We start from the raw sequence: 72,089 nt of genomic DNA, 5'->3' as shown, positions 1-72,089 counted from the left end.
AAGATCTCTCAAAAAATCACAATAATAAAAATTAGATTTAGAATGCAATCACTCAATAAATTACAAAATTATGGATTAAAATATAAAACTCCTAAAATCTAAAGCATACTTAAAAAAATTGGTTTAGCATGCATTCACTCAATAAATTATAAAAATATAGATTAAAATAGAAAAACCTTAAAATCTAAAGCATACATAAAAAAAATTTGTTATAAGCAATTTTAAAATCTAAAGCATTGCAAAATACTAGTCTCTATTGTTCTGAATTCTAATAAGATGCTGAAAACCAAACAATAATAAATGGGAAAGAGAAAAAGGGGAGAAAAGAGTAAAAGATAAAATCCTTACAACTAAACATGATTTGTTTAGAAAATGACATAAAAGCTTCTAAATCAATATATGTAGTATTAACTCCCTGCACACTTGAGATTCAATAATTAGTCCTTGAAAAAGTTTTGTAATTATCAAAATCAATATAGGAGCTTAACTATTCATGATCACATGATCTCTCAAAAAATCATAATAATAAAAATTAGATTTAGAATGCAATCACTCAATAAATTACAAAATTATGGATTAAAATGTAAACCTCCTAAAATCTTAAGTGTACAAAAAAATGGATTTAGCATGCATTCACCCAATAAATTATAAAAATATAGATTAATATATAAAAAACTTAAAATCTAAAGCATACATAAAAAAAAATTTGTTATAAGTAATTTTAAAATCTAAAGCATGTAGAATTCTAGTCTCTACTGTTCTAAATTCTAATAAGATGCTAAAAACAAAACAATAATAAATGGGAAGGAGAAAAAAGGAGAGAAAAGAGTAAAAGATAAAATCTTTACAACTAAACATGATTTGTTTAGAAAAGAACATAAAAGCCTCAAATTTGGAAAACCTTGTAGAGGAGGGACTTTTTCTATCTTAAACCAAATAGAACATCTTAAAGCAAAAACTCCTAGACATTTGAGACAACATTTGTCCTTAAGAAAGAATTTACCTTTCACAGTGTCAACAAAGAAGACAAAGGGTTCAATGTCATCTATTGGTGATTGAAATTCTTTATCATCACTGAAATCATCATTTGAGCCTTCTTCATCATTATCGTGTGGATGTGCACCTTTTGCCTGAGGTTTACAAATAGTCAAAAAATGTTATCACCATGAAAATGACAATCACCCAAGAAATAAAAATAATTAGTTATAGCCTTAAAAAACCCATGAAGCATAAAGATCAAATAGAGATTATAGAAAGCATAAAAGACACACTCGGTTGGGTGCAAAAATAGGAAGTCAAGTGCATATGCAATTATAAAAAAAATGATAAATTAATTTCAAATTTCACCTCTCACAAGACTAGGTCAGATCTAACTACCACAAGAAGCAAGAAATATAAAATAAAACATGAACTTCCACCATCTACAACCCCTCTACATAAATAGACAAGCTCATGCCCTCATTTTGATAATGAAGGCTCCTCATTGATGTGAACTAGCAACATTACAAGACATAAACACCCTTAAATAAAAGAATAATAGAAGCTACTTTACACATGAATAGGAATTAGATATCAAATAATTGATGCTAAAGGCAACTAGAGAAAGTTATATACAGTTTCAAGAACAAGATGAACGAAAAAAGAATCAATCTACTAACTTCATTCATAGTTAATTCAAGAGTCAAAACACCTATTTATGCATACTATCATAGAGTCTGAAAAGAAATAAGAGTAAAAATAAATAAACAATTCAAAGGAAATAAGTCTAAGAAGAGGAGGGACGTCCTCTAGTCCCTGTCAGACTAGGTCTCCTAAGCGGATCTGGATCTCCAATCATTATGATTGGGTCAGGGGTGGCAGTTCGTAACAATCCACCCCTCTCAAACTCCCCTTATCCTCAAGGCAAGAACTTTCTAAAAAATGCTGCAACAACTGATCCTTGTCACTTTTGGGGTTAAACACTAGGTGCCTTGATTTTCCTACGTGCCTTGATTTTTGCTTGGAGATTGCGTCCTTGAGCGTGTCTAGTGTGAAACCAACTCTTGGCATGTTGTGCTAGGGCTGTGCTGATTTGAGCCAAGGCAGTGTATGAATTTTCTAAGAGCAAGACAACAACTGGTACCACATGTGCATTGTGAGCAATGACTAAATTATTGCTTCGAGACACCCCAGATTCTTGTGGTTTGTCTGCTACCTTGGCTGGCAAACTTGGAAGTAGAGTGAACTATCCACCCTCAATACTGGGTTGTTAGCAGTTGGTTGAATTTTCATATTCATCCATGACAGGTTTGCTGCATGTACATAAACAACTTTAAGTTGTTTGCCCCCTTTTATGTTGGACAAATCCTCTTTGTCTAGTCTTTGAATGGCCTCACACCTATTGCACTCAGTCATAGGTCCAAAGGTGTGTTGTCTTGCATTTGTGTGACCAATTGGCTCAATTGGATGATCAACCTCATGGGACATAAATTTCTTGATGGTTGTCTCACTGTTATAAGACCAGTACGAGCACATCCAAGATAGTTTTTTCCTCAACCATACGTCCAATTCAAAATATTGGATTAGGGTGATGGGTCTCACGACCTAGACCTCGATCTGCTATGAATGTATTAATCAACAATTATTGGGACCACCCCATCACGAGGATGCCCAGACACTCGAACTCTATCTGGTAGTTGATGACATTGCCCTATTGGTGGATCTTGGATAATGTAAGATGGTAGTTGGCATAGGAAGACAAACTAAATTGTATCACTAAGGCCCTAGAGAAGGTCTTCCAAGAGGGTGTTCTCAACTGAGTCTCTAACCAATATACCAACAAATTGCCTCTTTCTTCATGTAAATCAAGGCAAAGACAACCCGATCCTCATATGGTGTTTTGGTGATTTTGAAGTATTGCTCGACACAAAATAGCTAGCTGGTAGGGTCGACTCTAACAAACTTTGAAAACTCCAACTGTGGCTGGCAGATGAAATAAGGTCCATTGATGAAACCTGACTCCTAACCATTCATGTTGGATCCCCCGGGATGTCCTAAGGAGCTACCCTGAACTCCCCAGTTATAGAGAGAATCCAGAATTGTAAGGGCTTGTTAAAACCACTCATCCAACTTTTTGTTCATGTGATCCCTGAGGCCCTGTGTTACCCTATTGATCCTCTCTTCAACGTGATTGTCATAAGCCTGAATCTTAGTACAGAGCTCGCCAATCAGATCTTGAGCCTATGTCATCTTTGGAATTTTTAGGATGACTTAGATTCAAGAAGTGTGTATTGGAAACTCACAACAAACAAAGAACCCTCAAATGCGTATAGCCTAATAGGCGTAGAGATTTTCCACACAAGATAATATTGCCAATGTTGCGAGTTGATTTTAGCCACATGCCTGGGATGGTTGAACCCTCTCAAAAGCACTGACTATTCCAACTGGTGAAACCCAAGATTCTGATCTTAGTGCTAGCTACAAAAAATCGGCTTCATGCCTAGTATGCAGCCCAAAAAAAGAGTGTCTGGTACATAAATAAAATCCAAGGTGACACTTATTAACTAAACCCAACAAGTACCATAAGAATAAGGTCAGATTGCACATAGTTGGAATCGAGAAGGGTGTGAGACCTTGTTGACATAAAAAATAATTTAATCTATCTCCGAAATGCAGATCCACCATTCTTGATTTCACATGGAGCCTCGCTCTGATACCAAATGTTAGATCCTGACCCAAGGGAGGGACGATTTTTGCAAATCCAGCCTCAAGAATGCTCTGGTGCAGGGATAAGTTGAGAACCAACAGTAGGGCAAATATGTTCTCGATCTGGCTAGGCCCTGCATCAGATATGACTAGTAGTAGAGCAAAAGAAGAATATTGATCCCTCTAGGTGGGTTGTTGATGAGGAAGACATGGAAGATGAGAGGGAGAAAAGACATTCCCTCTAGGATTAGGGTTTTAAGAACAGAGTGAACGAAGAAAGGAATCAATCTACTAATTTCATTCATAATTAATTCAAGAATCAAAACACTTATTTATGCAGACTATCATAGAGTCCCAAAATAAATAAGAGTTCAAAATAAATAAAGAGTTTAAAGGAAATATGAGTCCAAGAAGGGCAAAGGCATCCATCAGTCCCTGTCAGATTGGGTCTCTTGGGCAGATCTAGATCTCAGACTGTCGTGAAAAGGTTTGAAATGATGGTTCATAACAATAAATCACTTTAAATTTACTTTCATTGAACTCTAAATCTACTGAATTTAATCATATAGAAGACCCAAGACCAAATTCTTGGAATACTACAAAATTCAACACAAAATTCGGCCAATGGTCCGAATCTTGGATCTCTAACATGTAATAGAGACGCTACATATGAATTAAATAATATTTCTCTGCTTCACTCTAAGAACTATCACACAAAATTAGTTCAAAAGACAACTCACCAATTTTCAATGCTTCTTCATATGATCTTCATGTGAATGGAGGTTTGCACCTCCCTCCATACTCGATTTTTGCAACTTCATTAGTTGGATCTCCAAGACGAGTATTCCTTGCAAGTTGATTGATGGTGAATGCTTTCATAATCAACAACTAGATCATTGGTGCTCTGATACCAAATGTTGCATGCACTTTTAAATGCCTTGGTTATGAAGAAATTCAAGTGAGAATGGAGAGGAAGGTGTTATTGGGGAAGAAGAGAAGCAATAAAGGAAGGTATGTTAGTCAACTAGTAAGAATGAAGAAATATAGCAGTTAGGTTGGACGGGTAGGGAGTTTGAGAGGTTAGGGAGATGGTTTTGGGTTTGTTAGAATGAATATCAAGTTTTTAGAGCTCTAACTACCTTAACTTAACCCTTTTAGGGGAAGGAAAACCTCCCAAGAAAATTCTCAACGAAACTTCTCTCCAATTACTTAAGCAACTCAATGTACAAGCATAAAATAAATTACACAACTTGGTTCACTCTTATATAGACCGTAGCCTACCTAACTATCCCTGATCTATCATAATATTACAATCATGCCATTGAGTTCTTAGTTGAGTAACAAAACCACCAACAATTAAAAAAATTACACAAGTACCAAAGCCAACCCAAGTAGGCTCCCCATAGGCTTATCGACTAGTGTGAGAGTGCATGTAACACAAGCGTAGTTCATTTCTTGTTCTGAGTTGTGCCGAGTTTGAGCTCGTGAAAAGCTCGAGCTAGATGAGCTAAGTTTGAAGTTGCTTTATTTATAAAAATATATATTTTTTCAAAATTAAAAATAATACAATTTTTAATGTAAACCTAATAAGCTCAAAATGACATTTACAATATAAATAATTAGTTCAAATTTGTAAGCAATAGGATTTGAAATCAGTTATTGCTTGCAAGCCAAACACTTCAACCATCTTCACTCGTATAGAATGTATGAAAAGTGATCATATTGCCCTCATAAAATGGTGTGATTTTAAAAATTAGCTCAATTTTTTGAAATTTTCCTCATGCCCAAAATTATGATTCTCATTTTTTTAAGATATTTTTAACCTTTGTACATGCCAACTTGTTGTTCACATGGTAGATGAGTACGTTGTCCAAAGGTCATATCATGTCAATAAAAAGAAAATTCACATGAACATTTCGCAAACCTATTAAAATTCACATAAAGTCTTTGTGAACATTGTAACTTGAATCTCAACACAAGGGATTTGCATCAGAAATGCACATATCTTCTGAGATTTGCTAGCCCAATGTGAACCTTCCAGAATTTAAAAGTTTGAGTTTGACACAATTACTCCATATATTTGAGGCAGTCTCGACATTCATGTAGACATCATGCAAACCTCTTTTAACTAAAAACTAACTTAAAGTCAGCATGTACATCTACAAATGTATGAGTGACCTTCATAAATATCTGTTGTGAATGTCGCTAACTTCACATATTTTTTTATTTGAGCTCGGCAAGTTCACATCACAAATTTCTGAGCGTCAGGACCTTTGTGCATACCATGCAAATTTAATTTAACTAAAAACTTGCATAAAGTCTACACGTATGTCCACAAATGTGTTTATGATATTCACAAATATGTTTTACAAATGTTCTTACCTTTGCATGTTTTTTTATCATAGGTTTGCATTACATATTTGTGTATGTCACGACCCTTCAAGTAGATACCAGTGAACCTCTTTTAATTAAGCAGAGTTGAACATTGGTTGTTGATGCTTGTGAGGACCCATGAGAGGTTCATTTTGTTTGGTAGTCCTACTCCTAATCATACTATTGCCTAAAAAATACTTATACATATCAAAGCCCAAGTATCAAGCCATAAACTGTTGGAAGTTTGTGCTAACCTAAGTCGCTGATTGATTTTTACTGTGTTTGCATCGCAACAGGCAACCTGGAATAGCATCAAAATCAAAACAAGAATACATAATCTTGCTAAATGCATCTGCAGGTCAAATTCCGCGAAGGAAGCTTGCAGTTACAATTTTTGGCATTTACACCCCCCTCTCTCTCTTCTTTCTAGTATCGTAAGATTGAACCTGGATCGAATATATATATATATACACGTAGTAACACTCGAACCTATAAATAAAATGCCCTTCATATGTAAAAAGAAAAAATGCAATCGGATCAGATTTTTATCTGAATCTGAAAGAAATCCGATTTATCATTTCCCAATCTACATTACGATCTCACAGTAAGGATCCGACACAAGAAATTACATGCCAGATTCAGATTGGATATCCAATTGTATCCCATCCTTTTGCAGGCTCAATTAGTTTAACCCGACTGCCGAACCCTTTTTCATAAGCCAACCAGACAGCCAGCCAACCCAGCGGTTGGAACAATGATCCGGCAAACTATGAAATCCGGGCAACTAGTTTCGGATCTCAATCCGATCCGTCGAATGATGGCCAGAGGATCCTCCCCAGGCGGCAGCTCATCATATAACGGATAAGGGGGGAGAGAGGGGAGTGGTCCGACCCGTTTCCCGGGGGACCGGAGTCAAGCCCCCATCGGCCAGCCAAAGATCCGGCCCACGTCAGCCCGCGTAGCGCGGTAGATACGGGCGCCTCCTGCCATCAAATACTCTCTCATCACTCTCGCACCTGCGAGATAGGCACTCGGACAGAGAGCGGCGCGGGAAGGGCCACCCTCGCACGTGACGGGGATGGCGGTGGCTTCCGAGGTCCGGACCCGATGGCCGGCGCCCGGTGAATGATTGCCACCCCCACAAAATCATGGCACCCCACAGAAACGGCTGCAACGGGCAATCATGCTCGCCCCGCTTCTCTCCCCCCTATAAATACCTCCTTCCCATTTGTAGAAACATCACCACCACCGCTTCTCTGATTTTCGCTGATCGCCGGGAAAAAAATACTCGACGGAGAAATGGGCCGCCGTGCACTCGCTCTGTTCTTTGCGTTGGCTGTGGTTCTCAGTCTTCTTGTGGTTGGTGTCAGCGGTAAGAGCTGTTCCTTTTCTCTCTCTCTCTGCGTATCAAGTAGAAAAATGTTTTTCTGTGACATCTTCGCTTTTGTTATACTTTTGTTTGGTGCAGTTGCCGGTGTCTATATCATCCGGCAAAGGTCGGGTCTTCCCTGTTTAAGTAAATAGTTATTTCTGTTTCAATTGGTATATATATATATATATATATATATATATATATATATATATATATATATATATATATATAGAGAGAGAGAGAGAGAGAGAGAGAGAGAGAGAGAGAGAGAGAGTTTTGGTGCTTTTGGAAGCCATCCTGAGTGTAGCGGAAAGTCGGTTTACTGGTTTTGGTGAATTGGGTTGTTTTCTGATTGGATGCTTAGTTTATGAATTCTTATAATTGATTTTTGTTGCTTGTAATAGGTGCAAGGGAGGCATTCCATGGGTTTGGAGGTTCGAGGCTTCGTGGGGAGGAAGAAAGGAAGGGGAAAGTGGGGGAGTGGGAGCTGCGGCAGGTGCCATCGGGTCCGGATCCTCTGCACCACAATGGCAGCCCTAGGAAGCCACAGACTCCTTGATGCCCTCCAAACCAACGTCTTTCATGTCTGTTTGTTCTTGCTTTGAAGCGCGTCTTTTTGACGTCACGATAAGAATCTATGGTGGATATACTTCAATGTAAGCCTATACGTAGGATGACGTGATGGAAATGAAATGATGGGATCCCTTCCTTTTTGATGTAATCGTTTACGTCCTTCTTTTAATGAGAACTTGATATGTAGATTTTTACAGTTACTTTTGTGCTTATTTTCCTTGTATATATATATATATTTGCAATTTGTACGATTTTTCAGAGAGAGAGAGAGTTCATTTGGAAATCTAATAATGAAGAATCTTTTTCCTTGGTGCAATCACATTGTTGTACAGCCTGTTAGAGTATAGCATCGAAAAATAGCCTGTTAGAGTAGGGGACAACAGCAGATGAAGGGTGTGTGATCGTGTGCATGCAGCGGTACATTGCATTTGTGCAATGTGATTGCACCTGATCCCAATTCTTTCATTTTCCAATAAACAGATGATATTACTTGCCCCATTTGGGCATCCAAGTATCTACTTTGAGTCACACCCTTCAAATTTATGGCAGTGACCTAAACTTGACGTCATGCGAGTACAAACCAAGGCTTGATTCCCCTCTCATTAACGAAATTTTTGGGTACGAAGGGTGATAGGACAACTTCCAAATATTTTGTCACATGGGGCAGTACACTGCATCTTATCATTACTAAAGGATATCTTCGTAATCGATGCAATCTGGCATCCCATAATGGGAACTGGGTTGGCCCCAGGTCTCCTTGTTCACGTTTGTAAGGCGACGGCGTGTTGGCTTAAAGTCAAGATCCTGATTTGATTGAAACTTTTGGTGTCCGTTCCGTAATTATCATCATGATTTTACCTCTAAAAGTTGGAAAAAGACGTCGAGTTCAGCCAATTGACATGTAACCAGGAGATGACAATGGCTTTATGACATCGAAAGGGTTCGTCACACTTTGGGGTTATCAATGGGTCTCGTTTACTCGATACGGACCAAATCCTATAAAGTCCGAGTATTGTGACAAATAATAAGACCCGATTAAGATCCACGACCAGACCTCAAGGTTCGATTAATACATGAATTCAGTATAGTTTGTGAAATTTTATACCAGACCCAAGTTTCAATTAAGACCTGCAATTTTTCAATGTAAAAAAAATATTATTTTACAAGGTATGGTCTGGGTATGGTTCATGTAGTTTTTATCGGGTTAGGTATGTTTTTTTATAATAGAGCCAATTAGGCCTAAGTCTGGACCTGATATCATATCCAAAAATCTGGCCACGTCTTGTTTCACCAACCAAACCTGACCTATTGACACCCCTACTCACTCTAGAAAACTCTAAAGTCGTTCGGGTATGTACCATTTCAGGCTTATTCCGGGCATTGTAGATATGGATATTAGTTGGATCACCCAATATATATATATATATATATATATATATATATATATATATATATATATATATATATATATATATATATATATATATATATATATATATATATATATATATATATATATATATATATAAAAGAGAGAGCATTCAACATTACCAAAATACATCCAACAGAATATTGGATGAACATCGAATTAAGACATCCACAATCTAGATGTTGACTGTTCACAATTCAGAAGAAAATGTCATTTTTTAGTCCAGATCACCCATCATGTTGAAAACAACCATACCCACCACAATAATCTCCTTTTTTTTTTGTGTCGTAAAATCATGGGACCAAGCAAGAGGTCTCGAATAACGAAACATGAATGAATTTGAACATACAGTGCACCCCAAGTTTGAAAAAATAGGTCTAGAACGACCGAGCAAAACCAAAATAGGCGAGTTTTGTCCTCTTCTGCCTTCTCGCAAAGAACACACATGCTGGGAAATTGAAGCCCCCATTTCCTGACATTAGTCTAGATTTGAACACGATCCAGAGCTACTAGCCACGCCAAAGCTTTGTCCCTTGGAGCAGGCCCCTTACCCCAGATACAATCAGTGATAAATTAGTCCATCCTAGAAGGCAACAAGGAATGGTAAGCTTGCTTAATGAAGAACCTATCTCTGCTCGCAATGGTCCAGTGAAGCCATGGGCGGCCATGGACAGGTCTAAGATCACTCCCACTGAAAGAGCGAAGAGTCTTCTGCCACTCCAGTCATAGGGACGAATGACAAACTGAATTGGGTGTCAAAAGAAGGTAGTCAAGTAGACTACCATATTTTTGCCTAACAAACATAGCTCAAGGAGATGGAGATGTGGAAGCAACCCAGGCCCACTTCAAGACTAAAATGATATTTTTCTTTCTTAGAGCTGGAATCTCCAAGTCGCCTCGCTGCCTCGGGAGAACGATTTGTTGCCAAGAAACAAGCGGGGTCTTTTTGTGAGATGCATTCCCAGACCAAAGGAAATGCGAGAGCAAACGGTTAATCGTTTGTTCTACTATCGTCGGTATAATGGACATGCTCATACAAAAATTTGGTAATTGGGCCAAAACATGGAGTATTAGCGTCAATCGGCCCGTAAAAGATAAATATCGGGCCTTCCAAGACTGCAATCTCCCTTGCACCTGCTCTATAGTAGACATCAAAGACAAAATTCCCGATGGCTGTAGTGAGTGCAACGATAGACCCAAGAAATTGAATGGAAGGTCGAATATCGGGCAATTGAAGATCCTTGCAGCAGCCGATTAGAGAAGAGGGTCAGCATTGAGTAAGACCAGAGCACACTTACTTTAGTTCAGGCGAAGTCCTAAAAGTGCAGCAAAGACTTTAATAATGAAGCATAACGTGGACATTTGATTAACATTCATATAACCAAATATTATAGTATAGTCTGCATATTAAATGGTGTGACTAACAAAATCAGGAATGCCCAAGAAGCCTATTTATTCTGCCTTTTTCATGAGAATAGGTAAACCATCTGTCGCGATATTAAAAATGATAGGGGACAACCCTATCGCACACCTCTAGCCAACTTGAATTCTTCCCCTCTCAGTCCGTTGATACAAACCGACGACACAGATTTCGTGACCAACTCCTTAACCCATGCTATAAACTGACTGCCCAACCCCATATTTGTTAGAAATTCAATCAGAAAATCCCATGCCAGGCTATCACAAGTCTTATGAAAATCCAATTTTAGCAAGAAGTACGGTGCTTCAGTCGACTGTAAAAAGTGAATAAGCTTAGTTGCACAAATAAAAGATCCTTGCAAACTTCGACCTGGAATAAAAGACCTCTGGTTTAGAGAGACAAGTTGATCAATGATAGCGCGCAACCGATTAGCCAACACCTTAAATAAAATGCGATATAGAGCACCCATCACCGAAATTAGCCTGAAGTTAGATATGTCTGACGCCCCTTGCCTCTTAGGAAGCAAAGAGATGATTGCCACATGATATGGTTTAGGCAGCCTTGCATTACGATAGAATTAATCAAACTAGTGGAGCAGGTCAGTTTTAATAATTTACCAAAAGACTTTGAAGAAGTTGACGTGAAAACCATCAAGGCCTAGGGCCTTCCATCCTGAGAGGCCGCTAATAGCATTAGAAATCTCAACTTTGGTGAATCAAGACTGCAGAGGAACAAATTGGTTTGCCACCAACCGCTTATAACCCATACCGCCGATGACCCCCCCAACGCCTAAGTCGTTCGAATACAGTCTGGAGAAATAAGAAGTAATAGCTGGCAGACAATTTTGCTGACCAAATTGGCATCCATCGATCTCGACCGAAAGGAACCAGTTCTTACTGTATTTATTTAATGCGTTCATATAAAAAAATTATGTATTATCATCACCATTAGCCAACCATGCAACTCTGGCCCTTAACTTTCATCTAAGCTCATCTCGTGCTCTCTATTCTGTGATGAGAGCAGAGAAGACGACGATACGCTCCTGCATCTGAAGCACTTGACCCTCTGGCACACCATCAAGATCAACCTAACGTTGGGCCAAAGAGGAGAGCTCAGCTTCCCACTGACCGATGAACCTAAACTTGTTCAGGTTATTAAAGTTGAGTCATTCCTTAATATGAAGTCGAAGACGAAGAAGCTTTGCATGGATAAAAGTCTAGCACACGAAGCCATCACTCCTCAAAGAAAAACCTACGACACGCTTTGAAGCCTACGCCTCAAGAAACAACCAGTTGTCCATGATCGGATAGGTTTCATGGCAGCAGGCATGCAGTGACATCCGGAACTGCGTGAAATAGTTTTGACCATGAGAATTGCTCCCCCCCAAGAGGCACCGAGTAAAGCTGGTTCCATCGAACAAACTCATGAAACCCCCTAATGGAGGGGTTGAGAAGAACTGATAAACTAGAATCCTACGTGGACAACAGGCAATTGAAATCTTCTCCTAAACACTGAAGAGCTCCAAATGTATTCAAAACTCGGTCCAAGTTAGCCTAGAAAGTTGGTCGCGAGGCAGACACGACAGGGACATAGACAAAGGAGAAGACATCATCTTATAGCGACGACAACAAGTTTGCAGAAAAGGAGATAGAATAATGACCAATATCCACTATCGTCACCTTAAGAGAAGCTTTCCAAAGAACCAAGATGCCCCTAGCAAATCCAATGACCGATTTAAAAGCATATGTTGCACCTCTCTATAAGTAAGACACCACTAATAACAGAATATCCTCTATTTTGGTTTCACAAATTGCAATGACGTTTAGACTTTCATATCTAATCCAATTAGCTAAAAACAAGCGCTTACTGGAGCAGTTCATGCCCCTAATATTCTAAATACACATCTTCATGATAAATAAATAGGCAGTACCCTAGGACGGTTTTGCCTGGCTGAGCGTCGAACTGAGCTGAAACCATCTTCTTGAAGTTGGGCTTGCGAACAGACCAATGATTTAGCTCTACGAAAACTATTTGCGACCCTGACCTCCGATCATGCCCGAGGAGCAATCTGTTGCTGAATTGAAGAAAGTTGTCTGGGTAAAATCTGCACTCCTAGTGCCTGCGCAACCTCGCTAAAGGACATACCCCATAAATCGAACATGTCATCGACCCCCTGCGACCCAACCCCCGAACCTAACGAATCTGGGCAAGGTTGTGGATATATGGGTTGCAAGTAGGAGACCCCTGAGGCCCCCTGAACAGAGCTCTGAGAACCTCCACGGGACATCCCCCGTCTTGACCTAGCAGGCAGGTCGTCGAACAAAGAAAGTGGGTTTGTTACGGCATGCATGGTGAAAATGAGACCATGCAGATAAAACAAAAAAAAACACGTCGGGGCAGACCCTATGCACACCAGGACGCCTTCACACGGTAGGAATATCATCAGAATATGAAGGGTAGAATCGGCATAATAAAAGATCCCACGATCGTCAAAAAATGAACGGGCCTAGGATCCATCATGGGAGATAAATGCAGCACAACTCTCAGAAGCAAGATCGTGCTGACGTCCCAAGAGTCGAAGAGACAAATCGGATGAACGTACATAGCCCAATGAATTCTCAACGCAAGTGGACGCACACTCCATCTCAAGAACCATCATACTCATTAACTCGTCAGGGCGAATGTGATAGCTTGACGACTGAGAAGGACGCTTCTCGATGACCGCTATGGGATATGAGCGGTAGAACTTCAGCGAACGGCCAGCCTCGCGGGATGAACAAACAACACTGGATATCTTCAACGGGACCCAGAGTGATCCTATCTTTACCTCCGAAAATGGATAGGTGCCCGCTGACACACCTGCGCAACATCATAGAAAGATACAACAGGTCAACGAGGAGCAGGGACCCGATGCCTGGCCTGTGGTGAAGGTTTCGGCAAACAAGACTCACTGAAGAGGCAAACAATACGCTGAATTCTCAAACTATCCGAGCCACACCTGTGACAGAAAACTCTTGAACAAAAGTTGCGATTGAAACAAACAGGACACCACCAGTCCCCCAGCTTCGCCCGACACACATCCGCCCGTCGCCTAAGGTTGCAGAAAGAAGGTTGTCACGCCGGCCGAACCAGAGTCCACCCCTCTAATACATCCTTGTTGGAGCATGACCGAAAAAAAAGAGCACTGAGCGACCCCTGAATCCCATTGTCTTCTAGAGCTTCCCGATCAAGAGACATAACAAACCACCGGACGTCCCCTAAATCAAGCGCTTGTCAACTCAAGCCACAAGACCAGAAACCCAAATAAGGATGCGAAGAATCCCTGAGACAACCTGAACGGGACCCTAATTGGAGCCCCCCACTTCCGAAGCAACACCGCGAAGGCCCAAGCATTAATCCCATCCGCCAAACTCCAGAAGAGCCTCTTTGTTGTGAGAAACCGATCAACTACAAGAGAGACTCCAAAACCGATCGGACCCCCGCGGCTTGCCTCTCATCAGCAGAGAGAGAGAGAGAGAGAGAGAGAGAGAGAGAGAGAGAGAGAGAGAGAGAGAGAGAGAGAGAGAGAGAGAGAGAGAGAGAGTAGACCTTATTATCGAACAAAGTGTTTTGATGACAATGAGATGACTATGGGTGGCTGATTGTGTGATCATCGGTGCAAAAATATCATTTTTATAAAAAAAGTCTTTAGCGGCAGGCAAAAGTGCTGATAAAGTCCTTGGGTGGAAACACACTTCAACGTTGAAGGGTTTTTTCTCCCAGGGTCTTTAGTGATGGTTTCACCTTTCGTCGCTAACCCTTCGAGGATACGTATTTTCCTATATATATATATATATATATATATATATTAATGGGTATATGCTATATAAAATATGATAAATGAAACATGCTAAATGCATTTTTCAGGTTTTTTTTTATTTTATTTTTAAATTCTGACCGTAAAAGATATGATCTATGTTCTTGATTTTATAGGAATCAACTCTTGAAGTGTTCGATTCCAACACATGGGTGAGTTTTTATAACGTTCAAAAAATCAACAGTTCAAAATCTTTGTAAATTTTTTAGGCTTCAAATATCATTTTTTTTATCTAAAACACATGATTCAGGTGTAGATTCCTCATAAATCGACCATGCCTAACACAATTTATGGGGTCGAAACTGCAAAAAAAAACATTGAAAGAGTAGGAAAATAGAAAATGACCATATTGTATGGATAATTTGACCCAATTTCCTAAAAACCTTATAATTTTTTATATTCTCTCGATGTTCAAAATCGCAAATATCCAACATCATTAGAACCCTTTTACTCTTCGCAACTACGAATTGAGGCCTTATTGTGATGAAATTATACCACCTATCGACTAGGTCCAACTCTCACTTAAATCTAGAATCATAAGTTTTTTTATCTGAACCTCACGAATTTGCATAAATTTATTTGCGAATTTTGGTGAAACTAAAGCCACAAATATCCTATGCTTTCACGTATCTTTCACGAAATCTCATAAATTTACGTGGAATACTCTACTTACATTAAATTTGTAAATATTCTACTGTTTCGCGTATACTTTCCAAAATCGCATAAATTTATTTGCAAAACTCCACTTACTACTAAATTGACAAATATCTTATGTTTTTGCATATACTTCTAGAAATTGCATAAATTTATCTGTGAAACTCCACTTACCAGTAAATTCATAAATATCTTACTTATTCACTTATATTGCATGATCTCACATAAAGTAATTTGTGAATTGCCTTATATCTTAAATATCATACTTAAATATTTGTGCAATCATGATAAATATGCTATATTTTTTATTTTTCTAAAATATTTGCTCAAAACATATATAAACCCAGTGTGAACTCCAACTTGATTATTTTTGCATAATCTAAGTTTTTTTTTCTTTTGTCCCCAACCTCTATCAACTAATTTATATGATTAATAAAAGCATATAGCTTCAATTTACAAATAAAACCTGTGATTTTGGATTTACGTGGAAGTTGGACGTAGCCAACAGGCTATACAATTTTAACGCAATAAAGCCTCAATTTGCAGTTGCGAGTAAAAGGGCCATAACAATGTCAAATGTTTGTGATTTTAGACATTAAGAGAATATTAAAAATAATAGATTTTTTAGAGAAACAATATGATCATTTTTAGTAGAAAAATCAATTTAGCACATTTTATTTAACAAGTATTTTAATCTCTGGTCATTGAGTGCTTGATCAAACTTAATTACATTGGCCATTGGATCTTATTAATATCCAACGACCATCATCACTGCTACTTAAGAAACCCAAAACCCAAATCGTGTTTCCCCACCCCCTTTCCCTCTCGTTCTCAGCACTGCCAATGGTTTTGTGAGTATGTCTGCTAATTGCTCTTGTGATGACAAAAATTTGACCCCAATTTGCTTTGCTATTTTTTCTTTGACAAAGTGAAAATCTACTTCGACATGTTTAGTCTTGGTGTGAAAGATAGGATTTGCAGGCAAATAGGTTGCTCCAAGATTGTCACACCATATGACTGGGGTTTTGGATTCTCAAATCCCAAGTTCTCTCATTAAGTGTTGTAACCAAAGTAGTTCTGACACTCCTCTAGCTAATGCCTTGTATTCAGCTTTGATACTGGATTTGACAACCATTTGTTGCTTAGAAGACTTTCAGAACAATAAATTAGACCCAAGATAGGATAGGTACCTATTTGTCGATCTTCAATCATCCAGGCAACCAGCCCAATCAACATAAGTGTAAGTAGACAACTCACACAAGTTGGATTTGGATATTTAAAGACCAAATTGATGATGCCTTTGAGATATCTTAGGATACTCTTTACAAGCAACCAATGAGTATTTGTTGGATCCTGCATAAATTGGCATGCCTTATACACAACATAGGATATGTCAAGCTTGGTGAAGATCACACATTGCGAAGCTTCCACAATATTGCATTATTGGGTTGGATCTGTGAGTTTGTTTCCTTCATATTTGGATATCTGAACATTGCCTGCTTCAGGAATTGTAAGAGGTTTGTAATTTTTCATTCATGTTCTAACAAGAAAATCATATATATATTTCTTTTGGGTAAGTAAAATTTTCAAGTCATTCTTAACAACTTTTATCCCAAAAAAAAAAATACAAGGCTCCTAAGTCCTTTATAGAAAACTTCACACCAAATTCACTAATAAGTTGTTGAGCCCTTAGAACTTTCAGTTATTATTATGCCATCTACATAAATCAGGACATATAAGGTTCCCTCATTCGAGAACTTGATAAATAAAGTTGTGTCATCTTTTGAACCCCTAAAGCCCAATTTTTCTAGATATTGTTTGAGACTTTAAAACCAGGTTTTTGGAGCTTGCTTTCATCCATAAAGAGCTCTATTTAATTTGCAAACATAGTGAGGAACCTTTCAGTTTTCAAAACTAGGAGGTTGTGACATATACACTTCTTCCTTTAGAAAATCGTGGAGAAATGCATTGTTAACATCAAGTTGATGTATACCCCAATTATGACTGGTGGTTATGAAAAGTACTATGTGAATGGTTGTAGGTCTCGAAATAGTTTATTCCTTCTTGTTGGCTATATCCCTTATCTACTAAAAGAGCCTTGTACCTAGCAATGGTTTCATCAACATGTTTCTTGATTTTATAAACTCACTTGCATTTGACTACATTGGGTGTAGTCTCAGGTGGCACAAGGGTCCAGGTATTGTTTCTACAATGAGCTGCATACTCTTCTTCAATGGCTTGTCACCATTTTGGTTCATTGAGAGCTTGTTTGAAATCAACTAGTTTAGCTTCTTAAACCAACTGACTAATCATATTAAACCCAAAATAATAGAGTGATGAATAGGTGGATCTTGGTCTTAGGGTCCCATCCTGGTCGACCGAGTAACCATTTGGTGAGTCCGGCCTTGGATAGGCTGATCAAGAGCATCGAGCTGTAGTTCATCAGAACCGTGATTGTCAATAGTGTCTTGTAGAGACTCAAATGTTTGCCCACTATTCTCTATGACTTCCACACCTGGACTTTCATTGTCTGAATCAACACTATAGCTGAAACATTGTTATGTTCAGACTCAAAGTGACATGGCTTATCACCATAGCCGAGAGGATGCAAAACGACTGGTCGCACTGTCGAATATAGGCGACTCACGCATATATTCCAAACCTTGTGTAGACTTCATTTGTGACTCATTTTTCAGTCACCTAGTCACTTCCTTAATGGTAATAGCAACTCTAGTTCCAGCATACATAAAACTGTTTTCATCAAACTTCACTTGAACTTTCAAAAATCATATCTCCCGATTTCCTTGTCGTGTAACTCTCAAAATTTAACCTAAACTAGTTTAGGGTATCCAGAATCATCCCTCACAATTTAGAATTTTTCTGTTCCCGTTTGGGAGTTCTGATTTTTCTCCCAGAACCTGTCAGAAATCCCATACCCAGTCTACCCGAGTTAGCCCATTTGACTTGTCCTGACCAAACCGAACCTACCCCTCCCCAAATATTTGAACCCTAAGCCCAGGCACGCATCATGGATCCATATCGATTACAAGAATCTAGGGACCACAATTATGAAGCTGCCATGCTAAAGAGACTCCCAAACTGATGCCTCGATATCAAGATGTTTCATTATTAAACTACCACTATATACATTACAGTTAAATAGGCAAAATGACACCTTTTAAAAACGAAGTAAAAATTGATATTTTACATAGATTTTAACCATGAATTAACTTCGGGTCTCTATTGCTCCAAAAAAAAAAAAAAAACTTTGGGTCTATTTGAGTGACCTTATTTTAGCGATTCAATGAAAATTTGGTCCTGAAATGTTGTTTCTAAATATATAAGACTCTTTTTTGTATATCAGGCAAAAGGTGGTCGTATGTCCGCAACTGCAAAACCAAACCAGACCGGTTTAGCCAATCCAACATGCATGCCAGTCAGTCAGACATCATCTGAAGAAAGCCCAACCCAAGGAATTAGTTTTTCTGGAAATACACAGGAATGATATTTGTGACCACGTATACATTAAGATGTTTTGAGATTTTATATGTTTGCAACAATGAATATCCGAGGCATCAATATTATATGAGATATTTTCTATGCTTTGCAATATATTTCTTTAATCTATTGTATGTTTTCCTTTTGTCAAGAAAATGACGAACACTGTATATGCGTGAGAAAGTATAAGATTATCAACAAACTCTGAAACTGTGATACATGTATTAAATTAGTCTTGAAAACGAGAAGATGCAGGGAATACAATAACCAAAGAGAAACCTAGGGCGCAGCACAGATTTTTGTGATAATAATGATATACAATAATAATAACAACAACAATATATAATAATATAATAATAATGTCATTAATTAATAATATTAATAATAATAATACTAACATCAACGATGATGACGCGATGATGGTGACGACAACAACAACAATAATAATAATCATAATAATTAAAGACTGGAATAATTGGTTCCATCAGGATGGATTGAAAGCTTTGACCATGAACATTGCCTTTGATGCAAGGGAGTCTTCAACTATAGCAAATAAAACCAATTAAGCCAATATTGTCCTTAGATTCTGATGAAATCAGCCTTCTCAACTGTTACTGGAAATTTCTACCATTAATATCTAGAAAAACAAGTAAAAGTGAAAAATAAAAGGAAATAAAATTAACTGAAAATTGTCTCTTATTCAACTCTCTAATGTAGACCCTTACCCCTCTCAACTATTTATAGATGTGATATTAAAATCTTAATTAGATTATTCAGGTTTCCTATCTGGATAAGCACCTAACTAAGAAAGCAAATTCTAATCCTACTAAACTGTTAAAATAAGATAGAGATCAAAGTTACCTGGATTCAATATTTATTACAAATGACCCAACACAAGAAAATGTCCAACCTAAAACTATGAATCTCAAATGATCCATTAAAACCAGTTTGCTCGACTCTTCTCCTACGTCATTCTCCAACATTTTTATACGCAATTTTTTTTTTCAACAAGTCGTAATATCATAGCCTTAGTCTCATTCTACACCCTTATGGTCCACAATTTATTATGGCAACAAGCATATCATGCTTATACATATATGGGCCTTTATATGCTACTGTGGCCATTACCTACAAATGTTTTTTTTTAAATTTTTATTTTGATTGTTTTTCATGAAACTAACCTTAAAGATGTGATATACAGATTTCACTCAGTAGGAATAATTGGCTCTTGAATTGTCCGATTATGACAAGTAGGCAGGATTTTATAAGGCCTAAACAATGGACGACTTACAAAATGTAATACTTTCCAGGCTGATAAAATCGTGTTTTTTCATAAAAAAAACATGGTCCAAAATCCAGTGCCCCCTGTTTTCAACATGCTGAATCCATCCATGAGGTCAGTGGGAGATATAAATACATTTGTACGTAATGGCGCCATTATTAATATCTATCTATCTATCTATATATATATATATATATATATATATATATATATATAGAGAGAGAGAGAGAGCTGCAAAATCCATAAATACTAAATCCGTAGTCAAACATGCTGACCGTCCATCACGCACATTGATAGATGGTCAGCACAAAACAAAACAAAAAATCATTTTTTTGACAAGTTTTTTCGCCAAAGGGGCATTATCAGCGCTAATGCTTTGGTAGGAAAAATGAGCATTAGCGGCGACAAAATTATCGCTCTACTGACCTTTAACGGCGATTTTTGTCACTGCTAATGGTTGTTTGATCATTAGTGGTGACAATTTTGTCGCTGCTAATGCCCCTTTGGCGGAAAAACTCATTTTGACGCTATTTTTTTTTTGCCTGAACGTCCATCAACGTGCGTGACGGACGGCCAGCGCGATTGACTACCAATTTAGGACCCAAGTATTTCACAACTACCAATTTTCTTATATATATATATATATATATATATATATATATAGAGAGAGAGAGAGAGAGAGTTTTGCGCCTGTCCTTTGGATGGGCCGTTCTACTAGTTCATAAAATAAAGGAAAAATGAGAACTTTTGAGGTTTAACGACTCCTTATGGACAGAAGCCAACTTCAAGTCTGTTTTTGACAATTCACAGAAAAAAACGGTGTCTCTATAATAGAGCAAAATTTAGAAGGAAAGTACAAATTTGTAGTAGAATTCTATATTAAGAAAGCCTGATTTTCGTATTTGGGCCTTGAGAAGGAGAAGGTTGCTTGTCTTAAAGCTTTGAAAGTGTGGAAAACATTTTAAGAAGTGCATCTTTAAATATCTTCCACTATAGTGGTTGCACTTCTTTTTTTAAATTCTTGGGGGGGGGGGGGGGGGGGGGGGTGTCCTGGCCCCTGCCCGCACGTAATCGTAAAAAAGTCAAATGTTAGTATCTCATTATCTTCATGTCATCCCTATTTGACATCTTCAAACCTTCACTTTCTATATTGATGGATGATGCCATAGGAGTTGAGGAATCCTACCCACCCAAACCATTAGCTCCCTTGTTTTCCAATACCAACAAATGATTCCTGTCTTTTAATTCTCGCTTGCATATTTCATTTTAATCCACTATCATATTTCCCTTCTCCTCGTAACACTTCCAAAGTTCCATACCAATTCAAGGGCAGGTTCAAGGCCAAGCCATCTGAATGGGGCACAGTTCTAAACCCCATCAAGGTATTGAAATCTTTCCCAACCATCATCACCATCAGCAGCAATTATTGCTCAAGCCTGGTGATTGCCATGTAGAATTCAACAGCAAACATAGTTATATCCTCAGCATCTTGCTCAAGCTTGTTGTTGCCTTATCCATCATCCTCAGCATCAGTGAGCTCATTTCCTTGCTTGTTCTTAAACCAACCATGGTGGAGATCAGCCTTGAAAGGGCGTCACTAGCACAATTCAACCTCAGGAGCAGGAACATCGTAAGTTACAACCTTTCATTGGATATTAGTGTAAGGAACCCCAACAAGAAAATTGGAATCTACTATGAAAATCTTGAGGTAGTAGCTTTCTATGGCGGTGAGCCGTTTGGTCAGGTATCCATGCCTAGTTTCTATCAAGACCCGAGGAACGTTACGATGATTTACCCTACAATTAGAGGAAGATCATGGATGCAAAGAGATTATGTCGTTACCAGTGATTTCATCTTGCAGCGAGCTCAAGGATGGTTTCAGATTGATGTTAAGTTTTTCACTAAGGTATGGTTGAAGATAGGGCCTCTACATGCAACTAGTTATACGCCTGTGCTATCTTGTCCATTGTTGGTTCAACTGGCAACTACAAATTCATCCAATGATGCAAGCTTTAGTCGGAGGGAATGTAATTTGGATTTTCCTTCAATGGGGCTCTTCCTTCAGAGCCTGCATTCTTGTTGCTATTACATTGTTCCCATCACGTTGATTGTATTATATTTGTTAGTGCTAGTTTTCTTACATTTTATATGATTGACTAAAGTTGTAAATATGAAAAGTTGTTCACTTCTTTCTTTTAAAAAAAAAAAAGAGTTTTAATTAGTTCTTCACGCATAATCTTTGTGTACTCAACTAATATCAATCTTAACATGGTACGACGAGGAAGCTACTTGGAATGCTGTAAAATTTTCATAAATCTCAGAAAAATTCAAAGAAAATTTCAGTATTTTGCAAAAAATTAAAAGTGATATCAAAATAATTCAATAAGGACCTTAATGAGAACCATGAAAATGTAAGTAGAGAAGATAAGGAATAATGATCACGTTTAATTGATTGTAAAATTAAAAAAAAAGGAATTCACAATTTATTTAAATTTCTGCATGTTTGTGCGTGTACATAAATCTGAATGTATTGTAAGTATTTTCTTTGGCGGTCCATGCTAACAACACAAGCATGAAAGGAAAAAGACAATGAGCAAGTATTTTTTTTTTATTGAGAAAAAGATAGTATTAATTTGCAGTGAGAAAAGAGACAGTGATGGTAGTAGGGTGTGATGAGATATCACGGCCACCATAGCAGTGTTACAGGAAGAACAGAACAGAACGCCTCATACCCCAGCAAACAGAGCATATCAGGAAAGAGAAAAAACAGAACAAGAACAGAAAATGGAGGACCGTAGTGGTCCCACTTAATCACTAAGTGATCGCTCTGCTTCTCCCAATCCATTCCAGCGAGCAGCCAGGCCATTTCCTTCCCATCTTAACTGATCAAGGAGGGCAGCTTGTTTGTTTTGCAAACCCCTGAATATAGGCTGGTTTCTCTCGGTCCGTAGAAGCATCCATGCCGTGCCGTGAGTAACCAAACTCTCCAAATGAATTTTCAGCGCTTACCTTTCCGGTTCAGTTGTGTTGTAATCCTTGGAAAAAGCAAAACTGTCTCAATCGAGATTTAAGTTTACCCCAAGCTTGGTTCAGCATGTTGTGCATATAGTCACATTTCCAAAATAAATGAGGAAGTGATTCTTCCTCGTACTGACATAAGACACATCTACTTGCTAGGTGAAGCCCCTGATGCTTTAGCCTAATTTCTGTGTTAACCTTCCCATGCAATAGTTTTCAGGCGGGAGGCTCTCACCCCACAATGCTTGTTTGGGGAGCTATTGTGTCGGTGGACTTTCCAATACCATGTAAAGATAAGAGACTTTGAAATGACCATCATTTCTTAATGTCCAATGTTACTTTGTTCTCATGTAACCCCCCAAAATTTTAACCTAAAAATTTAGTTTTTTTAATACCTAATTTAATATAAGGTCTTATTTATAACTTTTTCTTAATCGAGCTAAGCTCCAAGGGGAATTAGCTTATGAGCAAGCACTAGCATTTAATATTATCTTAAAACATGTTCAAGAAAAAGACCACCAAGGACAAGTTTATGTAAGACATTGTTCTACTGAACTAAGTTCTAGGAAGTCAGTTTGTGCGCAAGCACTAGTGTTTAATAGCTCTTTAAAATTTAGTTATAAAAAGAGACTACTCAATACAAAACATCAAAATTCAGCAGAATATTTCTATTTGGCATTTGGTTACAAATCTTGGGTAGGTCACAATTATTTGAAAACATCGTGAAACTGAATCCTAATATCTCATACTTGGATCTACATCCACTTTCGTGATTCAATTCCACTAAAAGAATCTGAATTCGAATTATATCATACGATATAAATCATTCATTTAAACAAACAGACTATCTAATTTCAAACTAAAATGCAATAGTCTTAATACATCAAATTAAAATGAACTATTTTATAACTTAGTAAAAATCTAAGTTAATTTTTTCTCGAGATCCTAAAGAAAGTGTGGTTCTTGGTATCGCGGTCGCATTCCGCCACCGCTCGTATAACAACTACTTATCACCTGAATGATTTATGTAGGGTTAGATTCATCGAGTATAGTAGGTACAATAACATTGCATATTGTACATAACTAGGTATACATAAACCTTTATTCATTTAGGATACATGAATTTTAGCGAGATAAACATGATATATTGAAGTGTATAATCATGATATATGACTAACAATTGCATTACTTGTCACATGCAAATTCAAACATAAGCATGATATAATAGTTTTAAGTAACACTATTTTACAATGTTGCAAATGGATTTCTTACCAATATAATGTTTTCATTCAATGTCATGCAACATCATGCAATTATCCCTAATTAAGTATTACATAATTAGGACATATATTTTTATAAAGTAAATATGATTAAATATAAGATCTTTATTTCTCTTGCTTAATACTCTCATCGATTTCTCGTAGGACACCCGGGATAGAAGAGTGTAACACAGATGTTTGTTATGTTATGTATGTTTATTTTCGTGTGTCTAACTACTCGACATCCAAAGCAAGTGATTTGTGATCAAAAGAAATCTTGCAATGGTTAGCAACAATTAGAATGCACCATAAACTTTTGTAGAATGTGTGAATCTACTACATAGGACGCATTGGTGGTCTGGTCTCCTATACCCTCAAAGACCAGAGACCAAGTGAGACGCATCGCTCTCACAAAAACATCAATAATGAGGTCACACAAGTGGTTGTATCACCTACCCTCTCCAAAGTAAGCCTAAAAATGAATTCATTTCATGTGCCTGATCTTATTAGAAAATTTAGGGATAAATAGCCAAAGTACCCCTCAAGAGTAATTTGTTATTTATGTTCTTAGGTTTAACTTTGACCCCAACTCATTCATGCTTACTCTGGAGCCTTCAACCCAAGTAAGTATATCACCTATGAGGGCAATCATCCAATTATGTGAGCATATATTTATTTTTCATAATTTGGTTCACTTATCTTACCCCATGGGTTCACATTAACCCTTTGCTCGTTTTAGAGTGAAACAATGTACACGCATGCTTTTTCATGCCATACTACTTATTAAATCGCATGTCATACGTATATGTGCAAATATGTACTACATTGGTTCCTTTGAACCCAATTTCATTCACGAGCATTGTACATGCATGTTTTTTTTATGCCTTATCGTACAATATACTTATATGACACACGCATATGTGCAAATCTGCACAACCTTGGTTACTTTGAACCCAAACTTATTTACGAGCATTGTACATGTATGCTTTTTTCATGCCTTATAATACAATATAGTTATATGTCATACACGCATATATGCAATACTGCACCACATTAGTTCATTTGAACCCAAGTTTATTCATAAGCATAACAAATGCATGCATGCATTTCATGTCTCATAGCACTTATATAACATCATGCTGTATCTTAACATATCATGTGATATATAAACATAATGTTTAATATCATTATCATTATAACATATAACATGCTTAACATGTATTTATCACAAGCATGATATTTAAACACATTTACTATCAACATAACATTAATATAAGCATCAAATCTGTTTTTTTTTTTGTGCACCTCAACATGACACAAATCACATAGCATTACATCTGATTTTTAATACACATAAGCATGCCATGATTCACATATATTATATCATATTTTTTGTATACAAAAACATGGCATAATTCATATACATTAAATTCGATTTTTATGTGTATATAAGTATTACACAACCATATACATCAAATAAGATTTTTTTTTCACATAAGCATTACACAATTACATAGATAAATATTTAATTTTTGTTGCATATAGACATGACACAGTCCACACATCTCAAATTTATGTGCACATGAGTACCATATAAATTCAAAAAAAATTGTATATACAAGAACCAATTCAAATATAAAATTTAATCACACATGCATCTATCAAATCTAAAATTTCTATGCATATGAGCACATACTCAAACCTGAAATTTATGTGCACATAATCACCATATAAATTTAAAAATTTATGTGCATATAAGTACTAATCACCATATAAATTTAAAAATTTATGTGCATACAAGTACTAATTCAAATTTGAAATTCAATCTCATACATGCATTTATCAAATTTGAAATTTCTATGTATATGAGCACATACTTAAACTTGAAATTGTGTGCACATGAGCATATAATTCAAATATAAGATTTATTCACACATGCATCTAAAATTTCAGTGCATATGAGCACATACTCAAATATGAAATTTATATGCACATGAAAACTATTTCAAATCTGGAAATTTTGTGAATATGAATACTAGTTCAAATATGAAATAATCATACACATGCATCTATCAAATCTGAAATTTATATGCACATGAACACTTTATCAAAACTGAATTTTAATTGTTCTTATGCATTTTATCAAATCTGAAATTTTTGTGCATATGAACCCTTTTTAATTTGTCATATGTATTATATCAAATTTGAAATTTATGTGCATCTATACACATCATCAAATATGAAATTTAATTGTTCATATGCATTCTATAAAATCTAAAAAAAATCGCACATGAATACTTTATCAAAATTGAATTTTAACTGTTCATATGCATTCTATTTAATAAAAAATGTATGTACATCTATGCACATCATCACATCTGAAAACACCATATTAATTTCAAATATGCATAAATGATAAATTCAAACACAATAGTTATTTTTTATTTGCATGAAACCTCATTCCAATGCTCAAATAATTTCATATTTGCATAACAACATGATTCTAACTCATGCATAAATTCAGTTATACATAAAGATACATTTTTAATGCATGTATAAATTTAGATTTGTATAGAATTGTATTTTTAATGCATGTATAAATTTTGATTTCATAGAATTATATTTCTATTGTATATAAAAATTTAGATTTGTATATAATTATATTTCTAATGTATGTATAATTTCTGATTTGCATAGAAATGCATTTCTAATGCAAGTATAAATTCATATTAGAATTATATTTCTAATGCATATATAAATTTAGATTTATATAAAACTATGTTTATAATGCATGTATAAATTCATATTTGCATATAATCATGATTCTAACACATGAATAAATTCAGATTTATATAGAAACATAATTTTAACATATAGATAAATTCAAATTTATATGAAACATAGCTCTAACATACATATATAATTCAAATTTAGGAAAAACTCAAATTTTAACACATGAATTAATTATAATTTTCATAAATCATCATTTTAATATGTATTAAAAATTTAGATTAACATAATCTCTACTTCTAATATGCACATAGAATCCAAAATTGAAAGAATCTTCAAATTCTAACACGAACTAATTTTCTTGGAACATCATTCTAATATGCATTTAAAATTCAGATTAACATAATCCCTAATTTTAATATGCATATAAAATTTGAATTTAAGAGAATCCTCAATTCTAATACATGAATTAATTCTAATTTTTATGAAACATTATTCTAATATGTATTTAAAATTCAGATTAACATAATCTTTAATTCTAACATGCATATATAATTTGAATTTGGAAGAATCCATAATTCTTACACATGAATCAATTCTAATTTTCATGAAACACATTCTAATATGCATTTAAAATTAGGATTAACATATTCCTTAATTATAACCTGTATATAGAATTCGAATTTGGGTAAATCTCTAATTCCAATATATAAAATAATTTTAATTTTCATAGATTATCATTCTAATATTTATCTAAAATTTAGATTTACAAAAACCTTAATTCTGACATGCATGTGGAACTCGAATTTGTGAAAAAAATCAACTCTAATACATGAATTAATTCTAATTTCTATGAATTATTATTCTAACATTCATTTAAAACTTAGATTTAAACAAAAACATAATTCTAACATGCATTTAGAATTCAGATTTAGTATGCTTTATAACCCTACAACCATACAAGGTTAGAGTATTCCTTATCTCTTTTGTAGAAATTGAATTCTCAATAAAACCAAGAGAGAGTTCCCAAAATCATGTGTGAGATATTGATCTCCAAATAGTGAATTGAGAGGGATAGCTCCTTCTCTAAACAAAAAATGAGAATGGGTGGGGGGGAGAGTGGGCTCTTACCCCAAAATCACTAATGAGAGAGGGGGAGATGAGTGCTTCCTCCAAACCGCGGATGAGAGTAGGTGCCTCATCTTCCAAAATGTCAATGAGAGGTGAGAGAGCTCCCAATTCATGATTAGGGATAGGATGTGAGTGAGAGAGCAATGAGAGCTCTAAAATCGTGAATAGGGGGTTGCCTTAAGATGATGAGATTGAGAGATTAGTGAAATTGGGAGGTGGGATGAGGGGTTACAAATAGTGGAGAATTAGGGTTAGGGTTTGTGGTGTGGGCAAGAGAGGGAATGAGGGGTTCAACATTTTGGAGAGAGGGAATTAGGGGAAATAGGTATGACAACTTAGGGAGAGAGGAGAGTGGGAGAAGCTTCCACGAGCTTCTCCACACTTCCACCATGGGTTGCCCTAATTTGGTGGTTCAAGCTTCTCCCCCATTTTTACATGGGATACTCTCATTGGTTGTCCCCTCCAATACTTCCTCCACGTGTGTCCCACTTGCCTTGCTTGTTCCTACTTGGCATATGCGCTCCTCTCACTTGGGTTTCCTCTCAAGTGAAACCAAATCCTCTCACTTGAGCTAATGTTTCATGTATTGTATAATCATAGTACTAGAATTTTGCCCAAAATACAACTATCGCTATGAAAAATGATATACAATCGATAGAATATTGTACCCTCTAGGTACTAGGATCCTAAGCTAAAGCTCACAATACCCCTCAGGTACGAGCCACATGAACAACGTCCACGTACTCTAAGGTACAAACAACAAAACATCATAAAGTACCACCCCGGTACCTGGGTCTAGGCCAAGATGTGACACACACAACAAAACTAAAAAAAGGCCAACTCAAGATACTTGCTCTTACCACAAATCAACACCCAACACAGGTCAACATGATCACAAGCAGTATTGGCCTTGTCCTCCTAGGGGTCGACCCTCAACAAACTTCTAAGTTAAACCACAGTGCTTCTTTTCACAATACAACGTACCCTCATGGTACCACCATCACAACCAAAACACAACCTAACCTACTAGGCACTAACATTAAGCTAAAATACAGTATACCATCATAACTTTGATATAAAGCCAAACTCGCACTGTACAACACTAGAACCGGCATAGAGCCAAAACTCAATGTACCATCACGACACTGACATAAGTCCAACTCACAATGTACCACTATGACACCGACACAAGGACAACACACACCATACCCTTACGATAGCTGCATAAATCCAACACTCAATGTACCATCATAGCACCGACATAAAGTCAAACTACCCCATACCCTTACGGTACCGACATAGAACCAAGTCATATGTGGGTCAACACCTTTCTAAATCTAAGTTATTCATCTTCAAGCATCAATCAATCTAAATTACAGATTGCCATATTAGCAATATCCATCATTGAATTAGCTTCAACATGTTTATATGCAAATAGTGTTATCTTGCACCTTCTTGGACCACCACAACTTAAATCTGTGCATTATGGGATAAAATTCACAAGTTACAACAATATCATGCTTTATTGTCCTTGCCCACATTGTTCTTGAGATGGTTCTATCGGATCATCATCTTAATAGCCCCTACTCGAACCAAAATCTCCATGAAAAACCCACTCAGACCACTCAAGAGTCGACTCTCCTAAGCTTAAGGGTTAACTCTTTCTCTACAGAATCGACCCATACTCTAAAGGAGTCTTCTCAAAGAAAACAAGGGTCGACCCTCCCAACACAAGGGTCGACCCAGGCCTGACAGGGATCGACCCAACCCTAGCAGAAGTCGACCCCCAAAATACACGGGTCGACCCTCGGGTCAACCAAAAGCAAGAATATAACACACATGTGTTGACCACTGAGATGGAAGAGTCGACACTCGAGTTCTCAAAAATAAACCTAGAAAATAGAGAGTCGACCCCTACACTACAGGAGTAGATCCCTAACACATGATCGTTCGGTTTTGGGGTCAAAAACTCAGAAAAACCCAAGGCTACATGCACTCAACCACAACGAAACATCCCTCCAAATCACCTTGAGGGTACTATAACATCCATCAAGGAATCTTCCTAAATCTTTTATACAATACTTCATGGATTTAAACATCATTCAATAAAAACAACATAGGAGCACATCCTACATATGGGACAAATTTAAATCATCCAAAAATTCATGCATTCAGAGGCTAGAACAACAATTCCAAGTCTTCAAAACATGGATGATACTTCAATAATCACAACAACATTGTCCTATTTCCTCAAAATACAAGATTTATTTGATCTAAATCATAAACACGTTCATGGAAATACAAGGAATACTAAAAACAGTTTTTTATGGCATGATATCATCCCGTGCATGCTATTTCCCAAAATCAATATCTTTTAAACATGGTTCTCTAATCTTAAACATGATATCAACTCACATGCTTCATGCTAGCAAGCAAATCGCAGAGTTATGGACCATACCTCGCATAAGCCCAAAAAACAATGAATAATCCATGAGATTACAACTTAAGCATCATTCAAAATATGCCTCAAATCCATCAGAAGAGAAGGGGTACATATGAAAAAGAAAGAGGAAGAACATGTCAAAGGAGAGAAGGGGGTGGGGTCACTTGGCTCAAACCCAGCCAGGTGTCATGGTCAAAAAGACCATGACACCCTTGCAACCCAAAATAAAAACCAATATATCCTTTTTATACCAATCTTGCACTCGACTGCACCCTAAATAACAAGTCTCCTGTTCCCAACCAAAACCAACCCCTTTCCAATAATTTTTTTTAAATACTTATGCCAAAAATGTCCATACTCTTTATCAAAAATTTTGAGCATGTCCTTTTCTTAAAATTCTCACCATATTCCTTAAAAATAACAATTATGTCATTTGATCATGCATATATTTTACATTTTATTCATTCATATTTATGCATGATCCATAGAAAAATCGCATTAAAAACTCATTCTTATCGTTAGTTTTGAGACGCTGTATTGAAATGGAAAATATCGGAAAATCGCCAATTTCAAAGCTTGCTTTGTGTTTTTCAGTGTTTTATTTGATTTAAGAGCTTTTAATTTGTAGCTTAATTAGATTAGGAGAGTAGTTACTAATTTTAATTAGTTTAGGAAAAACCTCTTTTGAAAAATGTGTTTTCTAAAGGAGACCGCTTTAGGAATTTCTAAAAATTAACCAGACTTTCATAGAAATCGTGTAAACCTAATATTTTAGTAAAAATAATATTTTTCCAGCACACCACCATGCTTTTCCATTCTGAGAAAATGCAGGCCTCTTCTCTTCTCTTCTCTTCCTCCTCCTCTTTGTTCTCAACTGGTTCTCCCCCGATCTCTTCCTTTCTCCCTTTGATTCATCTTGCTTCTAATGTTTTTCTATCACGAGTTCTTCTTGCCATGGTAGACGGAGGTACATGCAACTCGAAGAGAAAAACCACTTCTTCTTCTTCTCAACCCTTCCATCGAAGGTAAATCACACGGTTTGCTTCTTCTCCCCCATTTCATCGTAGTTTTAGTTTCTGCATATCAAGAATCATAGCATTGCATGTAGTTTCGTTTGATCATTGGATATTCATCATGTTTAGATTAGATTAGTTTAGATTCAGCATCTAAAATATATAAAATATATATAGCTTAATCTAGTTTAGCCATTTTTCTTGGTTTGTGTGTAGAATAAGATTATTTTATTCAAATCGGTAGATCTAACATAGAGTAGTTTTATATTTTTCATGAGTTTTACTTCAGTTTAGGCTCAGATTTAGGGTAGATTTAATTTAGATCATGTTCTTTATTTTTGGCATTTATTAGATTAAATTAATTCAAATTTCTTTATTAATTGATTTAGTTTTTTTTATTTCTTTTTAATTTTTGTCAATTAGATCTAAATAATTTCTGCTTATTTTTAGTATTAGATTATTTTAGTTAGTGTTTAGTCATGTTCTTGCTTTCTATTAATTTCTTAAATTAGTTTTCGTTTAATCATTAGTTTAAATTAGATAAATTGGTAGATAAATAGATAAGTTATTTTAATTTTTATTATTTCAGTTGAATAGATAGTTTATTTACTTTTTTTATTGATTAGTTAAATACTTATTTACTTCCAAAAATTAATGTGTAATAGGTTAAATTAGGAAATCGTGTTTGCATTCAAATAGCATTTTCCATTAAATAGATTAAGTAGCCGATTTAGGTAGCTTTAAATTCCAACAAGTAGTTAGTTTTACTTTCATGTTAAATTTGATTTTTTACATCAATTAAATTTAATTAAGTTCAGTCTATGTTAGTAGATTAATTATAAATTAATTAGTTAATTAAAATTATTTGAATTACATTAGTTGATTTTTATTATTGAATCAAATGATTGATTTTGGTTAATTAGTTAATTTGTTGATTGCTTTCTTAATTAGTTGATTAAATTCTTTTTTAGAATTCGGTTAGTATAGCATGCAAGTTAAATTAATTCAGTTTATTTTATAGTTCACGTTTTCTTTTAGTAGTTAATTAGTTTAGTTTATTTCTTTTTATTTGCTTTAGTTAATTCCATAAATTGTTTGTTATTTCTTGTTAGTTAGTTAATTAGTTATGCTAATTTGTCTTTTAGTTAGTTGATTCATGTTAGTTCTTAGTAAGTTATAGAATTAATTATGCTATTTTGTCATTTAGTGTAGTATTATTCTATAGTTTATTTAGTGTTTTTTGTAATTTTTTGTAAAACTAACCCTTAATGTTTTTATAGTCTTGTGTCGAATCTTTGTATTTAGTTTGTTTAATTTTACAATAAAACATTTTGACGTGTGGTGAGCCCTCAAAAGTACCCCCAAAGAGCTCTCTAAGGTCCTTAAAAGCTCCCCACAAATGGCCCTTCGGACCCTCAAAGAGCCCCTTAGGGAGCCCTCAAGAAATAAGAAAAGCAAAAGTTTAAGAAAATAAGTAAAACATCAAGGAGACTAAAGACTTGAAGCACTAAAGACTTTTCTTTTCTTTTCTTTTTAGCCTAGGTTTTTATTTTATTTTATTCAATTAATTTTGGGGTTTGTAATAAGGCACTTTATTTCTATTTGCTTCAGCCCTCCGTTGAGGGTCATACTCTCTTATTTATTTAATTAATTAATTTTTATTTCTCAAGGCAATTAAGATAACTTAGTTATTTGGAGAATACAAAGTATTTTTTCCGTTCTCTGAGGTCGACTTAGACTTCACCACTAGTGTGAGCCAGTTTTTATTATTTGATGCACGGTTTGTACAAATGTTTTTATCGAAAATATATTTTTAAAATACTTTATTGAAAAAGTTGCATCAAATTTTTTACACCATTGCCGGGGAACAACGATTAAAATGCGAGTATTCAATTTAATTATTGCCATTGTGTGTTCTCGTTTACTTAGGTTGCTAGTTTTCTTTCTATTCTTTAATTAGGATTACTAGTTTATTTCAATACTTAGGATCTAGAACCACGTGTTTGAAAACCCTAGATACCAGCTTACCTTTCTTGCACGACCCACATATTAGGCTTCCCTTAGGAGGTGACTACGCACGATTAGTATCATGCTCATAGCTTGCTTTTCGCAAAGTATCCACTGGGTGCAAGTGTGTGGCGTTCATTTATTTTCTGCTTTCTAGTTTTATTTTTCTCTTTATCTGCTTTGTGGTTTGTTGTGATTTGGCCGCACTGCACGTTAGGTAGGTAGAAAGCCTTTTACTTAGGATGGTTGTTGCACTAGTCTACCCTCAGGTGGATGCAAGGGCGACGCTCGCTTGACCCCGAACTTGCTGAGGTAGTTGAGGACCTTGAGTTTCTTATTAGGAGAGCCCATCGATCCGGCCCCATGGCTCAGGATCAACAGTTGACTCATCCTTTAAGGGAGTATTTCATTCTTAATGAATATACTCTTGCCTCCTGCATCGCTAGACCTGTTGTAGGAGCAAACCAATTCGAAATAAAGGCCAACATTATACAAATGCTATCATCTTTCTATGGCCTGAGCAATGAAGACCTCTACTATCATCTCGATGAGTTCCTCGAGATCTGCTCTATGGTGCGGATCAATATTTTTGGAGATGACGCGTTGAGGTTAGCGTTGTTCCTTTTCTCCCTCAAGGATAAAGCCAAACACTGGCTGAAGGCTCTAGATATTGTGCAGATTATCACGTGAAAATGCATGCAATGTGTGTTTCTCAAGAAATATTTATTAATTGGTAAGACTAATCAGTATCGAAAGGCTATCACCAGTTTCTCTCAGATTGAGGGAGAACAGTTTCATGAGACTTGAGAGAGGATGAAAGATCTTTTCTGGAAGTGCCCCTACCACCAGTTGCCCTGTTGGCAACTAGTGCAGTACTTTTATGATGACATGACCGAGAAGGACAGACAAATGGTTGATTCTTCGTGTGGGGGTACGTTCATGCTCAAGAGCGAGGATGAGACATGGGCCCTATTCAAAACATTGAGTGAAAATGCCATGCATCATGCCCTGTCCTCGCAACTTGATAGGGCCACACCTATTCCTAGTGGTCCTAAAAAGGTAGGAATTTTCAAAGTTGGGTCCGGACATGAGTTATAAATCAAAGTGGACTAGTTGACCAAGAAAGTTGATCAATTACTGGCTAACCTAGTTTCGCTAAATCCAGTAGAAAAAGTGTGCGAGCTATGTGCTAGCTCTGCACACTTGGTTTTTTAGTGTCTGGCAGCACTACTCTATTTTAAATTCGTTCAGAAGCAAGTGAACGTTGTCCAAGGTTTCGCCAGACCGGTACACAATCCTTATGCACCCACCTATAACCCGGGATGGCGAAAACATCCCAACTTTGCATGGAGAAATCTACAAGAGCTACCCCATTTTCCTTCCTAGACACAACACAGATAGGGTAATCTCCCAAAAGGTTACCCGCGACCCACAAGGTTACCCGCGACCCACATTACCTCAGGCCCCTCTCCACCTTAGCTTGCCTTCTCCTCTAGAGCCCATATCAAACCCATCTTTTCAGGAGAAGCTGCTTGAGACCTTTTTTGACATTATGGCCAACCTCAGTTCTCACACACAGTTGATAGCAAAGCTAGAGACCTAGATGGGACAATTGGTTGAGGCCTTGAGCAGACAAAGCGAGAAAAGCGTCCTTAGTCAGTCTGTTGTCAACCCGAGGGGTAAAGAACCCATGCATCATGACTTACACCTCACAAAGTCTCACCAAGAGCAGGTCAACTCTGTTATGACCCTTCGGAGTGGGAAGGCATTCCACCCTACTCAGAAGTTGACTGACGAGCCCACTGCCACACCTTTTGACCAGTTGATCTCCTCCACCAAGCCTAAGGAGAACAAGCAGGGCCCACGACCTGTGCTTTCTTCATATATCTCCAAAGCTCCTTTTCCTCAAGCCTTCGCCAAACCGCACAATTTTGGCAAGTAGGGGGCATGCATGCATGAGATGCTTGACATATTTAATCATGTTCACATAAGCATCCCCCTTCTTGACGCCATCTAGCAAGTGCTTGTGTATGCAAAGTTTCTCAAAGAACTTTGCACGCAGAAGAAAAAATTGAGGTCATTTCCCAAGACAATCTTCTTGACTGAGCAAGTGAGCATCGTGTTTCGACACCAAGCCCTACCCAAGCTCAAGGATCTTGGGGCACCGATCATTTCGCGTGTTATAGGGAATATGGCTATCGAGCATGCATTGCTCGATCTTGGGGCAAGCATGAACATATTGTCGGGTTCTCTTTATGACATCTTTGGGATTGGAGATTTAAAATCCATGACTATTGTCTTGCAGTTGACTGACAAGTCTACCAAGCATTCACAAAAAATCTTGGAAGACATGTTAGTCAAGGTTGAGGACTTCTATTTCCCTATTGATTTTCTTGTTCTGGACATGAAGGGCACTGATGTCGCTCGCCAGACTCTCATCATTCTGGGCAGACCATTCTTGGCCACTGCTCATGCTCGTATCGATTGTCATATTGGAGAGATGGATGTTTCTTTTGGCAACAAGCAGTTGCGCTTACATATCTTTGATCCTGCCAACAGAGCAATAAGACATTACGACTGCTTCCAGGTGATAGACGTCACATAAAAGCATTCTGATTCACAGTTGGATGCATATAGATGCTCAGTTTATGGCTCTCCATCCTTTGAGAATAGCCTCCACGTGGATACTAATCTCGTTCTTCCTGCTAGTTTAGAGAGTTATCTTAGGGTACATAGGGTAGAGTTGAAGGTAACATAATGGACAGAGTTATAGATGAAATTATTTTCCTCAGACCTCCCAATTGAGCATGACTTCACGTTCATTGATCTTATGAATAATAAAGGGTCACCAGAGATTCGTCTGGCTAAGGACATAAAACTTAGTGCTTTATGGAAGACAACATATATTTATGATGTATTATTAGTAGTCTTAATAGTTTTTCTGTTTTTAGGAAGTTTTCTTCTTTCATGAGTTAGATGCCAAATTATGTATGCATTGTATTTTTTATATATCTTTATGAGTTGCATAACAGGTAGACAGGTGGAACCTAAGCAGAGCCATTCACATACCATATCAGGTAAGGTTCCACATTGTAGATCAGATGACTTCTACTACTTCTCTCCTATTTATTTTTTTTCATGTGCATTCATATAATTTCATGCAAGCATGGGGGAGGGTGTAGTTTGCACACCCAATATTTTTTTGTCTTTGTACTTGCACATTGATGAAAACTCATAAAAATTGGGCTTTTAAGGAATGAGTTTGACCTTATATGAATGCTTTACATAATCTAATATTTTTAGAGAATTTTTAAGTACTATTTTTTTTAACACTGATCTAGAAAAATATGGTTATTTATGTGAATTTCAAAGAAATGATGATAGATGCATGTTAGAGTTTATTTTGAATCACAAGTATGAATACGCACAGTTTTATTTTTGAAAACTAAGCAAATGAATAAAATTGAAAAGAAGAGCTCAAAGGTGAAAAAGAACATACGTTTAGTTGTTTAATGTCTTCATATTCTCTAATAGCTGGACTCAGACACAAGTTGAAGTGTTTGATTTCTATATAAAAAAGAATAACGAAGAAAGTCACTTCTTTGTATAAGTTAATATCTGTGGCCCATTTTGTTTGTGCAAGTAGAGTCTGAGGGGTGTTTACACTTGGTGCCCTAAAGCCATCTGGTTTGGGAGCCATCGACCTGAAAGTCCATTATATGGTCAAAAAATTGCCAATTTTTAAGCTTGCTTTGCATTTTTCAGTGTTTTATTTAATTTAGGAGTTTTTAATTTGTAGTTTAATTAGATTAAGAGAGTAGTTACTAATTTTAATTAGTTTAGAAAAAACCTCTTTTAAAAAACACATTTTCTAGAGGAGACCTCTTTTGAAATTTCCAAAAATTATTCAAACTTTCATAGAAATCATGTAAACCTAATATTTTAGTATAAATAATATTTTTCTAGCACACCACCACGTTTTTCCCTTTTGAGAAAATGCGGGTCGCTTCTCCCTATTCTCTTCCTCCTCCTCTTCGTTTCCAATCGGTTCTCTCCTGATCTCTTCCTTTCTCCCTTTGATTCATCTTGCTTCTAACATTTTTCTATCGCCGGTTCTTCTTATCTTGGTCGATGAAGATACATGCAACTCAGAGAGATTAAAACCACTTCTTCTTCTCAACCCTTCCATCGGAGTTAAATCACATAGTTTGCTTCTTCTCTCCTGTTTCACTGTAGTTTTAGTTTTTGCATATCATGAATCATAACATTGCATGTAGTTTAGTTTGATTATTGTATATTCATTATATTTAGATTAAATTAGTTTAGATTCAACATCTGAAATATAAAAAGAAAAAATATATATAGCTTAATCTAGTTTAGTCATTTTTCTTGGTTTGCGCATAGAATAATATTATTTTATTCAAATCGGTAGATCTAACATAGAGTAGTTTTATTTTTTTTATAAGTTTTACTTCAATTTAGGTTCAGATTTAGGGTAGATTTAATTTAGATCATGTTTTTTTTTATTTTTGGTGTTTATTAGATTAAATTAATTTGAATTTCTTAATTAATCGATTTAGGTTTTTTTATAGTTTCTTTTTATTTCTTTTTAATTTTTGTCAATTAGATCTGAATAATTTCTGTTTATTTTTAGAATTAGATTATTTTAGTTAGTGTTTAGTCATGTTCTTTCTTTTTATTAATTTCTTAAATTAGTTTTTGTTTAATCATTAGTTTAAATTAGATAAATTGGTAGATAAATAGATTAGTTATTTTAATTTTTATTATTCAAGTTGAATAGATAGTTTATTTACTATTTTTATTGGTTAGTTAAATAATTATTTACTTCCAAAAATTAATGTGTAATAGGTTAAATTAGGAAATCGTGTTTGTGTTCAAATAGCATTTTTCGTTAAATAGATTAAGTAGCTGATTTAGGTAGATTTAAATTCTAACAAGTAGTTAATTTTACTTTCATGTTAAATCTGATTTTTTTACATCAATTAAATTTAATTAAGTTCAGTTTATGTTAGTAGATTAATTAGAAATTAATTAGTTAATTTAAATTATTTGAATTACATTAGCCGATTTTCATTATTGAATTAAATTATCGATTTTGGTTAATTAGTTAATTTGTCGATTGCTTGCTTAATTAGTTGATTAAATTCTTTTTTAGAATTCGGTTAGTATAGCATGTAAGTTAAATTAATTCAGTTTATTTTATAGTTCATGTTTTCTTTTAGTAGTTAATTAGTTTAGTTTATTTCTTGTTATTTGCATTAGTTAATTCCATAAACTGTTTCTTGTTTCTTGTTAGTTAGTTAATTAGTTATGCTAATTTGTCTTTTAGTTAGTTGATTCATGTTACTTCTTAGTTAGTTATAGAATTAGTTATGTTATTTTGTCTTTTAGTATAGTATTATTTTATAGTTTATTTAGTATTTTTGTGATTTTTCATAAAACTAACCCTTAATGTTTTTTTAGTTTTTTGTCTCATCTTTGTGTTTCATTTGTTTATTTTTCCAAGAAAGCATTTAGATGTATGGTGAGCCCTCGAAAGTACTTCTGAAGAGCCCTCTGAGGTCCCCTCAAAAGGCCCTTCAGGCCCTCAAAGAGACCCTCAGGAAATAAGAAAAGCAAAAGTTTAAGAAAACAAGTAAAACATCAAGGGGACTAAAGACTCGAAGCACTGAAGACTTTTCTTTTCTTTTCTTTTCTTTTCCTTGTAGCTTAGGTTTTTATTTTATTTTATTCAATTAATTTTGGGGTTTGTAATAAGGCACTTTATTTCTATTTGTTTCAATACTCCGCAGAGGGATGCACTCTCTTATTTATTTATTTAAGTTTTATTTGTCAAGACAATAAAGAATAGCTTAGTTACTTGTGGAATACAAAGTATTTTTCCAGTTCCCTGAGTTTGACCCGGACTTCACCACTAGTGTGAGCCGGTTTTTATTATTTGATGCACGATTTGCATAAATGTTTTTATCAAAAATATATTTTTAAAATGCTTTATTAAAAAGTTGCATCATCCTTCAATCCAAAGGATCCAATCTAAATCCAAATTGGACCAAACGAATATCTAACCTCAAGATAAACTGATAACTCATCAAAATAACACACCAATCTTAATAAAAAAGCTCATATTTATTAAATAATAGTTGTAATAAAAGGTTCGAAAATCTGGGGCGTTGCACCAGCAAAGCAAACAAAATTTAAATAGAAAAAAACATATTCTAAAGCTCTTCTATTCAACTTTCCTCAAACCATGAATGCTCCAAAATCAAAAGCATGGAAATATCTTGAAGAAAGAATTTGAACAAACTTCAGTAGCTTTAGAGAGAGTTTAATACACTATCAATAAAAGACAATGAATCTATAAGATATTTTTTTCTAAAGTTGTTGGAATTTAATTTGTCGAAGTTATTAACCACATCAGTAGCCATAGAGACAAAATTAAAGATTAAAAAATGTTGAGAAAATTTTATGGTCATTGCCATTAAAGTATAATTACGTTGTTATAGCCATTAAAAAATCAAAAGATCTAGCAATGCTATCACCACATGAATTGTTGGGTTCTTTGAAAGCACATGCATATTTCTAGCCTTTTTCTAAAAAAATGTGCATATTTCTATATTTGATTATCAAAATCTAGAGCATGCATTTAGTCCTTATAATGAATTCTTCTTATTAAATCAGATGTTGGTTCAGATAAAAGATATATTTGATCAGTCTTCCACAAACCCTCTTGGAATATCTTCTATGGAAGAGAGAGGTTCCCAATAAATCAACAGGATGGTCTAGGGGCTAAAAGTGCTGGGTAATTATCTTGTTTGTCATCCATGAAGCATTAACTCATTGATTTTCTTTGAGAAAATGTTGAGTAGCTCAAGTTGATTAGTTGGTGTTTATCAAAGAGGAATGGAGTCCTTGCATGACACCTTAGCAATACTTATTTCAAAAAATGACCATACGATACGCCAAAAATGATGTGTTTTTTGAAATGCCTTACAATTTTTGAAATTCGCCTAATGTCTAAATTCGTAGCTATAAAAGGACCTTTTTATACCTCACACAAGTGAATTTCATCAATATATGCAAACTTCCTCTCACATATGTGAATTTTCTCCTAAATATGAAAATTTTCTATCAAATATAAGAATATATAAATTTTCTCTCAAATATGTGATTTTTTCCCTAAAGGCTTTTAGCATACTTTTGAAGTGTTACTAAAGGCTTTAGCAGCACTTTTGAAGAGATACTTTATGAGCATCACTAAAGGCTTTAGCGGTGCTTTACGAGCACTGCAAAAGGTTTTTGTTTTACCTTTGATGATACTTTTGCAAATACCAGGCAGGAGGCCCTTTGAATGACATGTGCAGACATTGACAAATATAGTACGGCATTCACAACTATGAGTTGCAAAGGTCCCCAAAATATTTGAACTTCATGGCAAGAGGACATTCACAAATGTGTGAGGTCATTCACATGTGAAGGTTAGGACATTCGCAAATGTTGAAGTATTTAATTAAAAAAGGTGCACACATTTTGGGGCCTTTGCAACTCATGGTTGTAAATGTCCCCAAAATGTTCGAGCCTCCTTTTAATAAAATCACGTAAGGGGCACAAGCAAGAGGACATTAAAAAATGTGAGAAAAATTGCATATTTAAGAAAAAAATTGCATATTTTGAGAGGAAATTCACATATTTGAATATTTGAGAGGAAGTTTGCATATATGGAGAAAATCCACTTTATGTGAAGGGTAAAAGGTCTTTCTACAACCAGGAATTTGTGAATTTGAACATTGGATGGATTTTGAAAAATTGCAGGATTTTTCAGAAATGCATTATTTTTGTCATAGAATAATGTCATTTTCCGTACTTATTTGATCACATAGAGAGAAATAAGGCAATAGTAGGCCCTGTTGTATTGCATGATCCAGTATTGCCACACATTAAGGGAACTCCATGAAAGGTTTGATTGGAGTTGACTTAGACAAGTAGTTGGCTTGGCAGCTCATAGACTTTACAGTGTGTGTTACGAGGTCCCCACTGAGTGTCACGCGGGGTCCCCACTGAGCTCCGTGTGGCGCTCAGTGGGGTGTAGGGGGAGCCCGTACATCAGCCTGCAAAATGTACGGCAGTGTACGGCTCCCCGTACACCCCACTGAGCGCCACACGGGGCTCAGTGGGGACCCATGCAAAAACATGCACTGTAGGGGGGAACATATAACCTGCCCGCCTTAACTAGCACTACCCATTTAATAAATAGGAGATTAGAGCTGACTTTTAGGGCCAGGATGTCATTGGACTGACAATAAATCACTGTTCTGGTAATAAAATGAGTCATGATTCAGACCACAACATACCAACATAGACAGGAAGTGCAACCTTGGCTCTCTTGAGTTTTGTCCAGCTTTTAGGGATGTAAAAGTTTCGGACTTAGGCCGGTATTTGACTGAATCTGAATATGTTTAGTCTGGTCCAGTATCCAAAGTCAGATCAGACCATAATGAGCTTTGGATTCATTATCAAGTTTGCATCGGAACCCAAAGAAAATCCGAATCTAAACATATAATTTGGATCTGGATTTGGTTTTAACAGGTTCTCATCCGATTATGCTAAATCCAACTAGATCGAACTTGGTATTGCCTAGATCTGACCCCGTCAGACCCATTTACAACAGCAACAGTTTTGCATGTTCAGCACAGGGGCCTACATAAGTAGTAGGACCATTGTTTGATGAGCTTGGTTCAGGTCACCTCCAACTCAGGTATGACTTAAAAACATTATACTATTGATTCAAGAAAACTGACTGTGACATACACGCAGAGAGAGAGAGAGAGAGAGAGAGACTCTGGCTGACCTGACCCTGCCAAAACCCTTCATTAAACGTTGAAACACCAAAGAACACTCATGTAGGGGACTCAATTCAGCCTCTCAGTATTTTCCTGCTACCTTCCTCCCCTTATGGCTCCACCTCATTAAACAATGGACTGCTCACCATTGACAATTAATTCCCGAGGACAGTTATAAATCATCCCTTACCTGCCCCTTCTCTTCCCACCAATCATTCCTGGAAATCAACTCAACCATGCCTGAACCAGCGCAACCAAATCTCAATGGAGCATATTATGGGAGACTCCAAACTGGCACCAATTCCGCTTCACGCCACCGACGCTCTTGTTGTGGTCTCTGCTGCATCTTCAAGGCCTTGCTCCAGCTCATCCTCATCCTTCTCTTCATCCTCGGCATCACCGCGCTCGTCGTCTGGCTCGTCCTTAGACCAACTGAGCTCCAGTTTTGCACAGAGAGCGCCTATCTAACAAGGTTCAATCTTACCAACACCAACGTTCTCAATTACAATCTTAAGTTGGATATGAGTGTGAGCAACCCCAACAAGAAAGTTGTTGTTTATTATGAGGATCTAAAAGCAACAGCCTTGTATGGTGGGGAAAGGTTTGGCACGATCGTTCTTCCAGATTTCTATCAGGGACATAAGAACACCACTTTGATCTATCCTGTTTTCAGCGGGCAGACTGCTGTGGTGCTTTGGAACTCCATTGCTAGTGACATCAAGAACGAGAGTGGTGAGGGATTTTTTCACATTGATGTGAAGCTATACACCAAGATGAGTTTTAAGGTTGGGGATCTCAACACGAACAAGTACTCTGCCAGGGTTGATTGTGGTGGTCTGCTGGTGCCCTTGGCTTCGAGTAATTCACCTGGTGGGGCTGGTTTTGCCAGGACCAAGTGTGGTCTTCACGTTTTGTAGCTGTCATCTTTTGCTATTTCTGTTTTTTTTTTTTTAACCTTGTTTATTTTGTTTTCTATCACGTTTTCTCTTGTTGATTCTCCCTGTGGGGTTCGAAGCCATGACATTCAACCATTATTGTTCTTCACATGGTTTTTTAAATTCCTTGCCTAATCTGATGTATACGAATTGATTTCTTGTTTTCCTTTGTACATTTGGTTGTCTTTCTAATGGAACTTCTTGGGTTGTTTTTTTGCAAATCTGACCTTGTAGATGTGTTAGATTTGGTAGAAAACAATACTTGGATCAGATTTGCTGGATAAAAAAAACATGATTTTTTAAGCATTGAATATTTATAAAAATTTTAGACCCATTGATTTTTAAAATTTATAAAAACCTATTTGTGTATCAGAATCGAACGATCCAAGAGTCAATTGTGATAATTAAAATCAAACATGTAATCTTATCTATACAGTCAGATTTAAGAAAAACATACGAAAAAACTCTTCAAAAGCTCACTAAACTAGCAGTAGATCAAAAGTGGTGGGCAACTACCACTTACTCATAAGAACATTTAAAAGCATTCATTTATTGGTTGTCCTTGCCTTTTTTGACAACAAACCCAGCCAAAGTGACCCTACTCTCAAAAGGTTAACATTTTACAAGTGGTTTATCTAATATTGAACGAGTTGTATTTAATATTAAATGCATTCAATTTATCAAAATAAATAAAAAATGCCTTTAAAAGTAATGGTATTTTTTAAAATACATGATTAGGGTATTATGAGTCTTTTGGACTTGAATAGAAATAAAATGTTAAACACTTTTAAAAAACAACAATAGAAAATGCACTCTACACGTTTAAATATGAAAATCTTACATTGCCGTTTTGATGCATGATAATAATGCCTTTCAACATATAATGCAGTGATCATGGAAATGTTCAAAGCAAAATGTGACAATGCCATGAAGTTGAGAGGGAAATAATCAATAATGGTAAAATATATAAGTTCCAAAGCAGGTTGGCTTCCAAAAGCTGCTATAATAGCAAAGAATTAGTCAAGACAGTGGTTTTAAATCTTGATAGAGTACGGAAAGGTAACACTTGAATGTCTTCCCAATCAAGGTTGTTAAATGCGATGAGGCGAAGCGAGGCGTTGAGCCTGCGCTTCGCCTCTGAGGCGTACGCCTCAGGTACTGAGGCGTACGCCTCTCACAACTGGAATGGAAGTGAAGCGGTGGGAGGGGAGGCAGTAAGAGAAGGAGCACCCGCTCAGCTGGTATGGAAGCGAGGGATATGCCGGTCATCTGGTGGTCGGAGAAGACTGAGCAGCAGCTGCAGCACAGCAACTCCGGTGGTCGGTGGTCACAACTGGTCGGAGGTTGATGAGGGGCGCATCACAGCAACGCCTCAGTACCTTGAGCGTGCGCCTCGCCTCTGAGGCGTACGCTTCAGGTACTGAGGCGTACGCCTCTCACAACACTGTTCCCAATACTAATACTTAAAACAACTTAAAACTTCTTTCCCTAAATCGGTAGGGGTTCCAATAGCCCTTTTTTTTCCTTAATAGGCAAGCTAGAAGCAATTCGAACCTATGTCACAAGGACACAGATATAAGGACACAAGACACATTATTTTTGTGCAATTTTCTATCCAAAAAAAGTATATAGAGGGACAGGACATGAGGGCAAGTTGAAGAATCCTTGTGACATAAATTTGAACGTGATATCCTCACTTACATTAGTGCAACCTAACCATTCAACTACCGCACCCGATAAAAGAGTAGAAAGGAGGGTGTCAATGGGCCTGATTTATCCGGACTCAACCCGAACCAAACCCTATAGGGTCTGGGTATGGTGATAAATAAGAAGATGAGACTAGGACTCGGGTTCGGACCTCAAGGTCTGATTAATACATGGACCCAGGTATAGTTTGTGAAATTTTATACCAGACCCGGACCCGAGCCGAGTTCCGATTAAGACCCACAAATTTTCAATGTACAAATATAAAAATGATAAAAAAATATGGTTTTACCAGGTATGGTCCGGGTTTGGTGCTATGTCACAAAGTAGGGGTGGGCAACGGGTTGGCTGGACCCAACCCCATTGGGAAAACTCCAGCCCACGACCGTCCCATTAAACCGGTGAGCTTAAAATAGGCTGGGCGGCTGGGTATATATATATATATATATATATATATATATATATATATATATATATATATATATATATATATATATATACTACTACATTTTTCGTTAGGTCACCATTAGGACACCCCACAAACCATACTTTTTGGTGTTGGTGCTTTAGTAATCCGCTTATTGTTTATTTAGAATTCAGAATATGTGGAACTCTCGCTGACAAATTGGGTATGGCTTTCGCTACTTGAATTCGGTCTCACACTTTATACTATATTTTTAGTTCATTTATAATTTGTTTTGACACCGTCCAAGATGAACTCAAATTTTTCTAAGAAAGCATGCCTTAAAAATTGTTTCTTTGTTAACAAAAAATTTGCATTAAAATTAAAGAAAATTTACTCACCTTGGTTTCACAAAACCCTTTTCAAATTCATTTAAAAGATGTAGGACACTCATTTCAAGCCTCAATTGTCACTCTTTACGAGAAGGTGAAGTACAAGTACGTTCAATATTCACATTTAAAAGTCCACTATCAAGAAAATTCGGATTCGAGATCTCAACTCTATGCAAAACGAAATATACAAATTAGATTAAGAAGACATATAAGTACTTACAAAACAAATAATAAAAGACAATGAATATATAAACTAAAATAAAAGAATAGGCAAACAAATTGATCTAAAAATCTCTTTTTTTTAGAATCTAAGTATGCTTTTCTTAGGCTCCAAATAATTGGCTTTTTTTGGTCAGGGCCCTTCTTTCGGCATGTATGGCGATTCAAGAATGACCTATTTTTGGTCCAACAACATCTCCACATGGGTATGATAGTTTAGGGATTAAGACGAGAGAGAGGCAAAGTGAGGGCAAGGTCGGGGTTTGTTCTCTCTAAGTTTCACACTAAGATAGGAGATTTACATATTATCAAACTCTACGAGTCAGCTTCTATTTATAAGAACTCAGGATGGGATACGAGTCAAGTGTTTTTAGAATTCAAATCCAACTTAAATGGATTTGTACTTATCTCAAAGAAAGGATAAAACTCATCCCATGAAGAGTTCTGCATGAAAAACACATAAGAAGAATTTGGGTAGGATTGAGACACACCTCTTAAGGCTTATCCCTATATTCAACAGGACAGACAACAAAGCAAATTGTTGTCTTGGGAATGGACGATAAAGTGTATTGCCATCCTAAGATGGGATAACAAAGTGTATTGTCATCCCAAAAATGAAACAAAGTGTTTTGTCAGCCCAAAGGCCCAACGACAAAGAGTATTGTTGTCCTAGAGACTAGATGGCAAACCATTTTGTCATCCCAAACACTGACGACAAAGTGTTTTGTCGTCCCGAAGACCAAACGACAAACTGCTTTGCCCTCCAAGAGAATGGATGGCAATGTGCTTTTTTGTCGCATAGACTCGACGAAAAAAGCCTTTTGTTGTACCAAAGAAAAGAGTTTTTTCTATGAAATTATGGTATTTCTTTTAGGATCTTCACCTTGGAAACTGAAAACATGTTTTCCAAAAGATGTTAGCAATTGGGCATAGTGAAAAATTAGGTGTCTAGACTCATAAATGCTCACAGGGGTTTAGATCATCTGATAAGGGTGACATGTGAACATTACCAAGTTGATAGGATGTCACGAGTTCAAAACCCAGAGGCAGCATCCTTTGCTGCAAGGTTGAAGCTGGGCATACTCCCTGGCAGGTAGGCATGAAGAGTTTTACAACCAGTGGCCTGCCAAGGTGGAGAAAGGCATTTTCCTTTGCCCTAGCCAAAATAAATAAATAGATAAACAATAAACTGTTTATAGATATTGATTATATATGTTTCGGTGATTCTTGACAGTGCACCCTTTCAAGTCCAGAGAGTTTTGATTGCAAAGGCAGGAAATAGAGGGTGTTTAGGTAACTGACCAGGAGGCAGGGAATGAAGGTTAGCTCTTATTGAACAGATGTGAAAACCTGAAATTAAAAAATTTGCAACATGCCACACATTCATTCTTCGTTCCATCCAATGAGGCACAAAACCAGACATGGTATTGCATGAGCCCACAATGTGTGATGCTCGATGCACTAAACATAAGCACATGCTGCAAGGAGATGTTTGTTTTAAACGGATGAGACCTGGTATATATACATATAAGATTAATATTTGGTGCTATTGATGGCACGTAACTATTAACTATTGAGATGAAAATCATAGGTTCAAGGGTTATTGACTTATCTAACCACATAGATATGCTCAATATAGCTTGTTTGCCAAGGATCAAATCTTGGATCATGTTATTTCGATTTAAAAATATGATTTTTTGAGTCATAAAATCTTAGTTAATTGTGATCAGTCAAATTTGAAGTCCTTAAAAAACATGCTTACAAGTCACAATCACGTTGTTCAAAACTCATTTCCCCTAAACATGCCTTGTAAATCACATCCGTAAGGTCCAATCTACAAAAAAAAATCTAAAAAATTACTCAATAGTTATGTGTCTTCAATAGCACCAAATAGTAAGCCCTATATATAAAGAGAAAGAGAGAGAGAGAGGACACCTTTTTATGTATTTTCATCTCGGTACTCGATAAATACATATCAAGCATAAGTAGACTTGGTTTTGGATATCATTCCTTTTCTTGTTTCTATTTTCTTTAAGTGTATCCTTTTGGACTAAACCAATGGTGGAGCCATGCTATGGCTAGTGGGCACGTGCCCACCCTAACTTGAAAAACTCCTCCAAGGAATATCAGGTCAAGGTAGGCAGTGCACACCCTAATTAACCTAGAGCACACATTAGAGGTGACCTAGGTCAGGGTGGGCACACACCCAGGCCCAACCAAAGGTTAGGGCATGATGTGTGCCCCACCCCCGGCCACACTTCTCTCTCTCTCTCTCTCAAAATGCCACTAAACCATAGGACGACTCTAGCCATTCGCCGTCCGGAGGCGCCATTGCACATGTCCTCTTTCTTTCTCTCTCTCTCTAAATTTGTACTCAGGCCGGAGTCAGGTGTACTGCCGGTGTGCGTGGTTGCATTCTGCTGTTTGCCATCCGACAGTCTTTCCAACACGGTGGACATCCAACCTTCTTCTTCTTGTGCCTTTTTTAGGGTTAGGGGTTTTGGTATTTTTTGGTCTTTTTCAATTAGCATATGAAATTAATAATGATGTTTGTTAGGACTTAGGATTTAGGTTTTCTATTTACTTTTTCTTAAATAGTTGCATATCAATAATTAAGTTTTAGGGCTTTTTGTGTGTTTTTTTCAATTAACATTTAGGCTTTTTAATAAGATAGATATTTATTAGTTATTTCTGCATTTTTTTTCAATCAACATTAGACATGATTGCACATGCTTGATTTTAGTTAGAATTTTAGAGATTTTGTTATTTTTTTGTTTCAATTAGCATGATATTTGTTAGGATTAAGGGTTTTTATTTATTTATTTTAATAGCATAACCATTTAATTAGGTTTTAGGTTTTTTTTAATTAGCATATACATGTGAATGGTGTTTGTTTAGAATTTAGGGTTTTTATTTAGTTTTTATTTTTTAAATAGCATGAACCATGAATATTTCATTAGGTTTTAAGGTTTTTGTGCTTTTTTTAATTAGCATTTATGTACCTCCCCCAAAAAATTAGCATTTAGGTATTTATGTGTTTTTTTCATTTCAATCAACATTAAACTTGATTTCACATGCTTGGTTTTAGTTATAAACTTAGAATTTTGGGGTTTTTTTTAAATTATTACATATATGAATGATGTTTGTTAGGATTTAGGAGTTATGGTTTAGGTTTTATATTTATTTTTTTAAAATTGCATGAATATTTAATTATTTTTTATGTTTTTTTCTGATTAGCATATAGGTGTTTGATTTTGGTTTTGATTTTTTAAATGAGATGAATATTTAATTAGGTATTTTTTTATTTTCATTTTTAATCAACATTAAGCATGATCCTACGTGTTAAATTTTAGTTAGAAACTTAGAATTTAGGGGGGGTGTTCAATTAACATATACATGTTAATGATGTTTGTTTAGGATTTAGGTTTTTGACTTTTTTTAAAATAGCATGAACCATGAATATTTCATTAGGTTTTAGGGTTTTTTTCGTTTTTTTTTTTAATTACCATTTAGGTACTTTGTTTTTTCTTTTCAATCAACATTAAACTTGAATCCACATGCTTGAGTCTAGTTACAAACTTAGAATTTTAAGAATTTTTAATTATTATATACATGAATGATATTTGTTAGGATTTAGGTTTTATATTTATTTTTTAAAATAGCATAAATATTTAATTAGATTTTAAGTATTTTGTGTATTTCTTTTTATTGTGCATTTGTGCCCACCCTAGTTTAGGTTCCTGGCTCCTGTCACTAGACTAAACCTTTGAAATTATCAAAGACTGAGCTTATGAGTTCTGTTCTATCTTTCTTTTGTTTCTGCAAAACATATTATTTGCATTTGCATGGGTGGCTTTGGCTCCAGTAAGTTCATGATGAACTACTTAAGTTAGGCTTGAGTTAGCATTGCACCAAACAAGAGAAGCTTGGATAAGGTAAATTGGACTCATTTACCATCCCAAACTCAAAATTTACAGGAAGACGGTTCATAACTATTGTTAAGACTACATGTGGAGAAAGATATATTTCCATTCCAATGGAGGTTGGGCTACAAAAGTATTTTATCCTCATGCTTATTTGTGTTAATCATGGGAAAAGTTATATCTTTTATCAAGGATAAGTTCCCTTTGTAAATAATATGCTACTTAATTAGTCAAGACAGGGAATTATTAATAACAAAAAGATTTGTGGAAGAGGACATACAACAGAAAGAATATATAATCTGCAAGTTTAGATTTTTTCTTTTTTAGATAATAAGGCTAGGAAAAATTTACAAGGTATAGTTACATGACTTAACGGCCAAAAAGGCCTCAATCCTAAATGCATAGGATAATAACTTACAGACCTGAGGGATAGACAACACATCCAAGTGATTCTTAAGATGAGTAAACTGCTCTGCAAGAGGCTTACGGTTTAAGCCAAGAAATCCACTGTCCATTATTGGATGAAATGGGAATGGATCTCTCCCCTGAATAAAATGACTCCAATAGATGCTCCAGAAAAGATGTCTCAGTGAAAAGAAAGTCTGACGCTGAGCATGAAAACCCTGTGTAGCAGCAACAAATTCACTAGAGCTTTTCCTGACAATCATGCTTGACTGCACCCCAACTGTGGCCAGGGCAATGTTGTCACAGTATCGGTACCGGTCCTGAATCGTTGGGCTGCCGATTCAGCTGTATATATAGGCCGAATACCGATACTCAGCTGAATCGTTCTGTATCGGCTAAAAACATAATAAAAAATTATTACGTGTCAATGACACATTTTTAAACTCTTAAAATCATTTAAAAATAATATCAAAAAAATATTTTTTGGTATTTTTTTTACATTTATTAAAAATTAGCTGAACCGGCCCTGAACCGTATCGAAATTCTGCCGGTATGGGCACCTATACGGATAACGTTCCAGGGATCTGGAATAATGTTGAACCGGCCCCCAACGCTAGCTGTTTATATATTTTACATTAAGTAATTACGGATCTTAATTAGGACTCAAATCAGAGCCGAATGTACTATGAAGCTTCGTAAACCATATCTGGCTTCGTGTAATGATTGGACCTTTAGGATCTGATCCAGATAATTAATTGGACCCCTCTTTTCATTACCAAACCCTGATCCACTGGATTCGGTACAGATCGTAACGGGTCATACCCGACCCGTTGACACCTCCCTCGTTAGTCGTTACAACCAAAGGACGAAGACAAGCTGAGAGAGAGAGAGAGAGAGAGATGGTGCGTAGCATGAGTGCCTTTCCGATCTTCCCTGGGGTTAATGCCATCTGAGCGATGGAGCCGCACCCTCGGCACTATGTATCGACGGACCATAATCCTCCGCACAGAAAATGCCGTACTCCATCCTTACGACATCCGCTACCATCCCTCCGACCCGGTGGCCACCCGATCTGGGGTGAGGAAGTCCTCATCCTACCACTCCCCAATCTCTGCAGACGACGACTTTCAACTCCCTTCGACAACGTACGGCCTCCTGGTAGAGGGCTGCACCAGCTCGACCACGTTGAGCGATGGCCGTCGCCACCACCTCCGCGCTATCCGAGCTGGCCTCGACGGCGATCTCTTCCTTGGCAACTCCCTCGTCAACATGTACGTTAACCTGGGCTGCATCCGCGACACCCGCCAAGTGTTCGACGAAATGCTTGAACGAAATACCGTCTCGTGGAGCTGCATTATCGCAGGCTATGTTCGTCTCGGCCGGCCGAACGAGGCCGTATCTCTCTTCTCCGAGATGAGGAGGGAAGGTTTCGAGCCCACCCACTTCGCTCTCAGCAGTGTTCTTCGCGCGTGCGTTGACTGCTGTGATCTGCGGTCGGGAAAAGCTGTCCATGGACTCGTTGTCAAGAACGGATACGCACTGCACATGATTGTTTGCAATGTGTTGATGGGGATGTATGGGAACTGTAGTTGTTTCAGTGATGCAAAGTGTTTGATGAAATGCCTGAGCGGAACGTAGTATCATAGAATGGTATCATATCGATATGCTCTCGATGCGAAGAAAATGAATCAATGCTTGAGCTGTTCTCACGAATGCGGCACTTGGGTATGTGCCCGGATGAATATACGCTGGGGAGCCTCGTAAGCAGTTGCCCGGAACATGTCGACGAAATTCTAGCCTATGTGGTGAAGTCTGGTCATTTGAGTAATGTATATGTTGGGAGTGCTGTGGTTAGCACCTACGCAAGATTCAGGCATCTGGGTGACGCACGAAAGATATTCGATGGCCTGGTGGAAAAGAATGTAGTTTCCATACATGGTCTGATGGTTGGATATGTGAAACAAGGTTGCTGGGAAGAAGCTCTAGAGCTCTTCTCTCGGATGAGAAATGCAGGCTTTGACATGAGTATCGATTCTGTTGTTACTCTTCTTAGTGCCTGTGCTTGTGGGGATGGACCAAGGTGGGGAAGAGAAGTTCATACTCATGTACTCAGAACCGGCATTGAACATGAGACAACCATTGGCAATGCACTGGTTAACATGTATGCCAAGTGTAGAACTGTTCGTGATGCAATGACTGTGTTTAGACTCATGCCTAGGAAGGATTCAGTCTCATGGAATGCAATGATCTCAGGATTTGATCAGAATGGGTGTTATCAAGAAACATTTGAAACCTTCCTTATGATGATAAGGGAAAGATTGAAGCCTGAAAATTTAACATTCGTAAGCACATTAAGCTCATGTGGGAACTTGGGCTCTGTTCAACATGGACAACAAATCCATTGTCATGTTATAAAATGGGGCCTCGGATCAGATGTTTCTGTTGCGAACTCTCTTGTCACTATGTATGCTTAGTCTGGGAGCATAAGTGATTCTTGTAAAGTTTTCAGCAGGATGGTGGAACGTGATCAAGTTTCATGGAATGCTATGATTGGAGCATTGGCCGACTCTGAGATGAACACTGAAGCATTGGAGTGTTTCCTTGCTATGATTCGTGAAGGATGGACTTTGAACAGGGTAACATTCTTGAATGTTCTTACAGCATTGCCGTTAACTTCAATTCTCGAGTTATGTAGGCAGGTTCATGCACTGATTATGAAATACGGGCTTGCTAAAGATAATGCAGTTGAGAATGCTCTTATTTCTTCTTATGCAAAGTGTGGAGAGATGAGCGATGCAGAACAGCTCTTCCGCCTCATGTCTATGAGGGATGTTGTGTCATGGAACTCCATGATTGCTGTCTACACCCATAATGCACTCATAACCAAAGCCATGGATATTGTGGGTTACATGTTGCTAATCGGACATCGGTTGGACTGCTTCACTTGTGCTACAGTGCTCAGTGCTTGTGCTGCTATTGCAGCATTGGAGCTGGGGATGCAGATCCATGCCTACAGCGTAAGGTCATCCTTGAGATCAGATGTTGTTGTTGAGAGCTCTCTTATTGATATGTATGCTAAGTGTGGAAGAATAGACTATGCATCGCGGCTGTTTGGCCGTATGGACTTTAGAAACAAATTCTCCTGGAACTCGATGATATCGGGCTATGCACGGCATGGTCATGGGAAAGAGGCACTTGAGCTGTTTAAAAAAATGCTTCAGGAGCCGGATAACAGACCAGACCACGTCACATTTGTTGGGGTGCTGTCTGCATGTAGCTATGTTGATTTGGTCGATGAAGGTCTTGAATATTTTGACTGCATGAACAAAATATATGGACTGTCTCCAAGAATGGAGCATTATTCATGTATGGTTGATCTTCTTGGTCGTGCCGGTAAAATCGATAAGGCAGGGGAGATTATTCAAAGCATGTGTATGCAGCCTAATAGTCTTGTTTGGCAGACTTTGCTAAGCGCATGTTGCAGAACACGTGGCAACACTGAACTAGGCATTCAAGCTGCTGAAAGGCTTTTGGAATTGGAACCACAAAACCCAGTGACTTATGTGCTCATGTTGAACATGTTGGCCTTAGGAGGAAAATGGGATGAGGTAACCAAAGTGAGAACCATGATGAGGGACATGAGAGTGAAGAAGGAGCCTGGGTGCAGTTGGGTCATGATGAAGGATGGTGTGCACATGTTTGTAGCTGGTGATTCATCTCACCCACATGCAGATGAGATTTATGCCAAATTGAGAGTCCTGAATCTGCGAATGAGGGATGCTGGCTATGTTCCTCAAACAGAGTTTGCATTGTATGATCTTGAAGCAGAACACAAGGAAGAGTTACTCAGCTATCACAGTGAGAAGCTTGCACTTGCATTTGTTCTAACAAGCACAACGGGAAATATTCCAATTCGTATCATGAAAAATCTGAGGATATGTGGTGACTGTCACGCTGCTTTCAAATTTGTATCCCAGATCGCAGGGAGGCAAATCATAGTGCGTGATTCAAATTGATTCCATCACTTTGTGTTGGGTTGGGTACTGGGTCCGCCCATGATGGGCGAGATCCGGACCCGGCCCACCATTTGAGGAGGGGACGGTTTTGGAAACCACCCACTCCCCATTTACTGTGGCTCTCTCATTTGGGCGTAAATAGAGAAGAAAGGCCAGAAAAAAAAAAAAAAGAACGCTGATATACACAGTGAGTTACAGTGCATTGTGTCTTTTTGAGAGAGAGAAATCTCAACAGAGAGATTTGTGCACAGAGAAAAGAAACAATAAGAAGAAGAAGGAAGTGCGTTTTGTGGTGAATCTACGTGATTAGCATTTGGACTCGTGGAATCATTGTTCTCTCCAAGTGAGAGCACACATCCGTTGAGCAAAAGCAAGCATCATCGATCCGCTGTTTTTTCCGCTTCCGCAACAACCTGAAAGGTATGTATTCGGATATCTTCATTGGTATCAAAGCAACGGGTTTTAGATGCTCGTTTTTGCTTGCGAATATATATATTTTTTTGTTGATTCATGGCCAGAACAAAAGAGGTTCATGGTGAACGCATGCTATGGGGGATTGTCTACATCCCTAGTGTCGACCAAGCCTACTCGGCTTGCCATGGGACAGGTTAGGGCTAACGTTTTTAGGCCAGGGCGTGGGCTGGGCATGAGCCAGCCCGACATGATGGGTCTGACCTGCAGCCAGAAGGCCTGCTAAAACTCAGACCCGGTTTTGGACAAAATGTTGAAGCACAGGCCGCAGGTCATGCCTTGGCCCTGCAGCACAGGCCGCAAGCCTGCCCAGGACCTGTGGCGGCAATGGCCGCAATTTTTTGCTCCCAGCCTGCGGCATATGCCACAGGCTCAGTCTGGCCTTACCCGGCCCTGTGGCACAGGCCGCAGGCTCTTATGCTTCTTGACTTGCGGCATAGGCTGCAGGCTTTCTCATCCGGCCTGACCCGGTTTTTGCGGCTCGAGCCGTAGGCTTGTTTTCTCCTGGCCCTGCGGCATAGGCCGCCGGCCTAGCCCGGCCTGACCGGCCTTGCGGCACAGGCCACAGACCGAGTTCTTGGAACTACAATGCGGGCTGGAAAAAAAAAATTTTTTGGCTGAACCCCGGCAGGACCAGGGTCCATGTGGGTTGAGGCATGTTGACTAGTAGTTGGAGCCATATTTTGTTTATGCTACGGATAAGCCTGGGATTCATGAATCCATTTTATTATATATTTTATTCATGTATGTGAATGAATATGATATAATCATATTGATTATACAATAAATTTTTTAAGTACTTTGGAAGTACTTACTCTATGTGTTATTTTTTAAAACAGTCATAATACAGTTTAGGTAAATATAATTATCTTAGGGAAAGTGGGAGATGATTGTGAACGTAGTGAGCTTTCGATTCCACGCCCTGTGAAAATTATATGTTATCTAATCGTGTGATTATGACTGCATATAGATGTGCTAATGATTAGATCATAACATGCTTGAATAACATTTTTTGCGCATGTTTTACTCTTATCTAAAAGGACATGGCTGCACCAAGTAAATCAATAATGGATTTGGCACGAATTGAAAAACTGAATGGTGATAATTATGATATATGGCATAGAAAGATTCAGTTTACACTGGAGGAGGCTGAGGCCTTGGAGGCACTCAACCATACTGTGGAACGACCTGAAATTGGTACTGGGGCACAATCTCGTAAGGATATGGAAACCTATGAGAAATGGAAGCGCATGAATACTGTTGCGCGTGTCACCATGCTATGTTCTATGCAGGATGACATCATGTGCCAATTTGAGCATTATAAGACTGCTCAACAGATGTGGATGGCCTTTAAAGATAAGTTTGGGGGAACATCAGTCACAAAACTAAGGAGGCTGACCATCAGGTTCGATTCATACAGAAAGTCCCCTCAGCACACTATGAGCCAGCATCTCAGGGAGATGGCAAACATGATTAGAGAGCTCAATAGTGCAGGGCATACCCTTACAGATGAACAACAGGTCCAGGCTGTGATTCGTTCTCTGCCACACAGTTGGGAACATATGAAAATTAATATGACTCATAATGAAAGTATTAAAACTTTTGATGATATCGCCCGTCATGTAGAGCTGGAAAATGATCACCTTGAAGCGACTCAACAATCTGGCATGAGGGCATATGTGGCAGAAAGTTCGAAAAAGCAAAAATCTTTTAAGAAGAAATTCTATGGACCAAGAAGGTTCAAGAAGGGTAATAAGAAGGGACAAGATAAAGAGCAAGAAAAGAAGCCTTATCAACGCTCTGGGAAGCGTGGAAGCAAGAAAAATAAGGCAAATGCAAAATGCTTTAAGTGTGGAAATTTGGGTCACTATGCTCGTGAATGTCATGAGCAGGAGAAGGTACATTTTCTTATGACTCTTGTTTTTTGTGCAAATGTTTGTAGTTGTGCACTAATTATTGAATCTAATTCTATGTGGATTGTAGACTCAGGAGCCACTGACCATGTGACCAAAGACCGCACAAACTCCGTCGAATATAGGAAGATGCCATCTGGTTCGAAGTGGTTGTTCCTGGGGAATAACACTAGAGCAGAAGTCAAGGGAATCGGGACTTGCAAATTGGATTTGCGAGGAAGATGATCTTTATTATTATATGATGTTCTGCATGTTCCAGAGATTCGACGAAATTTAATTTCAGTTTCTGCTTTGTCAATGTTAAACTATAAACTTGTGTTTGGGGATGTCAATGTTGACATCATTTGTGAACAAACTTTAGTTGCTTCTGGTTTCTTGATGAATGGTTTCTATGTGTTGGAAACAGAACTTATTAATTTGAATGTTAATGATGAATGTTTTTCACTTGTTTCAACTGCTAATAATATGGATGTGGATGTATCTGTATGGCATGCTCGGCTTGGACATATAGGGCAAAAGAGAATGGATAGGCTCGCACGAGAGGGTCTTTTGGGATCTCATGCGAAGATTGAAATGCCTATATGTGAGCATTGTCTTGCTGGAAAAGCAACTTGATTACCTTTTGGAAAGGCAATTAGAGCAACCTATCCTCTTCAATTAATTCATTCAGATATATGTGGGCCAATGAATGTGGCAACGAGGCATGGAGCTTCATATTTCATCACTTTTATTGATGATTATACACGATTTAGCCATGTGTATTTAATTACGCATAAATCTGAAGCATTGGATTGCTTTAGATCTTTTATGAACATGGTAGAGAATCAACTTGATCGTAGGATCAAGGCTTTGAGAACAGATCGTGGACGTGAATATCTATCTGAACAATTCAAGGAATTGTGTGATGATAAAGGGATAGATAGACAATTAACTACTCCTCGAACTCCGCAACAAAATGGTGTTGCAGAAAGGAGGAATAGGACCCTCTTAGAGATGGTCAGGTCCATGATGGCGCAGGCAAATTTACCTATTTCCTTTTGGGGTGATTGCTTATTAACTGCCGCTCATGTATTAAATCGTGTACCATCTAAAGTTATTTCTTCAACTCCCTATGAATTGTGGAAAGGCAGAAAGCCAAAATTGGCTTATCTCAGGCCCTGGGGGTCTGCTGCATATGTCCATAATCTTTCCCATCAATATGGAAAATTGGGTCCTAGGGGAAAGAAGTGTATCTTTATAAGATACTGTGAACATTCAAAAGGATATGTATTCTTAGGAGAGAATACTGATGGGAGTATTTCTGAAATAGATTCTAGAGATGCCACATTTATTGAAAGTGAATTTCCTAAAAGGGGAGAGATAGAGCGTCACTTCCAGTTCTATGAATTGGATGATGAAGATCAATCTAAAGAGATTGATCATCATGTTTTAGAGACACAAGAGGATGTGTCTATACCACTATTGGATAGTGGGAGTAACACTCAAGTGAATATTGATTTTGATGAAGATCTGACAACTCAAAAGAGTCTGAGGAAGAGAATTCCTCGTCGGAGATTCCAAATCGAAGGGGAAGCCTTTGTGGTTTTGCCCCAAGATGATAATATACCTAAGAGTGTTAGAGATGCTCTATCTTGTCCTAAAAGGAATGAATGGCACAAGGCAATGGAAGAGGAAATGAAATCCATGGCATCCAACGAGGTCTGGGATCTTGTTAATCTTCCAAAAGGAAGAAAACCTATTGGGAGCAAATGGGTTCTCAATATTAAAAGAAATGTTGATGGATCTATCGAGCGATATAAAGCTCGTTTGGTTGCTAAAGGATACACACAAATGGCAGGGATAGACTATGATTAAACATTCTTACCTGTGGTCAAATTGACCTTTATTCGCCTTTTGTTAGCCATAGTGTCACATATGGATTTAGAATTACATCAGATGGACGTTAAAACTGCATTCCTTAATGGAAAATTGGATGAAGAAATATATATGGAACAACCCAAGGGGTTTGTTACTGCTGGTTTTGAGCGCAAAGTGTGCAAGCTCAAACGATCCATTTATGGATTAAAGCAGTCATCCAGACAGTGGTATTTAAGGTTTCATGAAACTATCACGAGCAATAACTTTGCTATGATTGATGAGGACCACTGTGTTTATCTTAAGCGTCAAGGTCCAAAATTTGTGATTCTAACTCTATATGTGGATGATATTTTATTGGCTAGTAATCATTTGGAGTTTCTAAAAACCATTAAAGAATGGTTGTCCATTCATTTTGAAATGAAAGACATGGGTGAAGCATGCTTTATGCTGGGCATAGAGATAAAAAGAGACCGTTCAAAAAGACTTCTTTCTCTTTCACAAGAGTCATATATAAAGAAGGTCTTAGAACGATTTCATATGCAAGATAGTAAACCCATAGATACTCTTGTTGCAAAAGGGAATGATTTAAGTCTTAAGATGTGTCCAAAGGAATCTAAAGAAATAGAAGCTATGTCCAAAGTCCCTTACTCCAGTGCAGTAGGCAGCCTTATGTACCTTATGATGTGCACCCGACCTGACATATGTTATGCAGTAGGGTTGGTGAGTAGATATCAAGTTAATTCAGGACAAGCCCATTGGAAGGCTGTCAAGAGGATTATGAGATATCTTAAAGGCACATCGGATTCAGTTCTTTGTTACCATGGTGGTAACATGCGTGTGGTAGGCTATACTGACGTAGATTGGGGTGGGGACCCTGATGAGCGTAAGTCTACGTCTGGCTATGTGTTCTTGATGAACAATGGTGCTATATCTTGGTGTAGCAAGAAGCAGACGTGTGTAGCCTTGTCCACAATGGAAGCTGAATTTGTTGCAGGATCGTTCGCAGTGCAGGAATGTGTTTGGTTAAGGAGATTCATCAAACATTTGGGACTCTCTTCTGAAGCAAAACTACCAGTGACTTTATTTTGTGATAATCAAGCGGCAATTGCGTTTGCTAAGGATCCCAAGTTTCACAATAGAACCAAACATATTGATACGAGATGCAAGTATATGCGCGATATTGTATCTAAAGGCAAGGTTGCCTTGGCATATGTTAATACCCAAGATATGGTGGCAGATCCCTTTACTAAGCCTATCTATAGGGATTCTTATGTTAAACATGTAAAATCTATGGGTATTTGTGAGATTTGATATGCTAATGTTATTCATATTTTTCTTTCTATGATCATTGTATAGCATGTTGCACATCTATATGAGTATGCTACCAGGTTTGAGATAAATCTTCTCACACGGATTTATCGCCTCAGACGCTGCTTGTGGGCGGGCTGAGATGAGATGTAACAAAATCCAGGATTGCTGAATTAAGAAGCATGTCGGATTTTGGGGATATCATGTGATTATAACTCAAAAGAGTGGGAGTACAATGAGTTATGATATCCGCCATATATACGTATATGGGATGCATCGCCCTAACCGGGTTAGGATGAGGTCTTGTGTATATTTAACTATATGGAGAGACCGACCTTGATATCTAAATATCAAGGGTAACCTGGTTGACCAGATCTGAGGACTTGGATAAACATTGCATGGGAATGTGCATCCTGAAGGACTCAAGTTAGTTTCTCGGGGATGAACTGAACTAATAAAAATATGTACGGCAAAGAATTTATGGTGTATGCATACACTCACTGGAGTGAGAAAGTCTTGCCGTAATACGTGAGTCATACCACGTATGTCGCACCATGACTATAAGTCGACCACAAAAGGAAATGAAGAATGATCCCTGCTTCTTCATTGTGTGAGTCCTTAATATATATATATATATATATATATATATATATTGATGTCCTTATTGACTTTTAACCTTATTTGAAGAAGAAAGATGAGTGTTGCTACTTTAGCATGTTGCTTACGACCATGTATGATTCGGTCTAAAAGAACATGTCTGGGAAAGCAACTTATCTTGATTCAAAGAATAAGAGTTGGAAAGGAAGATCATTTGACATTTTCAGATTATGCACATGTTAAAAGCTAGCTTATTTTACTGCATCCTGGGGATGTTTGAGTTTATGATGAAACATGTGGCATAATGAAAGGCCTTGTCTAGCATAGCTTAGCACTATAATATGTGCAGAGGGATTCAGTATGCTAGAATATGAAAAATGTATTTGATCTAGGACACAGTGAGCTTCTTACTTGGCTTGTGCAGGTATACCTTGTGTTATCTTATTATTTGCAGGTTTAGGCTATTATGTTACACTAACCGGTACATAATATGCCTCCACTCCCTAAGTTCACGGGTCACACGGTCCATTTGCCAGTATGAATACACGATGTTATTCACCATATGAGCACGTTTGGTGTTCCTTCTTCTAAGATCTCTTCCCATCATGTGCGAGTGGGAGAATGTTGGGTTGGGTACTGGGTCCGCCCATGATGGGCGAGATTCGGACCCGGCCCACCATTTGAGGAGGGGACGGTTTTGGAAACCAGCCACTCCCCATTTACTGTGGCTCTCTCATTTGGGCGTAAATAGAGAAGAAAGGCCAGAAAACAAAAAAAAAAAAGAACGCTGATATACACAGTGAGTTACAGTGCATTATGTCTTTTTGAGAGAGAGAAATCTCAACAGAGAGATTTGTGCACAGAGAAAAGAAACAGTAAGAAGAAGAAGGAAGTGTGTTTTGTGGTGAATCTACGTGATTAGCATTTGGACTCGTGGAATCATTGTTCTCTCCAAGTGAGAGCACACATCCGTTGAGCAAAAGCAAGCATCATCGATCCGCTGTTTTTCCGCTTCCGCAACAACCTGAAAGGTATGTATTCGGATATCTTCACTTTGATACTGGGCAATGCTCTTGTAGGGATTACTGGTGACTAACAAATAGTTGAAAGTCGAAAACATGACCTGGACTAGGCTGCTCTGCTTTGTCTGCTGATGACCAAAGATGTACTATAAACTGTAAGATTCTTCTGAACTGTTCTGACGGGTAAATCTTCCTCTAAGATTTATAGGGCTAGCACTTAACTTGATTGCTTTATCTATTTCATATTTCAGCTTTAAAATCTGCAAATGTGCTGCAAGACATGATGAATACGTTGATCATTCAAGACATTGACGTAAGACTGCTGTACGCTCTTATTAAGAATTTCTTCTTTACATTCATGTAGGACTCCATCCTTTATATGGCTCAGCATGTTTTTGGAATAATGGAAAATTACTTGAGGTTTTGCAATTTATTAGGTACCGCATTGTATCAAAGATGAGATGATGGGATTCAGTTTATGTGAGCACATAAATTCAAGACTTGGTACCATCAACATTCAATAATATGCCTGATGACTTTGGAACCATCCCATGGGTGGTAATATAAGTGGTTCATCTTTGCAAATCAACGTATGCAAAATAAAACTTTTGTGCTGAGTCACTGTATAAATTGATTGTTGAGTATTTACATGATGTGTACTAACCTATTCCTGCTTTTCCTTGAAATACAATGCAGACCTTGAGGCGTTGGAAGTGTATAGGGTATGAGCATGAGGGTGATTTGGATCTCCCTACCATTTTCGAGTGTCACTTCATGGACAGTGACGTATCACATCTGTAACTTTTTTTTCTGTTTATAGGAAAGGATATGAATGCTTTGAACCTCACCGAGGGCATGGCATTGGATAGAAATGATTGGAGGAGAAGGATTCATGTGGAAGACCCAGAATGATTTTCTTTTTTTGTTCATATCGCCGACCCCAATTGTTTTGGGATGAAGGCGTAGTTGTAGTTGTAGTTGTTGTTGTTGTTGTTGTTGTTGTTGTTGTTGTTCTTCTTCTTCTTCATGTTCCAGTTCTTATTTATGGAGGAATAATTTCAAAAATTTGGTGAAGCATGGATCTAAGCATGTGGGTGACCTAAAGGTCGTCTCTTATTTATGGACTGAAATATAAAATTCTGTACTTTCTTTTCGCAGACATATCAAGACACCACCTAGAACCTCAAACGACAAAATGTATTTCCAATAGAATAATTGAAAATAAGTTATTAAATTTTAATTTTGTTTTTTTAAATGTAAAATCATTTGAAAACACATAAGTTGCAATGTCGTATGAAATACTAGATTGTTGTAATGTGTATAGTATATTTTTGTATTATTAGACATGTAGAAACTAACCAAATTATGCACTTGAAATCACAAGCTTATCTTGTATATTAATCAAGAAACAAAAAAACACATGCACAATAGAGGACAAACTAGAGTAGCATACATGTGAAACTATAATTACCGGAAGCTACTTGCTGCATGAAGAATTTTGCTTCGGAGCCAGAAAACTCTTCGCTTTCCTCAAAAAGAGAGTAAGTTTTGGGAAACCCACTTCCAAAATTTGGGAAACTCGATTCCCTTTCTTAAGGAGAATCTGGATCTGGTTCCGATCCAAATAAAGATTAAAATCCCACCAGCTCATCCAATGCAAATGCCAATGTTACCAGGTCTCTAAGAGAACGACCTGATGAGGAGGACTCTCTGATCAGCTCAAGAGTCCAACGTGAAGTTAAAGAAGGGGACAACTCAAAGAAGGACTCTCTGGGCTCAAGAGTCCAACATGAAGTTAAAGAAGAGGACAACCCAAAGAAGACTTGTTTGAGTCAAAGAGTTAAATGTATTGAGGTGAATAGATCTAGGGAGATATCTAATGTGGTTGGGATTGTACCAGCCGTGGATTGTGATAGAGAGGAAGGAGAGACACCAACTCTTGTAACTCAGCATTATATAAAGGAACCTCTCTTCTCTCCAAGGTGTAGAGTGAAATAGAGAGAGAAATTTCTAAGCCGTGGACGTAGACTCCTTCTAAGTCGAACCACATTACATTGTGTGCCTGTGTCTGCCTATATGTGTGTGATATTATTTAACATGGTATCAGAGTTGTTTGTTATCTGATGATCTGGTTCATGCTTCTACAAAAATAGGCTCCCTTATTTTTTCCTCTCTATCACATTGTCAAGTGTTGCCATGGCTGCATAAAATAACACTGCTATCACAAGTTCAGGTGATCAACCTTCCTTTACTTCTTGCACCTACGAGCCTACAACATTTTTTGTTCGTCAAGTTGTCTACGAACAATTTTCTTTTGTGGGAGTCCCAATTTATCCCAGTGCTAAAGAGCTAGAATCTTATGGGTTATGTTGCAAATAAGTATTGTATCTAGCCTAGAAAGGAAAATGAGCTAAATTCAGAGTACCTCAAATGGGAATGCATGGATCAACTTCTGTTAAGCTGGATCCTCTCTCATCCTTAACTGACACATTGCATTGTCATGTGGTTGGCCTAACCATGTCATATAGTGTGTGGAACTCGCTCAGAAAAACCTATGTTGCTCACTCCAAAGCTCAGGTCCTACAATTAAAATCTCACTTGCAAAATTTGAAAAAGGGATTAGATAATTGGATATTTTTATAAGGCCAAAAGCATTGCACATCAACTTGCCATAGCAGGAAAACCTATTTCAATGAGGATCTAAATATGCATATTCTTCTTGGTCTCCCTATGAATGAATATAGTTTTCTGAGAATCGTATTAAACACCAGAGATGGTCCTATTGCCTCTAAAGATCTTTTGGGTATGATGCTGATTCATGAAACCCAACTACATGAATCCCGAGGAGCCCAATCCATTCATGGCTAATTTGGCCTTCATGCAACCTCAAACTAACTATAATTAGTTCCAAGAAAATCGTGGGACTCAGAATAAATTCAACTCTTCAAGAGAAAGAGGGGGAGGACAAAACATTAATGGGCCTGGCCAAACCATGGATATAATCCAGCAAATCAGAATGGTTTGTCCAACCTGATTATCTATCATGCGTGTGGAAATCAAGGGCATATTGTTGCCCAGTGTCGTATCACATGTCAAGCTTGTAGAAAATAGGGACATGGTGCCTTACAATGCAAGTCATTTAAGTTTCAAAAAGATTCTCTGAGTGTAGAAGCGTACAATGCTAGCATGACGACCTACATGATTGATAACACTTGGTTCTCTGACTCTGGCGCAATGTATCATGTCACAACATATCTTAGTAACATTTCCCCTCAACATGATATCAAGAGAATAATCATATCAAAATTGACAATGGTTCTTGCTTAGAAATACAACATATTGGTGATTCTAATTTTGGTAGCCCTAACTCTAAATTTGTTTTGAAAGACATTCTGCATATTCTTGTCATTACTTGTAATATGTTATCTGTAAAAAAATTTGATAAAAATGATGTCTTTTTTTAAATTTTATCATGATCAGTGTTGTGTTAAGGATTGCAAAACAGGGGCACTAGTTCTTCAAGGAACAAATGACAAGGGTCTTTACAGGCTTGACGTTTCTACGCAGAGGCAGATGAAGGACAATCATGGAGCATTTACATATGTTGGTGAATATGCATCCATTGCACATTGGTATAAACAGATGGAGAATCAGTCTTTTCGGACAGTTAATCATATCTTGAATAAGCAGAATCTTCTTATTTTCAATAAAAAAATTAGCTCTATATGTGAGGCGCGTCAATTGGAGAAAAGTCATTCTCTACCATTTGAACCATCTACACATAATGTTGATGGACCACTTGAGTTAGTATATTCTGATGTATGGGGGCAACACCCACTTCTAGTTCTGGCGGACATTCATATTATGGTAGCTTTGTAGATGCTTTTTCACGATTTATATGGCTTGTTCTTATTGGAAAAAAATGGCAGGTCCTTGTGTTTCAAACTTTTCAAAAACTTGTGGAAAACAAACTTGGATGATGTATTAAATCCCTCCAAACTAACTGGGGAGGAGAATACAAATCACTTTTTCAATATTTAAAAATGTGTGTGGCAATGAGCACCATATTACCTGTCGACACACAAATGAACAAAATGGATGTGTCTAACAAAAACATCGACATATTGTGAAGATTGGTTTATCTTTGTTCTCAGGCAGGGTTACCAAAAAAATATTGAGATTATGATTTCTCAACTGTTGTCTGTTTGATCAATATGCTACCATTCAATGTCATAAAACATAAGTCTCCTTATCAAATCTTATTTCACACTACCCCCGATTACAAATTTCTCAAAGTGTTTGGGTGTGCTATCCCTGTCTTTGCCCTTTTAACAATCGCAAGCTTCAATTTCGAAGCAAAAAATGTCTTTCTGGGATACAGTGGACAACAGAAATGATATTTTTGTCTTAACGTAGACATGAGAAAGGTCATTGTCAGTCGTAATGTTCAATTTGATGAACATGACTTTTCCCTCAAATGTCCACCACCACCATAGTCCTCCCCAGTTCCCCCTGTCCCAGTGTCTATCCCTCTCCCCATTTTGTTCAGTGTGTCTTTAGACCCACTTGTGACTATTTCCTTGGCTCCGTCATTACCAGATCCTCCTTCTGCATATTCAAGTCTGACTTCCCCAAATTCGGACCTTTTTCTGGTCTACAGCCTTCCTGCTTCCCTATCCACTCTTTCTGGATCAATTCTGAATCCTCTGTTTCATACCCATACCAAGGTTACCCGCTCACAAACCAACTCTCAACCCAAATCTTTTCTTACAACCCAATATCTTATTCTCCTTATTCTCCTCACTGAATTTTTTAAGGATCATGAATCCACCTGTTTTACACAAGCCCACAAAGACCCCCAATGATATGCCACTATGACAGATGAGTTCAATGCTCGTCTTAAATATTGTACTTGGACTCTCGTTCCTCCAGGCTCGGCTACCAATGTCATTGAGTATAAATGGATTTAATTTAAAATCAAACATCGGGTTGATGCTACACTAGAGAGGTATATGGCCTGTCTTATTGCCAAAGACTACAGTCAAGAGGCGGAGATTGATTATTTTGAGACTTTTAGTCATGTAGTTAAACCACCGACTATTCGTTCTGTGCTCACCATTGTTGTTTCACTCGGTTGGTCTGTGTGCCAGCTTGATGTTAATAATGTGTTTCGTCATGTGGTCTTGTTTGAGGAGGTGTATATAGCTCAACCACAGGGTTTTGTGGACTTTAGATATCATATTCATGTGTGCAAACTACACAAGGACTTTTATGGCCTTAAACAGGTGCCTCGAGCATGGTACCAACATTTGAGGAACTTTCTTATTACCATTGGTTTTGTGAGCTCCCATGTGGATACTTCCCTATTTATTTTTCACATGGCTAATCTTACGGTTTGTATCCTCATCTATGTGGAAGATATTCTTATTATTAGCAGTTCTCTCAGCTTTATTACCCGTATCATTGCTCAATTGAATGTTGAGTTTGCCATTAAGGATATGGGTGACTTACAATTTTTCTGGGCATTGAAACTATTGTTGCCCGTGTTGGTCTTTACTTATCTTAACAGAAGTGTATGTTGGATCTGTTGGATCGCACCAATATGGCTTGAGCTAAGCCAATTACCACTCCTATAGCCGCATCTACCAAGTTATCGGTTCAGGAAGGCAATCTATTGGATGACCTGACTGCATACCACCAAGTTGTGGGTGCTTTTCACTACCTAACTCTTACCAAGCCAGCTTTTGTAGTCAACAAGGTGTGTCAATACATCCATGCAGTGTATTGGACTATAGTCCAACATATTCTTCGATACATTAAACATACTCTCAAGTATTGGCTCATCATTCCTAAGCGCAACGCCTTTCAGATCTCTGCTTTTTTGGATGTTGATTGTGTAGGTAATGTTGATGATCACAAATTAATCGGGAGTTTTGTTCTCTTCCTTGGCTGGTCCCTCATTTTTTGGTTTGCTCATAAGCAATGCACTGTGTCCCGCTCCAGTATAGAGGCTCGCCACAGTACAATGAAAGGATCTTCATGTTCTTATTGCCCAACCTTTTATGTTGTGGTGTGACAACATTGGTGCTTTTTACTTGACTGCCAACCCCGTGTTCCATAATTGCATCAAGCACATCGACATTGATGTACACTTTATTCGCGACCATGTTTCTAAATGACATCTTCAGGTCAAGTACATCTCCTTTGCTGATTAGGTTGTTGATGTCATGACTAAGCCATTGTTGGTCAGTCATTTCAATATTCTTTGGGGCAAGCTCAACACTCCGCCTAGGCCATTGAGCTTAAGGGGATGCTATTAAGGAAAAGCTAGATCTAGTTTTGATCCAAACAGAAGATCCAAATCCCACCAGCTCATCCAATGCAAATGCCAATGTTACCAGGTCTCTAAGAGAACGACCTAATAAGGAGGACTCTCTGATCAACTCAAGAGTCCAACATCAAGTTAAAGAAGGGGACAACTCAAAGAAGGACTCTCTGAGCTCATGAGTCCAACGTCAAGTTAAAGAAGAGGGCAACCCAAAGAAGACTTGTTTGAGTCAAAGAGTTCAATGTATTGAGGTGAATAGATCTAGGGAGATATCTAATCTGGTTGGGATTGTACCGGCCGTGGATTGTGATAGAGAGGAAGGAGAGACACCAACTCTTGTAACTCAGCATTATATAAAGGAAACTCTCTTCTCTCCAAGGTGTAGAGTGAAATAAAGAGAGAAATTTCTAAGTCGTGGACGTAGACTCCTTCTGAGTCGAACCACATTACATTGTGTGCTTGTGTCTGCCTATATGTGTGTGATATTATTTAACATGGTATCAGAGCTGTTTGTTATCTGATGATCTGGTTCATGCTTCTACAAAAATAGGCTCCCTTATTTTTTCCTCTCTATCACATTGTCAAGTGTTGCCATGGCTGCATAAAATAACACTGCTATCACAAGTTCAGGTGATCAACCTTCCTTTACTTCTTGCACCTACGAGCCTACAACATTTTTTGTTTGTCAAGTTGTCTACGAACAATTTTCTTTTGTGGGAGTCCCAATTTATCATAGTGCTAAAGAGCTAGAATCTTATGGGTTATGTTGCAAATAAGTATTGTACCTAGCCTAGAAAGGAAAATGAGCTAAATTCAGAGTACCTCAAATGGGAATGCATGGATCAACTTCTGTTAAGTTGGATCCTCTCTCATCCTTAACCGACACAGTGCATTGTCATGTGGTTGGCCTAACCATGTCATATAGTGTGTGGAACTCGCTCACAAAAACCTATGTTGCTCACTACAAAGCTCAGGTCCTACAATTAAAATCTCACTTGCAAAATTTGAAAAGGTATTAGATAATTGGATATTTTTATAAGGCCAAAAGCATTGCACATCAACTTGCTATAGCAGGAAAACCTATTTCAATGAGGATCTAAATATGCATATTCTTGTTGGTCTCCCTATGAATGAATATAGTTTTCTGAGAATCGTATTAAACACCAGAGATGGTCCTATTGCCTCTAAAGATCTTTTGGGTGTGCTGCTGATTCATGAAACCCAACTATGGGTATGCTGCTTATTCATGAAACCCAACTACATGAATCCGAGGAGCCCAATCCATTCATGGCTAATTTGGCCTTCATGCAACCTTAAACTAACTATAATTAGTTCCAAGAAAAACGTGGGACTCAGAATAAATTCAACTCTTCGACAGAAAGAGGGGGAGGACAAAACATTAATAGGCCTGACCAAACCATGGATATAATCCATCAAATCAAAATGGTTCGTCCAACCTGATTATCTATCATGCGTGTGAAAATCAAGGACATATTGTTGCCCAGTGTCGTACCACATGTCAAGCTTGTAGAAAATAGGGACATGGTGCCTTACAATGCAAGTCATTTAAGTTTCAAAAAGATTCTTTGAGTCTAGAAGCATACAATGCTAGCATGATGACCCATATGGATGATGACACTTGGTTCCCTTACTCTGGTGCAACATATCATGTCACAACATATGTTAGTAACCTTTCCCCTCAACATGATATCAAGAGAATCATATCAAAATTGACAATGGTTCTTGCTTAGAAATACAACATATTGGTGATTCTAATTTTGGTAGCCTTAACTCTAAATTTGTTATGAAAGACATTTTGCATATTCTTGTCATTACTTGTAATCTGTTATCTGTTCAAAAATTTGCTAAAAATGATTGTCTTTTTTAAATTTTATCATGATCGGTGTTGTGTTAAGGATTGCAAAACAGGGGCACTAGTTCTTCAAGGAACAAATGACAAGGGTTTTTACAGGCTTGATGTTTCTACGCAGAGGCAGATGAAGGACAATCATGGAGCGTTTGCATATGTTGGTGAATATGCATCCATTGCACATTGGTATAAACAGATGGAGCATCTGTCTTTTCGGACAGTTAATCATATCTTGAATAAGCATAATCTTCTTATTTTCAATAAAAAAAATTAGCTCTATATGTGAAGCACGTCAATTAGGAAAAAGTCATTCTCTACCCTTTGAACCATCCACACATAATGTTGATGGACCGCTTGAGTTAGTATATTTTGATGTATGGGGAGCAACACCTACTCCTAGTTCTGGCAGCCATTCATATTATGGTAGCTTTGTAGATGCTTTTTCACGATTTACATGGCTTGTTCTTATTGGAAAAAAATGCTAGGTCCTTGTGTTTCAAAGTTTTCAAAAACTTGTGGAAAACAAACTTGGATGATATATTAAATCCCTCCAAACTGACTGGGGAGGAGAATACAAATCACTTTTTTAATATTTAAAAATGTGTGTGGCATTGAACACCATATTACCTGTCGACACACAAATGAACAAAATGGATGTGTCTAACAAAAACATCGACATATTGTGAAGATTGGTTTATCTTTGTACTCAGGCAGGGTTACCACAAAAATATTGAGATTATGCTTTCTCAATTGTTGCCTGTTTGATCAATATGCTACCATTCAATGTCATAAAACATAAGTCTCCTTATCAAATCTTATTTCACACTACCCCCGATTACAAATTTCTCAAAGTGTTTGGGTGTGCTATCCCTGTCTTTGCCCTTTTAACAATCTCAAGCTTCAATTTCGAAGCAAAAAATGTCTTTCTGGGATACAGTGGACAACAGAAATGATATTTTTGTCTTAACGTAGACATGAGAAAGGTCATTGTCAGTCGTAATGTTCAATTTGATGAACATGACTTTTCCCTCAAATGTCCACCACCACCATAGTCCTCCCCAGTTCCCCCTGTCCCAGTGTCTATCCCTCTCCCCATTTTGTTCAGTGTATCTTTTGACCCACCTGTGACTATTCCCTTGGCCTCGTCATTACCGGATCCTCCTGCATATTCAAGTCTGACTTACCCAAATTCGGACCTTTCTCTGGTCCACAGCCTTCCTACTTCCCTATCAACTCCTTCTGGATCAATTCTGAATCCTCTGTTTCATACCCATACCATGGTTACCCGCTCACAAACCAGCTCTCAACCCAAATCTTTTCTTACTACCTGATATCTTATTCCCCTTATTTTCCTCACTGAATTTTTTCAGGATCATGAATCCACCTGTTTTACCCAAGCCCACAAAGACCCCCAATGATGTGCCACTATGACAGATGAGTTCAATGCTCTTCTTAAATATTGTACTTGGACTCTCGTTCCTCCGGGCCTGGCTACCAATGTCATTGGGTATAAATGGATTTTAAAATCAAACATCGGGTTGGTGCTACACTAGAGAGGTATAAGGTTTGTCTTGTTGCCAAAGACTACAGTCAAGAAGCGGAGATTGATTATTTTGAGACTTTTAGTCATGTAGTTAAACCACCGACTATTCGTTCTGTGCTCACCATTGTTGTTTCACTTGGTTGGTCGGTGTGCCAGTTTGATGTTAATAATGTGTTTCATCATGTGGTCTTGTTTGAGGAGGTGTATATAGCTCAACCGCAGAGTTTTGTGGACTTTAGAAATCATGTTCATGTGTGCAAACTACACAAGGCCTTTTGCCTCGAGCATGGTACCAACATTTGAGCAACTTTCTTATTACCATTGATTTTGTGAGCTCATGTGGATACTTCCCTATTTATTTTTCACACGGCTAATCTTACGGTTTGTATCCTCATCTACGTGGAAGATATTCTTATTATTGGCAGTTCTCTCAGCTTTATTACCCGTATCATTGCTCAATTGAATGCTGAGTTTGCCATTAAGGATATGGGTGACTTACATTTTTTGGGGGCATTGAAGCTATTGTTTCCCATGTTGGTCTTTACTTATCTTAACAAAAGTATATGTTGGATCTTTTGGATCG

The 72,089-nt window shown here is 37.3% G+C and overlaps 2 protein-coding genes and 2 pseudogenes across 2 annotated transcripts; all 4 read left to right on the top strand.

Moving 5' to 3' along the window:
- Positions 1–35,933: 35,933 nt before the first annotated feature.
- LOC149847179 (uncharacterized) lies at positions 35,934–36,347 on the top strand. The gene has a single exon (XM_089993456.1). It carries the CDS (start codon positions 35,934–35,936, stop codon positions 36,345–36,347), a length of 414 nt encoding a protein of 137 aa, XP_089849582.1.
- Positions 36,348–42,836: 6,489 nt separating this feature from the next.
- On the top strand, positions 42,837–43,517 carry LOC149847178 (NDR1/HIN1-like protein 10 pseudogene; annotated as a pseudogene).
- Positions 43,518–52,293: 8,776 nt separating this feature from the next.
- Positions 52,294–53,055, top strand: LOC149847177 (putative pentatricopeptide repeat-containing protein At5g09950 pseudogene; annotated as a pseudogene).
- Positions 53,056–53,094: 39 nt separating this feature from the next.
- LOC149847176 (putative pentatricopeptide repeat-containing protein At5g09950) lies at positions 53,095–54,597 on the top strand. Its single transcript, XM_089993423.1, has one exon. The coding sequence runs from the start codon at positions 53,095–53,097 to the stop codon at positions 54,595–54,597; it is 1,503 nt and encodes a 500-aa protein (XP_089849549.1).
- The last annotated feature ends 17,492 nt before the right edge of the window (positions 54,598–72,089 follow it).

The sequence above is a fragment of the Nuphar pumila genome, chromosome 2 (genome assembly GCF_984573655.1).
Source record: "Nuphar pumila chromosome 2, dmNupPumi1.hap1.1, whole genome shotgun sequence".
Taxonomy (NCBI): domain Eukaryota; kingdom Viridiplantae; phylum Streptophyta; class Magnoliopsida; order Nymphaeales; family Nymphaeaceae; genus Nuphar; species Nuphar pumila.
This window is presented reverse-complemented; position numbering and strand designations above follow the sequence as displayed.

Excerpts from the sequence above, each read along its gene's own strand:
- LOC149847179 (XM_089993456.1), top strand. The coding sequence starts at position 35,934 with ATGGCTATCGAGCATGCATTGCTCGATCTTGGGGCAAGCATGAACATA.
- LOC149847176 (XM_089993423.1), top strand. The coding sequence starts at position 53,095 with ATGGTGGAACGTGATCAAGTTTCATGGAATGCTATGATTGGAGCATTG.